General features: G+C 29.9%; 1 protein-coding gene across 1 annotated transcript; it reads right to left on the bottom strand.

Moving 5' to 3' along the window:
* Positions 1–21,006: 21,006 nt before the first annotated feature.
* Positions 21,007–24,034, bottom strand: LOC111316069 (sodium/calcium exchanger NCL-like). The gene is made up of 6 exons (XM_022918085.2): positions 23,485–24,034; positions 22,884–23,069; positions 22,583–22,764; positions 22,300–22,445; positions 21,821–22,082; positions 21,007–21,724 (listed from the first exon to the last, which is right to left on the bottom strand). The coding sequence occupies exons 1-6, from the start codon at positions 23,930–23,932 to the stop codon at positions 21,176–21,178; spliced, it is 1,773 nt and encodes a 590-aa protein (XP_022773820.2). The 5' UTR covers positions 23,933–24,034; the 3' UTR covers positions 21,007–21,175.
* Between the last annotated feature and the right edge of the window lie 36,914 nt (positions 24,035–60,948).

Genomic DNA, 60,948 nt, shown 5'->3' with positions numbered 1-60,948 from the left:
TCCAAGCTTCACCTAGGATTTCAAGTTTTGTTTTAGGGTTTTACTTTAGGGTTTCATTTTAAGGTTTCATTTCATAAATTTACCTACCTCTTTAAAAATCTCTAACATCTAGGCAAATTTTCGGAGCAAACTTATATTTCATAATTTTCCTAAGATTCAGATTTTTTATATTTTCACATATTTCTTTTTCTTTAAAATTATTATTATTATTTTTCTACCCTTATATATTTTCCTAAAAAAATGGATTTTTATATTTTATTTATTTTCTTTTCATTGAAATTTTATTATTATTATTATCTATTTATCTTAAACATAATCCAAGATAACATAAGCATGCCAATTAAAAAAAACTAATAGATAAATAATTTAATCAATCTAAATCAAACATAAACCAAAATATTCATATAATGGCAAGTTTAATAACAATAGTAATAAAAAAATGATAATAATGATGTAAAAATGCCATATAAACGCCTTAAGCTTTTTTACCTACTTTTTATTTTATTTTTCTTATTTATTTATTTATTTTATATTTTTTAATATTCTACAATTATGATTATCTTTTAAATTCAAATTTTAAAATCTAATTTTCCAACATCTAGACGAAATTAAACCTTGTAAAATTTGATTTTAAATTCCTCCAACATCTAGGCCCTTTTGATTTTTTTTTCTTTTTTTACCTAAAAAATTTAATTATTTTAAACATTATTTTTATTATACTATTATCTTATTATTATTGTTATTATTATTTTATCTTTAACTGAGCCCCAAACAATAGCTTTATACCAATAGAAGACTAACATCCATAAATATTCCCTATTCAATTTTGGGTTGGACAAAAGGGAGAAAGATTGCATGACGATGTAATGGACATCCTAAATTTACAAACATGGCGCCTAGGCTAAGGAATTTCTATCTTAACTTTCCATACCGAAGAGCTCATGCCTCTCACTAGACTTCTCTTTTCTTAAAATTGTTAAAGCATAAAGAACACACATTCTTAACCCTAGAACCAAAAGCATGAAGAATAACGGAGCAAAAGACAATGAACCAAAAAGGTTAGGCAAACCGAGAATTTAGACTTCCCTAAACACCTTGACCACATGCATGCAATTGAGGATACTTTATGTTCCAAGCAAGCAGTTCACGCGCAAGGAAAAGAGACCAAGAAAACTAAGCATGCAATAGTTGGGAGCTTTGGGCTTTATTTAACAAATTTTTACGTAAAAAGACAATGAGATTGAACTTGTTAAAAACCTTCACCTTAACAGATTAACCTAAGGCAGCCCGAACTTGATCTTTCATTTTCCAAGCCCACCAATTGATTGAATAGTCTTTGTAAAATCAGCAATAGCAGGTTCAAGCTCTCATTGACATGCATATGCAGTCCCTCCTCCTCACGTTTATGCTTTTTTGGTTTTTCACTAGCTTCTTTTTCCTATTTTCGTTTTCTGCTCCTTTCTTGCTTCTGCTCATGATCTTTTCTCCACCTACCTGCTACCTTTTTTTTTTTTTTTGGGTTGTAACTTTTCCTCTTATCCTCTCTGTTACTGCTCCTTCACGTTGCCTTTTTCTGCTTGTGTTTTTTCCTTTCCTTTCTGTCCTTTCCCCTAGCTGCTTGGTCACGTCCTTTGCTGCTTTTTTGGTCCCATTTCTCTTCCTTTTTTGTTTTTTGCTGGCTGCCTTCTTTTCCACTTCGTGTTTCTTCTCCTGACTTGTGCTTCCCATCCACTCACGTCCCACGTTTTGCTAGTTTTTATTTTTCTACTTCTCTCCTTTTTTTGCTACACGTTTTCTTTTTTCGCTCTGTGTGTTTTTTTCCACTTCTTCTTCACCTCTTTTTTTCTGTTTCTCTTCCCCTCTTTTCACGTCCGCTACCTTTCCCCTCTTTTCTTTGGTTCTCGTTCTTTTTTTTTCTGCCGCGTGCTTCCTCTTTTCCTTTGGTGCCCAAAAATTCTCCCTTTTTCCCTTTTTTTCTGGTCCACGCGTCCCACTTCTTTTTCTGGTTTTTCTCCTCTCTTCCTCTTCCCCACGTTGCCAGACCATGCCGTGCAGTTTTTCAGTTTTATTTGGCACTGGGTAGCAGCTTCTCCACGTCCTCCTTCAGTTTTTTCATTTTTTTTTTTGCCCATTCCACGTCCATGCTTCATGGCCATGCAGTTTTCTTATCTATTATCTGTGTGTGGGTGTATATATATATACATATATATATGTATATATATATCTGGCTGCCTCCCACGTTTCCAGCCATGTCTTCATGCAATTTTTAGCTTTCAATTTTTTTGGCTTTTACCGGTATGCATCCATGTAGTCCTCTTTTCACGTGACTTCTCAAGTTTGATTCTTAGGTTAGGGCCATGTTTTGTGTTCGTCTTGGACCTTTAATTAGGCCATACTTCATTGACTCTTATGATTTAATAGTGGGCAAAGCTCTTTTTGTTGTTTTAATTTTTAATTTTCTTATTATTAATTATTAATTTTAAATTTTAAATTTTAAATTTTTTAATTAATTTTTTTATGGCCAAAATAGATCATTAATGCGCTTCAAAAAAAAGAAACTTTTTATTGGGCCATTTATTAAGTTATTTTGGGCACCTATTTAGGTCAATACAATGGGCCTCATTACAAAGCCCACATTGAGCCTCATACGGAGCATTTAAAAGTTGGTCATTCATGGATCCAAAAATTGATGATCTAGACTCGATTACAGAAACAAACTCAAATTAAAAAGATAAATATTCAAGCTAAAATTAGGTGACTACAACTGCCCCTTTTTTGTATATTTTTTAGATTCAGGAATAATGCAAAAACATAAACAACAATTTTGCCTGAATGCTGCTTTCTAAAAAAAATTTGTTGTCTTTTTGTTTTTTTTCCTTTTTTCCATTTTTTCTCTTTTTTTCATTTTTTCACCTTTTTTCGCTTTGTTTTTTCTTTAAGACGATTAAGATTAAATCGTGAGTTGAAAGATAAGAATAACCAAGATTAAACTACAAGTTGAATAAAATGACGAACTAAACCGCAAGTCAAATGAGGTGATCAAAATTGAATCACAAATCGAGTGAGGTGATCGCTAAGCTGGGCATACATGCTAGCTAATCTAGGCTTTCATGCCAATAAACTAGGTTTAAGACTTCTCGATGCTAGCCAATACTGAGCTTAAAACCTATGTGATAGGTAAACTAGGCTTAAATTTTCATTCATGCCAGATAATCTAGCCTTAAATTTTTATTACGTGCCATCTAAATTGGGCTTAAATTTTCATTTAGTACTAGCTAAACTGGGTTTAAATTTTGGGTAGACTTAAATTTTTCTGGGGAACTGGCAATTCTTATTAGAAATGAAAGAAGCAAAAATTTTCTCTCTCAATGGATTGGATAATTTTGCACCTAGAGATTTTTGTTGACTCAAAAAGACTTCACTACTTAAAAGGGATAAAAGAGATGTATAATTTTTTAACTAATCTGGTTACATGCCAGCTATACTGGGCTTATGTGCCTACTAATCTAGGCTAATGGCTTCTTGATGCCAAATGATACTGGACTTAAAACCTAGGAGCTAGCTAAACTGGGCTTAAATTTTATTGATGCTAACTAAAGTATGCTTAAAACTTGGGTGCCAGCCAATCTGGACTTAAATTTCATTAATATTAGCTAAACTAGGCTTAAGAGTTTTCAATGACGCTAGATAGTCTTGGCTTAAATTTTTATTGATGCCAACTAAATGAGTTTAAAACTTGGGTGTCAGAAAATCTAGACTTAAATTTTCTCAAGAATTGGCTATCCCTATTAGAAATGAAAAAAGAGAAAAATTTTTTTTCAAATGGATTGAATGGTTCAGCACACTAAGATTTTTGTTAATTCAAAAGGGTTTCTCCACCTAATGAGATACTTTTCCATGTAAACTCACAAAAAAAACATAAATTCTTTTAAAAACATAAATCCCTTAAAAACAAAATATGTTAAACACTTTCTTTAGCCTTTAAATATGACATTTTGATATATGTTAAGGTTAGCTATAAGGGCTTGGGGTTTCTGAAATGTTATTTGGGAATGAAAAAAAGTTGAGATTTTCGAAATCAACCATTTTCCAATTTCAAGGACTTTGATATTTTAGATTTTTCAAAAGGTTTAGCTACCTTTGTTCAGCCTCTATCTTATTTAGCATCAAGAGTGACCTTCAAAGTTCGCTCTAAACTACTCTCATGTGGTTTTCACCCTAGATTCACATTCATTTTTTTCCCCCCTATTTTTTATTATCACACATGCACTTAAGCATTTAAACCTATTCAAATGGCCCAAATAGGAAATTAGGTAATAAAGAAGGACCAAAAGATTCATGGGTTTCATGGCCATTTTTTCAAGAAAAACTCTTCAATTTCAAGCCTCAATGCTTAATCTAATATGAACTTTTCATAAGACATAACATAGGCTAAGGTTTGAAGTTTTCAAAAAAAAAAGATAAACAAGCCCAAAATAAGTGTTTAAGGGTAATTAAAACTAAGGATCATTCTTTCATTTGAAAAATACACTCTAAGGTACATTTCTTTTCATTTTCTTGTACTTTCCACCCATTCATTTTATTCATTTCTTTTTTTTTTCCTTCTTTCTTTCACTTTTTCTTTTTTCTTTTTACTTTCTTTTCTTTTTTTCTTTTTTTTCTTTTAAAGTGGAATCCAAAACTTTTGAGAACTTTTATATTGGGCCTTTACCTTATTATATGGGATTATATTTGGACATCACTATTTTTAACCCCTAAATGCATCTTTTTTACCCTCCAATGTGAAGGTTGATCCTTAGTTAAGGTTTATTTTTAAATGAAAACTTATCAAACTCAAAGGAATAACAAGGGATAAATTTTTACATCTAAGAAAAAATAATGAAAAATGGGCCATTTGTCATTTCAAGCATAAACACTTAAATTGAAAAGTAGTTCCCTTTGAGAAAATGAGCTTAAATAAATAATTTTTCGTTCTAAAAAGTTTCCTTTTTTTTTTTTTTTTTTGGAATTTTGGCTCTCTTGACTTTTCTTTTGGTGTTTTCATTTTAGGCTTGGTTTTTTTTCCTTTATTTCTTTTCCAAAGCTTTTAGATTTATCAAGATTTTATTTGGATTTATTCAAATTTTTTAAATGCATGATGTCATAACCATTTTTTTTCTTTTTTCATTTTTTTCATTTTTCTTTCATTTTTTTTAAATATGCCCCTTCTAACTCATATCTTAATCCACTTTTTTAATGGTGCAATTTAGGGAAGATGTCTCATTTTAACAAATCACCCTTAAAGAAATTTATTGCAAGAAAAAAAAGTTATATGGAATGAATGAGAAAATGTTCATATAAAATGAACTCGTTTAAGGTATCAACTAGTCCATGTCACTTTACTAAAAAAAGAATGAATGGGTTAATCATAACTCAATTTGTCATAAGGGCAGTAAGGCTTTTTTTTTTTAATTTACGTGCCCCGAGACATATGGATCGGGCCAATATTAGGGTAAAAAGCTAAAAAATTGTAAGTTTTTTATCAACATGTCCCTGAAACACATGGACTAAACCAATTTTTAGTTAAAAAGTTGAAATGTTGATAAGTATGAGATCATTTTATAAAATTTAGGGTGGCTTTGATTTTGAAAACTTTTGAAGTTATGGTGTAGCATTGGCACATTGAATTACCACATCTAAATTCTTAAAACTTTTGTGCATACTTGATCTTCTAGGAATCTTAATTTTTCTTTTTCAATTAGCTATTTCATTGTTCATTGCCTTGGAAAAGAATATTACCCTTTAATATTATAACATTATCATGTGAAAGTAAGGTTCACAAATTCAAATTCAAAGTTCTTGAAGGGTGATGAATGAGATCAACTGAATGATTTAAGAAATAGGTTTAGGTATTTGAGAAATTCCTAATAATGATTGCCAACTCTTCCGAGACTCAAAACTTTCTTTTTTTTCTTTTTTTATCTTTTTTTATTTTTTTCACTTTTTTTTCTTTAAGGCATTTTTCTTTCTATAGCCTCGGTACTTAACTACATAGGGCTTTATTCAAATCTAACATTTTTCCTTGTTTACCATTTTCTTTCAAAGAAAACCTACAAGTCTAAAATTTAAAAGAAATTGGAAACATCAAATGACAATATAAATCCATAAAATACTTATGATGCATAAGATGTATTCATGTAATGCAAACATTTGAACCTGACCCAAAAATTCACATTCCTAATAATATTCTTGAGATGACACTCAAATTTAAAAAAATAAAAGTTCCTCATGTGATACTTCAGCTTTAGCATTATTGACCCTTAACTTTACCACTATCAATCATCAAAACCACTAACCTATTCTTTAAATTTTATGGGATCTGCATCAATCAAAACATAAATTGTATCCTTGAAAGCAATATAATCTTCTATGGAATACTTTTCGACCCTATCATAGAATTCACGCTTAGCATTGAGATCATACCATTTCGAGTAAAGAGGCTTTTTAGGTCTTGCAGGAATAATGAAATCATATGATTTTTGACTAGTAAGGTAAAGAGCTTAGCGTAAGATATTGGGAATGAATGATACATCTTGACTCTCTTTCTCTTATTGTTTTGTGAATGGCTTGGGTTGATCATTTATTTTGTGAATGTTTGTAGCAAAAAAATTAGAACACAAAGATGAAATGGTTAAAGAAAATTACTAACTTGAGGTATTGGCTGGGAACATTATGGTGGCCATTGGGAATAGTTTTTCACTAAATCTTCTTGTATGGTGGCCACAGTATGAATTTGGCTGCTCTCTAAACTATAATACCAATTGACTACTATCCTAGTCAAACTTTCTTGAAAGGCATTAATAAGTAGCTTTTCATCATCGACATACTGAATCATTTTGTGATAATATTGAGCCAAATATGTCTCAAGATATTCAGTTCCATTATACTTCTCAAATGTCAAAACTTTAAATTTAGGTGGAATAACCATGTCTAGAACTAGTTGAGATTCTTTTGCATCACAAGATTTATCCTTACCTTCAGTAGTTTGAATTCTTTATTCCAAGAGACTATACCTTCTCTATTCATGATCTAGATTCCATGATTCCTCCTTTAAGGGTCCTAAGCTAAGTTCTTCAAGTCAATCATTTACTTGAACAAAAAACCCTTGATAAACTCCTCCATCTATCCATCAAATCAATATTCTTTTGATACTTAGAAAAAATCACAGAGATTATTCTTAAAGAATTTTTTTCACTTTAGAGCACACATAAATTATATTTTATTGAATAGGTACATAAATAGATGAATGAATAAATGAATGAATGCACAAATGACCAAGCTCTTTAGTGAAAAGTGTGAAAATTGAAAAAAGGTTAAAAATTACAAACAAACCATAATTCACATATTCAAGCTAAAAAAGACAACATCATATTAACATAAAAACATTTTACAAATAGAAGAAATTCATAGAACATTTCATTTCCCAACAGCCTATCAATTGAATACCCTCTTTAAACAAAAATCCCATCCATGTTCATCATCATGTCATCCCCTTCTCAATTCTCCTAAATGTTTAACTTTCTATTGTCATTGGATCGAACCACTTCACATCTATGAATGATTGTACCTTGTGTTTGAAACCTCACAATTCTCAATGGAGTGCCCTACATTTCCACCATGGTATTCATATCTTGCATTTAGGTTAAAATATTTTGGGTAAGAAGGCTTTTAAGGCTCTAAAGATACTAAGACAACAAAGTGTCTCTCAAATAGATAGAGAAAGAGTTTTCCATAGGAAATGGGGATATGATCTAACTATTTTTTTTTAAGTAATTTTAAGGCAATAGGTTGGCTAGGAGTTCAATGATTTGGTAGTGGTATAAAGGTTTGTAAATGAGTAATTGGCTGAATAGGTGGTTAGGGAATGGTAGGCTGAAGATTTTGGTTTAGATGTGGACTTCTCAGAGTTTGTATAAATTTTAAAATGTGATCCTAGATACTTTGAAAGAAGGTTGAAAACAAACATGAAAAAGATTTGAATGGAGGTTTGGGTTTGAAATAATTGTTAAAGGTTGTATGGAACCTGGTGACTGCATTCTCGAAATCAAATTCTGGAGTTCAAACACTTGTATGGTCAGATAACTCATCTCTTTTATGATCTTATCCAGACCTTCATTATTGCTCAAACCACTAAATGCTTTCACATGCTCAAGAAATGTATTAAGCCTAACAAGAATTGGTTGATCATGACTTCATGAATTCATAGGACTTATTTAAGCTGAAACTGGTAAAGACCCTTGAGAAGGAACTAAAATATCATGACCAACTTAGCAAGCAATTTTATCATCTCTCAAATGTCATGACCAAACTCCTTTTGATTGTGTTTTAATGCATTAATTTGAGCCTTCAATTGATCTTTCATATTTTTAGCTTCTTATACCCCCTAAAACAAATGTTTTATTTCAAGGGTTTAACTAAAATTGCTTATGCTATTATCTTTGCTGACTAAATGACATAACTTCTAATTTGGATGCTACAAAAAAAATGTCTATAAATGCCTAAATATGATAATGATGCAAATATATGTACAAAAATGGAATAGCCCAAAAATATACAAATCACCTTAATAATGAATGTAGAATGAAATGATTAAATTCCAAAAAGATGACAAACTCCTATTCTAAATCTTTATTTTGTTTTTTTTATCTTTTTATTGGGACTCTTTTTTTTTCTAACTTTATTTACATTATTATCTTAAACACAAATTGCATCAAAATGTTCCATATATCTTACTTTCAAGTAAGTTTTATGAAAAAGATTGGCATGGCTTTTAACTTCTAAATAATTTCTACAAGAGGTAAACACAATTGATGGCTCCATGACAACTTTTTTTTTTTCATTTTTTGTCGATGGCTGATCTAAAACAAATACACCCTTCAAAACATAATGCTTATATAATGTATGCAATAAAATTAAAGGCTACACAAATAAAAATGAATCAATAATCCAAGACAAATAAATAATAGAAATAACAAAACAACCATATAATACAACAGAATAATATAATAGAATACATATAATGTCCTAACTTTTGGTGATTTTCTGAAAAAAGTGGTATGGCTCTAATTTAGGTAGGCTTCTTATAGCTCATTAATTAAACCTTACATTATTATCCATTGCAGACTAATAACATATACCCATCCTCACCCATTACAGGCTATAAATGAAAATGATTCAATATAAATGGAAATGTTTTGCTAGCAAATGTGGAGGTTATCACTTCACAATAGTGTAGCTACTTCATTTTCCCCTAATAAGGATAGAGCTCAAGTTTAAAGCTCAAGCATGTAGGTGAATATGTAAAAGTATGCAAATATGTGCAAAGCAGTATATCAATCAAGACGAAATAAATGAATTACAAATAACAAAATCAAAACAAGATGACAATTAACATGGAATTTATTTATATATCTTTTAAAAAATTAAAATAAAGGGAATTAAATTAAATATCAAATAAAACCAATTAAATCCCAAACATTCAATAGTGTATGGTTAAAATTTTTGGCCTGACTCTTAAAGATTTCTAGTGGAGTTGCCAAGCTGTTATAACGTATCAGTCCAAAAACTCAATCACTAGACACAATCGTTTAAAATCGTAAAAATATAAGGAGTCGTCACCAATATTTTTTAAGATGTGATTGGCCACCTAAAAATTTTATCTTTTTAATAAAACAATAAAATAGATTTAAAGTTTATTACAAAGATAATTTTGGTTTATAAAAGTAGGATTGGGTTTAAGAGTTGGTTACTCATGAAGAAGGATTTGCATCCCTACAACGTCTATAAAAATTGGATCAATTAATCATGTGTTATTTACTACTTTGGACAAAAATGGCTTTTATATTAAATTTAATTATAATTCCCTTCATTATTTAGAAAGAAAATCATTTAAAAATATGTATTTAGAAATACTGTGAAAATCTTTAAATTAAATAAATACCTTAAAATTCTTCGACACAAATGCATAATTCAAAGATAATCCTTTCTGTTTAAGATTTACCATAATATTTTTGTGAAAATAAAAACAAAATTCTTTAAAAATAATAATTATTGGTAACTCTACAACATCTAAGCAGAGTACAAAAAATTATATTCCCTAAAATACTATTTTAAATTTATTTATTTATTTATTTACTTTGAAATTAAAACTTTTTAAACAATAATTAACAAATTAAATAAATAACCATAAACATCAATAATTAAAATGAACATATACATGAGCAATAAATGCAAATATGGATGCAAATATGTATCTTAAATACAATGAGATGCAAATTTAAGATCGGGTTCCTAAATATAAAAGACCACCTAGACTCTCCAACCTTTAGGTAGAGTTTAGATGCAACTTTTTATATTTAAAATCCCATTTCTTTATCTTTTATTCTTTATTTAATTTTATTATTTTAAAATACAAAATTATATGAAAATTCCTTATATGGTGTTTGGTTTAGGGGAATCCATAAAATTTCCCTTAGAATCATAATAGTGGGTATTTGATTCTTACGTTTGGTTCAGGGTAATCTGATTACAGGAGAAAGTGACAAATTTTCGACAGTACCTAAAGTCTCGAAATTAGAAACCCACATTTTTCTGTGGTATTCTAAGATTCCAAGGGAGAAAGTTGTTTTATTTCCAAATTTGACTTGAATAAAAAATTATGAAATAGCCGTTACCCTTTTGAAAAATAAGTCAGGAAGTAACTGAAATGCCTTAAATAATTTTTTTTCTATTTTTATAAATGGATTATTTAAGGTATTTCTGTACAAAAAATGCCTTAAATAATCTTTTTATATTTTAAGGTTTAGGGTGTAAGGTTAATATTTTAATAGGCGTTTCTATACAAAAAATGTCTTAACTAATCCTTTTATATTTTTATAAATAAATTATTTAAAGCATTTTATATAGAAAATACCTTAAATAATCTTTTTATATTTTAGGGTTTAGGGTTAATATTTTTATAAAAAGATTATTTAAGGCATTTTTGTACAAAAAATGTTTTAAATAATCCTTTTATATTTTTACAAATAGTATGGTAATACCTTAAATAATCTTCTTATTTTTTAAAAGAGACTATTTAAGACGTTTCTAAACAAAAAATGCCTTAAATAATTTCCTTTATTTCTTTAAAGGAAATTATTTAATGTGTTTTTGGTTTAGAAGCATATTAAATAATGCCTTTTAACAAATATATCAACATTATTTAAAGCTTTTTTTGTCCAAAACTATATTAAATAATACCATAAATTTTTTAAATGCATTATTTAAGGTGTTTTTGGTTGAAAAATACCTTAAATAATTTCCTTTAAAATAATAAAAGAGATTATTTAAAGTGTTTTTGGATAAAAAAACGCCTTAAATATATGTCAAGAAGATTATGGTAATTATTTAAGAATTAATATACATGGATTCTCCTCAACCAAACGAGTGAATCTGAATATGGATACTTTGAAAATGGAAGAAAAGCTAGGATATCGCACTTTCTCAAGAATTACACTTTCTCTCGGAATCTATGATTTCGTGAACTAAACGCCCCTTTAATGAAAAAAAATTCTTAAATACTCCATCATCTAGGTGGCATTTGAGAACAAACTATTTCACAAAAGATTTTCACAAAAATTGTTAAATTTTGGGATGGTCTCAGGGTTTTGAGTGGATTATGGTTTAAGATTTCATTTTAGGATTTTAAGGTTTCACCTAGGATTTAAGGTTTCGACTAAAGTTTTATTTTAGGGTTTTATTTTAGGTTTCACATTAGAGTTTCGGGATTTCAATTAGTTTAGTGTCTTACCTAAGCTTTCGAATTTTGCTTATAGTTTAGGGTCTAACCTAGGGTTCCATGCTTTCACCTAGGATTTAAAGTTTTGTTTTAAGGTTTTACTTTAGGGTTTTATTTTAGAGTTTTGTTTCACAAATTTACGAATCTCTTTAAAAATCTTTAACATCTAAGTAAACTTTCAAAGCAAGTTCATATTTCGTAATTTTCTAAAACTCAAATTTTTTATATTTTCATATATTTCGTTTTCTTTAAAATTATTATTATTATTTTTCTACCCTTATATATTTTCCTAAAAAATGGATTTTTATATTTCATTTATTTTTTTCATTAAAATTTTATTATTATTATCTATTTATCTTAAACATGATTAAAGATAACATAAGTATGCGAATTTTAAAAAAAACTAATACATAAATAATTTAATCAATCTAAATCAAATATAAACCAAAATATTTATATAATGGCAAGTTTAATAACATAGTAATAATAAAAATAATGATGATGATGATGATGATGATTTAAAAATGCCATATAAACATTCACGAGCCTTAAGCTTTTTTCCTTATTTTTTATTTTATTATTCTTATTTATTTATTTTTATATTTCTTAATATTCTATAATTATAATTTTCTTTTAAATTCAATTTTTAAAATTTATTTTCCCAACATCTAGGCTAAATTAAACCTTGTAAAATTTGATTTGAATCCCTCCAATATCTAAGTAGGGCTTTTGATTTTTTTTCTTTGTTTTTTTACCTAAAATATTTAATTATTTTAAACATTATTTTTATTATACTACTATATTATTATTATTATTATTATTATTATTATTATTATTATTATTATTATTATTATATCTTTAACTGAAGCCCAAACAATAACGTATAGATCCATAGACCTATCGCTAAACATGAATTAGATGAGTCGCCATCAATCTTTTTTGTCTAGGTGTGATTGATCACCTGATTGAATTTGATATGCAAAACTAGATTTTAAGTTCGAGATTACGATAATGCATAAGAAAGATTATAATATCCTCACAGCGCCCATCACAATGATAGTACCAGTTTGATTCCAAATTATCCAAGCCTTTAAAAATGTTTATGCTTTTATCAAAATATTAAATATTAAATATTAAAAATTAAAAATTAGTCTTAAAATTGTCCAAATAGTTTGGTAGTAGTTTTAAGATATTTCTGTCACCCTATGAGTATTCATGGAGATTAGAGTCCCACTCTGAAGAAGCTCTGTCGTTGGATTTATTAATATATTTTATTCAAAAAAATTCAATAAGTTTCCCAATAGTTTGGTGAGGTCTTATTGTAAAGATGTTTATAACAATTTTGAGAATTTCATTAAGTTTCTCAATAATTTGGTAAGACTTAATTTAAAGCAATACTCCAATAATTTAGAGGATAGCAAAAATTTTCTTTGTTTGTTTGTTTTTTTATTTATTTTTTTCAAACTTGTTTGAAAAGATTTTTTTTATTTTTTATTTTTTGAGAAGATTTTCTTATTTTTTGCTTTTTCTGTTTTTCAAAAAAGATTTTGTTCCTTTTTTTTTAAATCCAATGAAGTTAAAAAAATGAACATAAAATAAAAACTTAAGAAAATCAAAAAATCAAAAAATAAAATGAAAATGGAAAAAAGAAACCTGCGATCAGGTCTGGTCAGCACCAAGGTCAACGCGCGGATCTTTGTTGGGTCACCCATGTAACTAGGTTCTCCAAAATAGTGTCATTTTGACACCCTATAAATATTACCTTTTGCGTTTTGGCCTTATAATTCCTCTACATTTTTTCTTTCTAAGTCGAAAACTCTCTCCCTTCTCTTTATAATTTTTCTAGAAATCCATTGAAAACTTCAATCGAAAACTGAAAATTCTATCAATTTCTGGAAAAGTCACCAAAAAATTCAATCAAAAACTAGAAAACCCATCGGTTTCTGGAAAAGTTGTCGGAATCCCACCAGAAAATTCAATCGAAAAATTCATATTCTTTCCAAAAACCTGGATTTCCCAGAAAAACCCAAAAATTTCCCAAAATTTTCCAAATCTCTTCAAAAATCTCCTAGAAACCTAAACCTAATCCCATAAGCCTAAATCTAAACATGTAAACTTCACATCAAACTTCAATAATCAAAATCTAGAATTCTAGAACCTAAAAATCCTAGTAACCGGAACCTACCTCTAGAATTTTTCTAAGCTTTCCTTCCCCTCTAGTGACCGTGTCTTGTATTCTTTAAAAGCTGTTTAATTTATAACCACCTTTAGGACAAATTTTAGGAAACGAACAGAATCAATCTAGGCTTGAATCCTGAAATTTGATTATGCCCAAGCCTTAGTTTAGGATTCTGATTTGGTTCCAATTGAATTTGGTCAGTTATTCAGGCTTGATTCATCATTAAAAACATTTGACGATGAGATTCTGATTTGGCTGATTCAATTTCCATTTCCACAATTCTCATCAAAAATCAAAAAAAGGAAGGAAGAAATAAAAATAATAAAAATAGAAAAAAATAATAGTAGTAGTAGTTGTTGTTGTAGTTGTATAAAATACATCCATGAATATTCCCTGGGTTAGACAAAAGGGAGAAAGATTGCATGACGATGTAATGGACACCCTAATTTTACAAACATGGCGCCTAGGCTAAGGAATTTCTTTAATAACTTCCCATAACTGAGAGCTCATGCCTCGCACTAGACTTCTCTTTTCCTAAAACTGTTAAGAACACACATTCTTAACCGTAGAACCAAAAGCATGAAGAATACGGCAGCAAAAGACAATGAACCAAAAAGGTTAGGCAAACCGAGAATTTAGACTTCCCTAAACACCTTGACCACATGCATGCAATTGAGGATACTTTATGTTCCATGCAAGCAGTTCACGAGCAAGGAAAAGAGACCAAGAAAACTAAGCATGCAATAGTTGGGAGCTTTGGGGTTTATTTAACAAATTTTTACGTAAAAAGACAATGAGAATGAACTTGTTAAAGACCTTCACCTCAATAGATTCGCCTAAGGCAGCCCGAACTTGATCTCTCCTTTTTCAAGCCCATCAGTTGATTGAATAGCCTTTATGAAATCAGCAATAACAGGTTCAAGCTCTCATTGAAATGCATATGCAATCCCTCTTCCTCACGTTTATGCCTTTTCGGTATTTCACGAGCTTCCTTTTCCTATTTTCGTTTTCTGCTCCTTTCTTGCTACTGCTCACGAGCTTTTCTCCACCCACCTGCTGCCTTTTCCATTTTGGTTGTATCTTTTCGTTCTATCCCCTTTGTTACTGCTGCTTCACGTTGCCTTTTTCTGCTTTTGTTTTTTCCTTTCGTTTCTGTCCTTTCCCTTGGTTGCTTGGTCACGTCCTTTGCTGCTTTTCTGGTCCCGTTTCTCTTCCTTTTTTGTTTTTTGCTGGCTGCTTTCTCTTCCACTTCATGTTTCTTCTCCTAACTTGTGCTTCCCGTCCGCTCACGCCGCACGTGCTACTGCAGTCTTTATTTTTCTGCTTCTCTCTTTTTTCTGTTACCCGTTTCTCTTTTTCGCTCTTTTCTGCTTCCCTTTTTCTCCTGCATTTCCTTTCCAGTTTTCCTTTTTCTTCAAGTGCTACTTGTTTTTTTTGCTACTGCCTAGTTCTTTTTTTTTTTTTTGCTACCGCTTCTCTATATTTTTGTTGCCTTTCTTTCTTCTGCCGCACTTTCTTCACGCTTTTTCCTCTTGCTTTTTACTTGCAGTTTTTTCGCTTCTTCTAGTCTTTTTCACGTCTGGCCTCTATGTGTTTTTTCCACTTCTTCTTCGCCTCTCTTTTTTTTCTGCTTCTCTTCCCCTCCTTTCACGTTCGCTACCTTTCCCCTTTTCCTTGGTTCTCATTCTTTTTTTTATCTACCGCGTGCTGCCTCTTTCCCTTTGGTGCCCGAAAATTCTGCCTTTTTTTTTTTGGTCCACGCCTCCCTCTCCTTTTTTAGGTTTTTCTCCTCTCTTCCTCTTCCCCACGTTGCCAGACCATGCCGAACAATTTTTCAGTTTTACTTGGTCCTCGTTAGTAGCTTCTCCACGTCCTCCTTCAGTTTTTTCAATTTTTTTATGCCCATTCCACGTCCATGCTTCATAGCCATGCAGTTTTCTTATTTATTATATATATATATATATATATATATATATATATATACAGACATTTTTTTTTTTTGGCTGCCTCCCACGTTTCCAGCCATGTCTTCATGCAATTTTCAGCTTTCAATTTCTTTAGCTTTTCTCGTTATGCATCCATTTAGTCTTCTTTTCATGTGACTTCTCAAGTTTGATTCGTGGGTTGGGGTCATGTTTTGTGTCCATCTTCGACTTTTAATTGGGCCATATTTCATTGACTCTTATGATTTAATAGTGGCCCAAGCTCTTTTTGTTGTTTCGATTTTTATTATTAATTATATTATTAATTTTAATTTTAAATTTTTTAATTCTAAATTTTTTATTTTTTAAAAAATTTAAAATTTTTAATTAATTTTTTATGGCCAACAATTAACCATTAATGTGTTTTTTTTTAAAAAAAACTTGTTATCAAGCCTTTTATTGAGCTATTTTGAACACTAATTTAGGCCAATGTGACAAGCCTTGTTACGAAGCCCACATTGAACCTCCTATGGAGTATTTAAAAGTGGACTGTTAATGAATTCGAAAAATTAATGATTGAGATTTGATTATGAAACAAATCTTAATTAAAAAAAATAAAATATCTTAAATAAAATTAAGTGTTTATACTAAATAGCTGCTTATTGCCTTCTCTTTGAATCTAAGGATTGGTGTCAATGACACATGATCATCAACAATGCATCTAACGTTTTTGGTTGATCCTTGCTCCCATTTTAGGTGCCAATTGTAACAAACATTCTTCTTCAAATTCCAGCCAAATAAAAGCCATTTAGTTGCCAATATGATCATGCAAAATTCTGTAAATTTCTAGCTCCAAATGTAGCTTTAAAACCTCACCAATGCAAAAGACATACACCTATTTAGCTCATGCATCTCTACTACAAAAGTGATAAACACTTAATGCGCTAAAAAGAATATTTAAACAAGGAAAATATGAAGATTAAAGCTTGAATTAAAGTTCAATTAAGCTCAAATAAGTAAAGGAAGCCATGAAAGAAAAGGTAAGAAAATCTCTTAAGCATGGCTTTGAAGTAAGTTCACATTAGTTTCGATAATTTATAGCTTTTTGCACCAAAATGCATCCAAAATTAGTTCAAAAGCTTTATTTTTCTTCTTTTCTCATATTTTTATTTTTACATTTAATATTTAAACAATTAGAAATATTTTTGTCAAATTTCTCAAGAAACAAGCAAATATTTACTATAAAATGATCTAAAAAATTATGATAAATCACTAAAATTTTAGTATAATCAATCTATAAATTATCATTTTATTAATTGCGGGTCCATGTCTACTAAGAGAGTTATTAACTTGCAAATGTGGTTAATAATTTTCGAATAGCATCAAGATAAGTAATAACAGTTAATTGATTCCTCTTGAAAAATTGTTTAGATGATATTTGTTAAATGGCCAATCAATGGTAAACCTAGTGTTAAAATCAGATACGAGATTCATCTTATATCAAGGTTTTGTCAACCATATTATACAACTCAAAAATTTTTTTTTTTTTTTACTGCCTGCTTTCTAGTTAAATTTATAGTCAAAGCATGTTCTGCAGCTGTTGTCGTGGTGGATTGAACCCTAAGTCCCTGTTGCTGATAATTGAAAGTCACTTGGTAAACCAGTAGTTTCTTTTCCATCATTGAAATCGTACTAATATATTGAAAACTACAATGATTCTGACAGCTGAGTATGATATCTCTATTTATCCTTTGGTTTACGTTCCATTTATCAATTATGTTTCTTCCTTTGCATTTTAGTAAAACTAAAATGACTAACCATGTCAAGTGAGATCTAGTAAATTAACTACCTTTTCCTATTTCCTTAACGCAGATAACTTCCAACCATTGGCACCTGGAAAACTCATCTTTGGTCTTGAACTGATAGGCATCTTCCTAAAGTTCCTAAAGGCTTTTAAGTTTAGATATTTTTGAAACAATATCTTTGTTGGAATGCTATTTTGGAGTTGAGTGGACCATCATGCATTTTGGATGACCTATGAATGGCACTTGTAGATAGGTTTCCTTTGGTATCAATTGTTTGGAATGAAGAGAAGAAATTCTAAACTATATTTTTTTTCCTACCTTAAATAGAACTACTACTATAGCTCTTAAAATAAGAAGTGTGGGGTTAAACATCTGGAATACTGTTGTAGAAAATCAACCATTTTTCTCAATTATACTACTTCTAGTTAATTTTTACTTCCTTTTCTTTTATTTATCTTTTCTATTATTTATATTTTAGGTGTAATTGAAGTTCTGGTGAATAATGGAAGGCAGATTGATGCAGTTAACCTGGCTTTTGCATTTGAGCTTACAGAGCAGTTCTTACGTGTACCTTTACTGAAATCCTACTTGAAGGAGGCATGGAAAGCTTCTTCACTTGTCAAGCCTGGAAATGCCTTTCCCTCTGCTCAGGCGTGTTCTTTACTCCACTATTTCAAAGTGGTTGGTTTGCATGGTATAGGTTGATTATATTTAGGTTGACCATACTTAACTGTATGTTTCAGGGACAAGAACTTACTTTTGGTTTTGCCCACAAAGCCTTGTCTCAAGCAGATTGGACTAGCTTTCTGGCTAGTTAGCCATTCTAACATGCTTGGTTCTTGGCTGATCATTTAGGTTGATATGGCTAGTTAGTTCCTACTTCAATAGATTTCAGCAGCCTGACACTATTTTGATAGTAAAATTGCTTAACATCTATTTGCAAGTGGGCCGGAAGGAAGATTTGTTCTTGCAACTTGAATGCATGAGAATATTTCGCCAATTTTCATGTTAGTGAGCCTTTTCCTTAGACTTACAGTTCAGGTTGCAAGGTCAGACCCTAAAGCTATTGTTTTGTTGTAAGGAACGGTAAGTTTTGTTGTTCTGTCACTTGAAATGCTTGAAATGGGATGATCCGTTTTGGAAGTAAGAAATCTAGTTTGTGGTTGATCATGTTGTGTATGGGATTTGTTTTAGTGTTATTGTGTATAGAAGCAGGAAATCCAATTTGTGGTTGATCAGGTTGGTCAGCTTACAAGTAGTCATTTATGCATTGTTCCAAAACAGTTGGTTCCTAGAAATTTTGGTTTTGATTCTGTCGCACAATTAAAGTGATGCAAACCCACACTTAGATAGTTGTCACTGGAAATTGTCTAGACATAATATAGTGCCTTTTATTTTCAAATTATCTAATATAATTGATAAGTATTTAAAAGTTTTAAGAATTTGAATGTAACCAGATTTCAAATATTTGGGAACTAATGTTATTCTTTAGATTCTATTTGTTAAACAAATATCACAAGTAAATTACCAATTTAGCATGTGTAAGATAGATGCAAATACATTTTTTTACAGATCATTCATTTTACTAATATAATTTGGAATATGTTCTTAAGGTTTTGATTTCGATATGAAAATGAGCTAAACAGAGCCAATTAGTTGTAGACTTTTGCTTTCAGCTTACTTTCTGCTGGAGTTAAAGTTGAGTTGGTCCAGTATAAACTTAAAAAGAATGTAATAGCCACATCTAACGTGGAAGTTGATAATTGTTTGCTTGAAGTTATTAGGTGTAACCTTGTCTTAATTTGCTTTTGATTTCTGGAATGTTCTTTTGAGATGTTAACTATATCTACAAACAACTTCTTTTTGCTCAATTTCTTATATGCCAAGTAGGGCTACAATTATAGGCTTTTAAATCGTTGAAATTCATATTTTTTATCCTTTATTTTGATATTTCTTCTTCTATATCCTAATCTTCCAAGGTGCATGGGTAATATTTAACATCTTATAAATTAGATGTCTTCTAGCGTCTCAATTTTGCTAATGCACTTCGGAATGTACTTATCCTGGAATTGTTGCAGGAATCTAATTATGAAGCATTTACAAAGGAAACAACCTCTAGCAATGAAATCCAGTTGATGAAGCAAACAACATTGAGGTTGCAAAAACTCTCCACCCAGATATTAAAGATACTAATCTTTTCCTTGGGATTGTTAAAATCGAACCAAAAAGATAAAACTGCTTATGGGATAATTAAGTGCCTGTTTGACTGGAGTCTAGGTGCAATTTGGATATGGGGCTATCTATGTTAGTATTGAATATGTACTCATAAGACGCTTTTTTGTCTTTGTCTGTGGTTGGTCAAATCATGGAAGATGTAAAGAGTGTATGCATCATTGTACTAATATTGAATAGCTAGAAATTTACATTTACATTTACATTTTATATTTATATTTATATCTATGCAAAAATTCAAGAAATATATTATATTTAGTATTTATTATATTTTTGTGCAAAATATCCATCCTCTCTTAATGAAGGAAATAATTTATGTGAAAATTATTTTTAGTGGTGGAATTTTATAAATTATCGATAAAAATTTTCAATGTTAAAAGTATTTTTTACATAAATTATTTTTGTCGAAAATGATTTTAGCAATAAAAAATTCTGTTATTAAAAGTTATCCGATTATCAGCGAACGAAATGCCTTTAGCTACAAATTTTTTGGTCCAAAATTTTCATCAAAATTACCATCGATAATGCGATTTATTGACAAATTAAATTTTTAACCAAAAAATTTTCATGGTTAAAGGTTTAATTTCTTTTATTGAAAAGGATGTGACAAAATGATGTGATAACAATGATGTGATGATGTATCATAGAAAGATTATGTGATATGGTAACGTGGCAAGGTGATGGAGGTGATGTGACCTCGATTGATAAACATTGTTTATCTATATATTAGTAAATTTTAATATATGGATATGGTGGAAATACAAAGTTAAAAAAAAAAAAAAAACGAAATAGCTAAGAGGCTCATCAATTGATAAATACTGATTATTCATACATTAGTAAATTTTAATGTATGGAAATGTTTGAAATGTAAATGTACTTAGCACATGGGTTAGGTATGGGTATAAGGAGTGGAAAAAGCACTGTATAGAATTTCCCCTGAGAGATGTTTGGAGATATATATATATATATATATATTTTCATAGCAGATGGCGTGGTGGTTGGAACGGAGGAGAGAAAGAATAAGAAAGAAAAAAGGAAAAGGAAAGAAAGAAAGAAAAGTCAAAATATAATACTTTTTATTTAGAAAATAAGAAATAGCCAAACGCAAAGGTCAACACTTTTATTACAGCCTCCAAAGAGGTCGGGCATAACTGAAGTAAGCCCGCAGGCAGCCTCCATTATTGAACTTCTTGTTAGCATGCAAAAGATGAGTTTTAATTAGTTAAGACCATCCAAAAACATAGTCGAGAATGTAGACCAGTAAGAGTGAGAATGGATAGAGTGCGTAGGCCACTAAAGACATCCAAAGAGGGAAGGCGGTGCGAAAACTGGCAATTGCTCCCATAACAATGCACACAATCAGAATAACCAACACTTCAGCAGCAAAGTCCCAGGTCAGGTCACGAAAGTAAACCAGGCCTAAGAATACAGAGAGGGAAAGGATGTTACTCATGGTCACAGACCCATAAATCTGAGAATACGTCAAAGATGCTGTTTTTAACTTCTTCCGTCCGGCAAAATTCAGTGCAGAAACGGCCTCGCTGGTGCATGCAATGGGCAAAATGACAAAGGAAACAAAGAAAGAAGGAATGCTTGAGGCAGTGGAGAAGCTGTCAACAGCATCCACCAGAGGATCTGCAAATACAGCCGCTACAATCGTTCCAAGAAGCAACATCATCCCCGCTTTGAAGGTATTCCACACTGGATTTTTCACGGTCTCCCCGTAATGACCACCATGATCCCCCAACAGATGGTGTTCTTTCTTGGTTTGCTGCGTATGTTTTGAAAGAGGTCATCCCACGGAAAAAAAAAATGCCAATAATGGAGGGATAATTTTATAATTAGAAGCAGTTAAAAACACTCATACCTCGTGAAAATGATGTAAATGTATTAATTTTCCCTGCTTCACAGCAGATCGCTTAGCCTCAATTAGCCATTTTGAGATTCCTCTCACAAACTCATCTAGGTCAATGAATGAGTCACAAGATGTATCAAACTCTTTCATCACCTTTTCAACAGCATCTTCTATATCCATATCTATCTCTTCAAATCGGATTCCAAGTACCAGAGCTCTTAACTCCGCCGGTGATAGGCGTCCGTCACCATTCTCGTCAATCATCATGAATAGCCTGTCGTTACATTACATCAATGAACAGGCCAGATTGCAGTAATTATCGATGTTGATTTAAAAGACTAGGCAGGGTTTGACTGAGTTCATTCAGTACTTGAATTTTGTAATCTATTGCAAATCAATTAATCAAGAGTCCAAATTTTGATAAAGCTTTATTCTGGATGTTAAACATTTTAAACGAAAAACTGTGACTCGCATTTGTGCTTATGGCTAACCTTTCTATAACAGTTGTATTAGGTTCGCCATCATCTGTAAGAAGTCTTCCAAGTGCACGAACGCTTAAGTGTTTCAAAAGTCCTGCTATTACATGCTTATGCTTTGCAAAGTCGATTCTTCTCTTCTGAATCCATGGCTGAAATACCTGCATCAACAGTACAAACAAAGATTGCAAACAGGGTAACCATCGAAAAAGCTGTATGCCTGGTCATGGTTACAGTTACAGAAGAAAGCCGGTAAACAAAATATTTGAGGATCAATAACGAATCCAGGTTTACGTACCTGATAAAGACTGTAAGAAAGCAATAAAGAAATGGAGACAATGAGTGCAATCAGAATTGCAATTCTACTTTGAGAAGTTGAGTGTAAAACATCTGGTAATTGCACAATTATGAATGGGATAACAGATATGGCCATTATCCTTGCAGCATAGCTTGTCCAGATATCAGTGCTCACACCAGATCCTGCAAGCATCTCCAGTCGTCATCAAAGACAATGCTGTACAGAAATTAATTGGACACGCACCAGCAAACCAGAGCATATTCACAGAAGAAAGTCTTGGTTAGTGAATCATAATGTATACCAGTTAAGCTAAATCCTTTTGTGTCTTTTGGATCTGTGGACAGAGAACTCTCAAGATCACACTTGCCAAGTATAAGACAGGAGCCCCACAGCACTGTAAGAAGCATGACGGTTGAACCTGCTAGCAAGCCTATGCCAACAGAGACCTGACTTTGAGCAGTTTCTCGGCTCCCAGAAAGTCCAGACGCTACAGATTGAAACATCATAAATTACTATATATATTAGCCGCTCAAAGTACATCTTTACGGATAATCAATTGAGTCTAACATGATTGTAGTTGCTGGATGGAGCATACTCCTCCATAAATCTGTAGTTAGCCTATGATTGTTCAAAACAAGGGGTAAAAATTATAAATGACATTAACCAATTGACTAGGGCTGTTTGAGGCTTCAAAGGATGTAAAAAATTATGTCTACTTGACCCCAAAGGCGCAAGCTTTTTCTTGGCGCTGCAGTTGGAAAAAACCCAGCAAATTTAATAAGATTTTGTGAATTATTACCCTAATGCTGGAACTTAATACACAGTTTTGCTGGTACATGAACAACGAACACGAAAAAACTTTGGGGGGAGAAAAAAGTGAAAAAGTAAATTTTGTTTTTTACCAAGTATGATAATAGCATCAGGAAGAGAGCTGAGCACAGGCAAGAAGAGACCACCAATGATACCAGGACCAAGAATTTCCAGCAATATTTCACAACCATCACACAACAACTTGGCTGCCCGGAACATCAGGTAACCATAAACAAGGATGAGGAAAACATTTCCAAGGACTGTGGTGGTGCATGGCAAAAATCCATAGGTCTGTTCACATGAATCCAACAATATTAAGCTTTTGAGTTGGATGTATGTTGGCTGCCAAACATTTTGGGCTCCATCAGAGACCATGGAAAGGGTCGTGTTTCTTGTAATAGGTCGACCCTGGCCAGGGCTCCCCATTAACAGAAGCAATATAGCTAAAAGAAAGAAGGTAAATTTCTCTGCCATTTTTTTTTGCATAGCCAAGGCTATGTTGCAAAGTTCTAACTGCTTTATATATCTATATATTGGCATTTTATAAATCTGCCCATGGAAGAAGATAAAATTTTTGTTGGCCAATCGCCAATGGAAGACTCAAAAGATATACAAGTCAACTTGAAAGAAATTATTATGGTCAAATAAGACTTCGGAAGATAAATGCATTTATTAATACAATGTTGAATTAAGGATGTCCACACTTTTCATCTTCTGAATGTTGATGGGCATTTTAAACTCGTAGCATGGTGCAAAGTTGAAAATTACATCAACCTTTTTCTCTGTTAACCTTCTTTTGCTACTTACTTTTTAAGTAGTGTCCAAGGCAAGAGAAAAGTTGTATTTCATTAAAAAAAAAGTGATAAACTACGTACAAGAAATCTATACGAAGAGCGTGCAGCAACGTCCAATGATATAAGAAAAAACAAAACCGAAATTTCATTAAACACATACTGGAGAGAGAATCATAGAGATGAGAAGTGAATGCTCATAATTTACAGAGTCCCCACCAGCAGATTTCTGACGTGGACAGCCAATTCCTGTATCCCCACACGTTAACAAAATGACACATTGGTTTTTATATATCTGTATAACTAGTGGAGGCTATTATTTCTTTTCTTTTATACCTTTTTTTTTAGAGGGACGACTTCAACGGCGACGTATGCGTATGGGAGCTTGTGCGCGGGTCGTGACTTATGTCGTTTTCCTGTCATTTGAACAGCATCTCCACTACCAATTACATTATGGCCGTACATGAGTAATATTTGGAAAAAGTTAATCATTATTGATTTATATATGATAATTATGTTATTATATTTGATAAGTGTTGATAATTTTATATGATAGTGATTTTAGATTACTACAAGTAATTAGATTAATATTTGAGAGAATGATTTAATTTTTGTATAAAATGATAGAAAATTTTTATTAATGAAGTGAAGTGATATATAAAATTAATAATAATTAATTTTATTTATTTAATATATAAATTAAAAATTTATCGTATCTTAAAATTGTAATTATTTTATATTATAATTTTTTATATTTTTAAACTAATATTTATTATAACAAATTTAAGATAATTTGCATATTTTTTTCTTTTTAAATATTTTATATAGAATATAAATTTTTTTATTTTTCTATTATTATGAATTTGATAAATTGGTTTTATTTTCTAATTCCAATATTTTTTTACATAATTTATATTATAAAAATAAATTTACTTATTAATAAATATATTTATTAATTTAATAATTTAATTATATTTTATTATAAAATAAATAAATATTACTAATATTTTACTAATTATTATCTGTAAAGAACCTTAAAATTATTAATTTTTATAATTATTACAATATGCATAATTATTTTTGTACTTTTACACAAAAAAAATATTTGGCTTTTAGTAATATCAAATGCAATGATTTTTAATTCTTAAAAATTAATTATTATTAATCAAATATAGTAATTTCAAATCACGAGTAGTAAGATAATTTTAATAATAAGATCACCCTACTAATTACCTTACCATAGTGATCTTACAAAAAATATTAAATGCTACCTAAAAGTGAGAAAAAAATAAGAAGGAAAATCCTAAATAGATTTTAAATTGTAATTTTTGATTTGATTTGAATAAGTTATTTTGTTCGAATTAGTTTAAGTTAAAATATTAAATATTTTATATCAAATTTTGGATCATGAAATGAGAAAATTGAAAATATCTAAATTGAATCCAAATATATATTTTTATTAATTTATATAATTTTTAAATATTTTATAAAAAAATAACTATTTTATATTTAAATCTATTTAAAGATATTAAAATAATATAAAAAATAATAAATTTAAATTTAAAAATCGATGAACCAAATCAAACTGAATTGATAAATTTTAAAAATCTATATAATACTATATATTATTTAAAAAACTTAATCAAATTTAATCCGATCTGATCCTAATAATTTTCATACCTACATTCAATTTAGCCATCAAGCTTCTATTTGTCTTGCGTCCTGAAATTTTATTTTGGGAATCAAGCTTCTATTCATTTTTCTTGAAAATTTCTTTAAAAAAAAAATCTTAGACTCCATATTTTTAAAATTTATAACAAGCATTCTATTAAAAATTAATTGCTAACTGATGTACATACTCTATTTTGTTTAGGATAATTATAAACTATTTTCAATTACTAGTTTAATTTTTAAGCCTTTTTATTTAATATGAGTTAGCTTTAATTTGGACTACAACTAAATTGGCACTCTAGTTTAACGTTAAATTTTATTTTGAGTTTGTATTTGATACACTATTAGTATAATTTTTTAAATTCACAAGTGGTGTTAAAATATTATCACATGTATCATTTCTATTTTTAATTTTTTTTAATATATCCTTAGCAGTACGTATCATTCTCTTAATGCTACTTGTTACATATAAAAACTTCACTATCATTGTATTTAATATTTTTTTTTATTTTTCTAAGTTTAGAGTTTAATTTTCAATTTGATAACTTAGTCACTAATTATGTCTTTGAAGCTTAAATTGGGCCAACATGTATAAAACAAAATTATTTTTATTATTTATTTTAAATAATATCCAATAACATAAAAAATGAAAATAAAAAAAATTTATTAAATAAAATTTTGAAAAATCTTTACAAAGAAAAAAAATCTGACATTTGCCATAAATGCAAAAAGTAAAAAATCCAAGGAAATATTAGAGGCAAAATTTTAAACAAATTCAAAATATAAGGCATATTAAAATTTCACCAATTTTTGGAACCCTAATTTTATTTAATAAGATTTACATTATAAAAGAAAAATTCAGCAACACAAAAGAATAGACAATTTTGAGACACAAAAACAAAAGGTAAAAAAATAATAATAATAAAATAAAATAAGGCATACTGGAAAGGAGAGTGGTCTTGGCTACGGGGGAATTTTGGTTAGAAAGAGTTTTAGTGGAATAATTGATGACAATGATTCATGAATGTATAAGCGGTTCAAGTAATATAGTAGGTAAGTTTGAGTATCATCTTTATAGAGATTGGATTTGGGATTAACCTAAGATTAAGTATCAAAATTGAACACATGAGCTATATCAGGTTATGAAGAAAAGGAATTTTATTTTAAAACTAAAATTTACTAAAACATCTCTAAAATTAATTAAGTGATTAAAATTAACCTAATTACTAACGAATTATGAAATTTAAACAACTAATGACTTACCATTTTAAAAAGGTAAGACATACCTAAGGCAATGCTCTAAATTAACATCTAACCTACCGACATGAAATTAAAATAAAACAAATTAAATGCATGATATGAACAATTAATTAAACAAGAAATTTCAAAATGGCATGAAAACCTAAATAATATAGAATAGAAATGCATTGACATAAGCAACGTAAATGATGTGTTAAACTAACCTAAAAAGAAACTAGATGCTCTTGACCTATACTACTTTATACTACTAAATTGCATGACAATCTAAACTACTAGAATGAAATGCGTTACCTAAATGAAAATGACTAAAAAACAGTGAGTAATTGGATGCATATATGTGTCATAACATATAGATCCATGGACCTACCGTTAGACATGGATTAGAGGGAGTTGCTACCAATCTTTTTTGTTTAGGTGTGATTAGCCACCTGCTTAAATCTATCCTATTTAAAGAAAAGTCTCAAGATTGACTTAATTATCTTTAAATAGTAGATTTTGATATACAAAACTAGATTTTAGGTTCAGAAGTACGGTTATGTGTGAAAGGTTATAACGCCATCATAACACCTATCAAAAGATGGTAGCAGTTTGGTTTCAAATTATCTGAGCTTTAAACATGTTTGCGATTTACCAAAATATTTAATATTGAAAATTAATCTTAAAATTACCCCAATAGTTTGGTAGCAATTTAAGATAATTCTCTTACCTCATGAGTATTCATAGAGACTAGTGTCCCACCTTGAAGAGGTTCTGTCATCAAATTTATTATAGTATTTTATTTAAGAAAATTAGTAAAGTCTTCAAATATAGTTTGGTAGGACTTATTTTAAGGTAGATCTCTCAATTGTTTGATGAGATTTTATTGTAAAAGTGTTTATAAAATTTTATTTTATTTTTTTTAGAAAAAATTTATTAAATCTTTCAATAGTTTAGTAAGACTTAATTTAAGAAACAATCATTCAATAGTTTGGTAGGATAAAAATATTTCTTTTTGGAAACTGATTTATGAAATTTTTCAATAGTTTGGTGGATTCCATAAAATTTAAATCCATGAAAATTCTCCATTAGTTTTATAGAATTCATGAATTTATTAGAAAAGATTTTTTTATATTTATTTTGTTTCTTTATTTTTTGTTTTCTTTTATTTGTGTCCTTTTTTAATAAAAATAGAATTTTATAAAATATTTTACTAATAATAAATTGCTCAGTAAAAATAAAAAGTCGATAAAATAAATAATAAAAAATTGAAAATAAAATTAAAAAAATTCAAAATATAAAATAAATAAAAAAATAAAAAAACATGGAAAAAAGAAAACCTACGATCGGGTGGGTCGGGTTGGACCACAGGTGGAGCACAGATCCTAGTCGGGTTATGCATAAATCTAGGTTCTCCAAAAATGTGTCGTTTTGGAACCCTATAAAAGCCAATTTTCAGCAGTTTTTCTTATACGCCAATTGTTCTCTCTCTACCTTTGAAATGCTCTGACTTTTCCTTAGAAAAGTCAAGAGCTTCAATCGAAAATTGAAAAAACCCATAAATTTCTAAAAAAGTAGCTAGAATCTAGTCGAAAAACCCAAACTTCGTTGAAAAATTTAACCAAAAAATCCAAATATTTATCCAAAAATCCAATTTTTTCTAGAAAAATCCCAAAAACCTAAAAAATTTTCCAAATCTTTGTAGAAACCCTCAAGAACCTTAATCATAACCCCAAGAACCCGAATCTAAACCCAGAATCTCCAAAATCCTCGAAACCTAACTAAAATCCTAGCAACCTAAAATTTTAAAAACTGGGTTTTTTTCCCACCAAATCCACCGTGTCTGTTTCTTTGTTCATTGTTCAATTTATAGCCAGTGTTCGGTATCACTTTTAGGAATCGGATAGATCTAGGTTTGAATCTTGGGATTGGGTTCTATCCGAGCATGATTCCAGGCTAGGTTTTTACTGATTTGTTTGGACGAATTAAAAGCCTTTAATTTAGGTGATGAATTAAAATCCTTTGACTGTGCAAATTCAGATTTTCGTTTCCTTATTCAAACAACAGTTAGGAAGAAAGAAAATAATAATAATAATAATAATAATAATAATAATAATAATAATAATAATATACAATATACTATACTATAAACTATACTATAATAATACTAATACTAATATTATACTATCAAAATAATTATAGTAATAATACAAAGAAAATTGACTTTGATCAGCCTCGGACATAAATGGGTGCCTACAACTACCCTTTTTTTCATATTCCTATTAGACAATGATGATGCAAAGACTTAAATATCCACTCTGTTCCAAGAGTTAAGCCCATAAGCAAAACTAACCTAGACCGAGCTGCAAGTTAGGAAATTAATCTGAACTGAGTCGAGATCAAATAGGTGATAAATAAAATGATCTAGATTGAGCAAAGATTGATTGACTGAGACAAAATCACAAGTCTGGAAAATGATCTAGATTGAGCCAAGATCGAATGACTGAGATGAAACCATAAGTTTGGAAAATGATCGAGACTGAGCTAAGATCGAATGACTGGAACGAAACCACAAATCTAAAAATGATCTGGACTGAGCTAAGATTGGATGATTGAGACAGATGAAACCATAAGTTTGGAAAATGATTTGGACTGAGCTAAGATCAGATGATCAAGACAAAACCACAAGTTTGAAAAATGATCTAGATTAAGCCAAGTTCAGATGACCAAGATGAAACCACAAGTCGAAAAAAATAAAATTCAAAATTTTAGCTTGAAATCCAAAGATTCACAATTTAAAAATTTTGAGATTTGTAAGGTTACATAATAGTAGTTGAAAAATCATAAAGATTCAAGATTCGTAAAGGTTTTCAAATTAGCAAAAATAGAAGATTCATAAGATTCAACTTTTGCGAAGGTCTTAGATTTGCAAAGGTTTTAAGAAGCTTCACAAGATTCCAAGTTTCCTAAAGATTACAAAGGTTTCAAAAAGATTCACAAGATTTCAAGTTTTGCAAAGATTCTAAATTCATAAAGGTTTTAGGAAGATTAGCAAGAATGAAGAATTCACAAGATTTCAAGTTTCATAGAGGTCTTAGATTCACAAAGGTCTTCATAATAAATTTGAAAGAGTTAAAAAGATAGTGACCAAGATCGAGTCGAGGTCAAAGATGAATGACCAAGATTAAACTATTGGTCAAAAAGATGATCTGGACCAAGTCGAGATAAAAAATGAGTGATAAGTGATAATGCAATGATGTAGATGTATGTCCTATCTAGGATGCAAATGAAATTATCAAGGATTTAAACACAATGTATGTAATGTAAACATTACTAAATCAATGCCAAGCAATTTTAATTATAGTAATAAAGTTCTCAAGGTTCCATCATTCTTTCTTAGCTTTTCAGTATTAACAATTTTAGAACTCGTTTTGTCAACTAATCTATGTTATTCTCCCCATCTGGTCATAACTCATAAGTCATGTCAACCTATCTATCACTGAATTCATTACTGGGTCACCTAGTTTACCCTTTTTTAAATCATTTTCTCAGGCTTCTTTCACTCTTTTCATCTTGTATTTCTTTCAAAAGAATGAAAAAATCTTTTACAAATAGTGTCATTCATTTATTTACCATTATTCAAATAAGTGACACATAATACATTTTTCTAATTCATTCAAGTGATGTACACTTGGTGAAGGATAAAAGAAATGGGTCTTTATGAAAAGAAATATGGTTTGTAACAAATCAAAGGCAAAATATTTGGACTGTTTAGATGGGATATCAACAATTCAAAATAATGATTGTTCAAACAATTTTGAACTCCAACTTAGAATTCTCTTTCAAAACCATATTTCATCAATATCTTCAGTCTTTAAACCAATCATCATCCTCATTCCTAAGACCCTCACATGATGTTGTTTCTTCAAGTTTTCATCTTTACTTAAACTGCCTTTTTAGGTTTTTAGTTTAAGCCTTTTTTTTCCTTTTTCCTTTTTCTTTCTTGCTTTTTTTTCTTTTATTTTTTTTTTTGCACATCTCTTTCTCATCTTTTCTTTTCATTTCTTTTGCTTTTGATCCATTACCGACATTTTGATCAAAGTTTTAAATAATTTAATAGCAAATCTACCTTACTTTAATTCATGATTCTCTAAATCGGGTATTCATATTTGATCAAAATGGACTTTAAAATATGTAATGTAAGCTAGGTGAGGGGTTATGAAAAAAATGGATAAAATAAGTCCAAATTGTATTTGAAGGGTTATCAAACCAATGACCATTTCTTCATGTAGAGCATTTTGATATTTTTCCTCATCTAATTCTTTTTCATTTTTTTTTTTCATTTTGCAAGAAAATTTTGAGCAAAAAAGAGCTTTACCCCTAAAATCACTAAGGATAACCTTCTCAAACTTTGCCCCTTAGTGTGGGGTGATACTTGGTTAAGGTTCCTTGAAAAAATTTTCAACAGGCTTAAATGGGATAGCAAAAAAAAATTTTACTCTTTTTTTTAAAGAATAAAAAGAAGATGGCCATTTTTCATTTCAAACATAAATGCTCTCAATGGAGAACATTTATTGACCAAGAGCAAATTTGTGAATGAACAATTACAAAAATCATATGGTACATCCCTTTTGAGATTCTTCACCAGATTTTTCTTTTTTTTTTATTTGACAGTCCCAATAAATCAATAATCTCCATCTACCAATCCAATAATCATGAATGATGTTTTCAAAATCAAATCCTGAATTATTGTCATGACTGTCTGAATATTCAATATTAGGAATCAAAGAATGGATATTGGCAAAGGGTATAAAAAAGTAAAAGTAAATAATGGTGATTCACACATAAGACAAATGTCATGAAAATGCATCAAATCTGTCATTTTATTAAAATGATAAAAATAAAATGAAATCCAAGTACATAAAAGAAATCCATGTTCTTAAGAAATCTTAAGATGATAATTAATTTCAATTAGCCTCTCTCAAAATCATGCCCTTGGATGATTAGGCAATGGGTTACCACTGACATTAGGTGTTGTGTTTTTATTGGTGTTGAAATTTATTAGCCCTTCTTTGATTGGACTTTTCACCCTATATTTCAAAAGGATACAATTTTTAGTGGAATGGCCATCGTCCCATAATGATAGTTGTAATAAGCAATGAAATCATATTATTTGGGATAGGGAGGTTCAAGTTGTTTTGTAAAAACGAGAGTAATCAAATAATTTTTATAAGGCTTTTGGTAGAGTTTTATGTAGCTTATGGGAATAAGATTAAATGTAAGCTTTTCTCGATTTTTGGATTCTCGTACACCACTTGTTGTAGTAGTCAAATGAACATAGGGCTTAGTTGTAGATGAATAAAAAGGTCATGTAGTAGAAGCATGACTTATAGTGGGATGATATGTGGGATAGATCGGCTGAAGGTAGTTTTTGAATCGCTACTTATCAAAAATCACAGCTTGAGTCTCACTTTTCTTTTTCTTAGGCATCATTTTAGCAGCAAAAGATTATCTCCCTTCTAGTTTATCAGTTTTTTATTGCATTTTCAATGATTTCTCCTAAAATCACCATGTCAATAAAATTTTTCGTTGTATTCCCTATCATTTTTTCATAGTATGGTAACTTTAAAGTGCTTACAAATAGTACCATTATTTCTTTGTCTATCAGTAGTGGCTGTATTTGAGCAGCGATATCCCATAATCTTTAGGCATACTTTTTGAAAGATTCAGATACTTTCTTTTTCATACCTTATAACAAAAAGTGATCAGAAGCCATATCTATGATGTGGTGGTACTGATTGATGAAGGATTGAGTCAAATCCATCCATGATTTTATGCAAGTCTTGTCCAACTGAACATACTAACTAGTAGCAGACCCAGTTAAGTTGTCTTAGAACATATGCATGAGTAGCTTCTCATTGCTAGCATGTGCTACCATCTGACGATAATACATTGTGATGTGTGTAAGGGGACACTTAGTACCATTGTACTTCTCAAATTCTAGCACTTTGAATTTTTGAGGAATTACAACATTTGGGACCATGCAAAGGTTGACAGCATCTATAGAGCCAAAAAAATCAATACCTCCATAACCCATTGTCTTTTCTTAATCATGCTCATGGCTTGATCATTCTTAGAGTCTTCTGAAGGTACAATCATTTGCAACTTCACCTTTTTTTTTATCTTATCTAGTTTGGGAATTTGATTGGGCTCAACTACTTTTTCAGTGAAGACAAGGTTAATATAACTCTAAACATTCCCTTAACTGTAGTTTAGGAACATGGTCTGTTGTGGCTAAAAATTTAGAGTGGTCTGGGTCTGATGCAAATCGAAACCTAGAGGATACAATGACTCAGTATCTTTATGTGAGGTATTTTCTTCTACTACTTTCTTTTATTTATCTTTTCGAGAGCTTCAAGGATCTTACTTAGTTTCCCCTCAATTACTTTTTGAACCTTTTCTAACATCTCAAAATGGTTCACATCATCTTGTTCCATCTTTCTGGCTCTAGCCTGAGTGTAATATTGGTGTTGAGCTATCCTCGAACCTTGATTTTCATAATGTGCAAATTTAAAATGATACTTATGGAACCCTTAAATTATGCATGAGAACGAATGCAAAAACAAAATGCATGAATGCAATAAGGAGAATTTACCACATAACAATTGTTATCAAAGAAAATCTTTATTGAATTAAAAGTCACTTTTAACCAAATCCAACATTACATCCATAAAAAGTCTAAAACTAATGGAAAAAGAAATCCATAGCTCATTGATACTGGCTTTACACTTCATTGAGGAGATCTATCAATTTTTGACCATGTGTTCCCACTGGTGGCACCCTTGCTTTTCATTTTTTGATCATTTCTATCATGTCCTTGGCTTTGTAAACAACCACAATGATTTTGTTAAGTAAAGACTTCAACTGGTTATGCTTCTTCATATATGCTTCTTTTATTTGCTCATATTACTCAATCATGGCCCTCATTTGTGCTTTAATTTCCACCATTACTCCATTTAGTATCTAGATGTGCTTTTGAGCTTCAAAGAGCATTGCATCCCTTTCTTGTAGTTTTGCTTGTAATTGTTTATTTTCTTGTAAAAGTTAGGCCAATTTTTTATTAGTGGATGACTTTGTTGTATTAAGATCAATGCATAAACTCCTCTATCCATCTTTTTCTTGTTTCAGTGTTTGGACTTCTCTTTTTAGCTTTCTGTTTGCAAGCTTCAACTTTTCAATCTCCTTTTTTAGGCTAGTAGAGGACTATACAAGGCTTTCCATGGATATAATTGAGGTTTTCTTTGTTAAAAATTATTTCATGGAAAATATTCCTTATGATAGATGTGAATGCATGATAAAGGTTAGTAAAAAAATAATAAACAAAGACCGACATACAAGGTTAGTATACAAATATATACAAAAAAGACAACACATAATCTTACAAGTAAAACAAACATCCAACCATGTATATTATTTAGTATTTTCTAACATAGGGGAAGGCATGGCTTTACCTAGGTTCGAACTCTTAGGGTTAACTGTATATGGCTTGGATTATTTCTAGAAGGTTCCCAAATTGTTCCTTTCATCATTGTCCATCACAAACTAGTAAGACACTCCAATCCTCACCCATCATAGGCTACAAGCGAAAAGGGTTCAATTTGAGTGGGAGTGTTTCATAGGCCCATGTGGAGACATAAAATCTCATGAGGGCATAGGTATTTCAGTCCCTCCTAAGGGTAGGGTTCGAATGGAGAGCTTTATGTTATGCACATACAAATGAATGACAGATATATACAATAGATAAATGAATAACTAAGCAAATATAACAATGAAAAAAATAAATAAAAAAAATAATCTCAAATTTTTTAAGTAAGGCTTGGATAATAAGAAATCATTTACTGACTTGACTCTCGATTTGTCCCTAGTAGAATCACCAAACTATCATAACGTATAGATCTATGGACTTACGCTAGAAATGGAATAGAGGGAGTCGCCACCAATCTTTTTTGTTTATGTGTAATTAGTCATCTTATTAAATCTGTCCTATTTAAAAATGAGTCCTAAGATTGATTTAGGTATCTTTAAATAGTATTCTGATACACAAAACCAGATTTTAAGTTCGAAAGTGTAGTTATATATGAGGAAGGTTATAACACCCCACAGCACCCATCAAAATATGGTAGTAGTTTGATTTCAAATTATCTAAGCCTTAAATATGTTTGCGATTTACCAAAATATTTAATATTAAAAATTAATCTTAAAATTACCCCAATAGTTTGGTAGCAATTTAAGATAATTCTCTCACCTCATGAGTATTCATAGAAATTAATATCTCACCCAGAAGAGGCTCCGTCATCAGATTTATTATAGTATTTTATTCAAAAAAATTAGCAAAGTCTCCTAATAGTTTGGTAGGACTTACTTTAAGGTAGATCACTTAATATTTTGGTAAGATTTTATTATAAAAGTGTTTATGAAATTTTATTTTATTTTTTTTAGAAAAAATTTATTAAATCTCCTAATAGTTTGGTAAGATTTAATTTAAAAAATAATCCTCCAATAGTTTGATAGGATAAAAATATTTCTTTTTAAAAACTAATTTATGAAATTTTTCGATAGTTTGGTAGATTTCATATAATTTAAATTCACGAAAATTCTTCAATAGTTTAGTAGAATTCATGAATTTATTAGAAAAGATTTTTTTATATTTATTTTGTTTTTATATTTTTTGTTTTCTTTTGTTTTTGTCCCTTTTTTAATAAAAATAGAATTTTATAAAATATTTAACAAATAATAAATTGCTCAATAAAAATAAAAGTTAGTAAAATAAATAATAAAAAATTAAAATTAAAATTAAAAAAATTTAAAATATAAAATAAATAAAAATAAAATAAAAATCTACGATTAGGTCGAGTTAGATCACGGGTGGCGTGCGGATCTAGTCAGGTTAGCATGGATCTAGGTTCTCTAAAATGGTGTCATTTTGGAATCCTATAAAAGCTAAGTTTCAGCCTTTTTTCTCAGACGCCCACTACTCTCTCTCTCTCTACCCTTGAAACGCTTTGACCTCTTTCTAGAAAAGTTAAGAGCTTCAATTGAAAACTGAAAAAACCCATTGAGTTTTGGTATAGTGGCCGAAATCTAGTTGAAAAACTCAACTTCGTCAAAAAATTTGATCGAAAAATTTAAATATTCATAAAAAAATCTAGTTTTTTCCATAAAAATCCCACAAACCTCAAAATTTTACCAAATCCTTTTAGAAACCCTCAATAACCTTAATTCTAACCCCATGAACCCAAATCTAATCCCAGAATCCTAGAATCCCCAAAACCTAACTCAAAATTGAAAAAACTATGTTTTTTCCACCAATTCCACCATGTTTGTTTCTTTAATTCATTTTTCAATTTATAACCAGTGTCCAATATCAATTTTAGGAATCGGACAGAACCAATCCAGGCTTGAATCCTAAGATTGGATTCTGCCTAAGCATAATTCTAGGCTAGGTTTTTCCTCATTTGTCTAGATGAATTAAAAGCCTTTGATTTGGGTGATGAATTAAAACCCTTTGATTGGGCAGATTCAGATTTTTGTTCCCTTATTCAAACAGTAGTTAGGAAAAAAGGAAACAATAATAATAATAAGAAATAATAATATAATAATACTAATGATAATATACAATATACTATGCTATAAGAATACTAATAATAATACTATACTATAAAAATAATAATAGTAATAATAACAAAGAAAATTGATCTCGATCGGTCCCGGACATAGATGGGTGTTTACAATATGACATAAAAATGCTACAGAATGAAGGGAACATGAAATGAAATAGGTACTTAAATGCAATGGAACTACATGAGCAAAATTTGACATAAGCCAAATGCATAAATGCAATTAACAAATAAAATTTGAAATGACATAAACATGATTAGCTAGAACTTCAAAATGCTTAACTTTAACTTGCAAGGAAATTAAGTAACAACAAGAAAATGAAGATTATAAAGCTGAAAATAAAAAATAATCGAACAAGAAAAGTATAAATAGAAAATTGTTGCTAGTAAGATTAAAAAGACTTAAGTAACAAGAACTTTAAATGAAAGAAACTTAAAATTAAAATGGAAACTTAAAATATTACTAGAAAATAGAGTGCAAAATATGTACATGAAATGAAATTTTAAGGCATTATAAAGTAAAAAGGTAGTAACGAAAATAAAAAAAAAACAAAAAATTCAAATCAGCAACTCAACAAGCTCATTAACATGAAATATAAAGCATGATAAATAGGAAAATTAAAAGGACTTTAACGGAACACTAAACATAGAAACATGGCAATAAAGTAAAGTAATTAGCAAGTTAACAAACTAAACAAATTAAGCTCAATAAAGTAAACTAAAAATCTAAAATAGAAACGAAAACAACATTAATGTAACATAAACTTAAAAAGAAATAAAAATAGGAAAGTGTAGATTCAAGTTGTTTGAAGCCCCTTTGTTGTTTACTCAACCTAATTAATAGCATTTAAGAACCATCATCATATAGCCCCAAACAACCTTGCATCATGAAAAAAAAGGATGAAAAACTAAAATCGGGTAGTACCATGAAAACTCACAGCCAACATAGCTCAAAGTTCATCAAATTTTCCTAACAATGGTGATTTTTGCTTTCAAATTGAAAAGAAAGTGAATTTAACAACTCTATAAACATAAAAGGAAAAAATCATAAAAAGTTGAAGAGAAAACCAACATGAAAATTCAATAAAATAGTGTTTAAACAAACTTGCATTCTATGAAAACCAACTTACAAGAACTTAAGTTTAAATTTTAAATACAAGGATTTCCTTAAAGGAAATTTTAACTAAGCTAAATAACTACTAAAAACAAGTAAAGAAAAGCTTAAATGAAATTTTAAAACAAGTATATACAAAGGAAAATAGATTGAATAGCCAAGGACCAGGCAGCTAGAGAGCTACCAACCTTTAGGTGGGAAAATGGAAGCTAAAAGCCTAAAGAAAAAAGGGCAGCTAGGAGGCTTCTTAGCTACAACCTTTAAGGTCCTATTTATAAAAGCTTGCTAGGTATTTTTGCAACCAATCAAAGTGTATCATAAAGCTAACTCAACCCTTCAAATGCAATTAAAAATTGGAGAAGTTTGGTGTTGAAAAATCATCATTGCCTAGGCTGATTTGTCCATGTAATTTACCTCATGTAAGTGTACCTGGTGATTTGTGTAATGTAAAATATTGAAATTTGTGTATTCATACCATGTTTTACATGAAAATTGTGTGTTAACAATTTGTGCCAACATAAAATCATGAAATACATTTTTTTGGTTTTGTTCAATCATATATAGTTACTATTAAAATTTTAAGTCATTTCACCTTCATGTCTTATTTTCATATCGTGTTTGTATTGTGACACCGTATCGTGTTTTAGATTACTAAGTCTACATGTAAGCTTATACAATTGGAATAAAGGAAGTATGTTAGACAACTATGTAGTGGTCATGTAAATAGGCACCCAGGCTCCTTAAGTGAGAGGAATTGATAGCTAAGTTCCTCCAAAATCATGGTTGGCAATATAGGCAGTGTTGAGGTTGATGTAGAGAGTATGGAATGCATACACCTTATTTATGCATTGTGCTTCATCTTAGATGAACTAATTCCTATCAAGCTTTATGCAATTCAATGCACATAATAGCTTTTGAATTTACAACCAACATTTTCTTCAAAACCATAATTCACAGTAGCATGAAGTGGAGTAGTAGTTGTCAGTTTCCCCTGTGGTCTAACTTTATCCTTTAGTGAAATTGGTTCATTTTCCTTTTGTATTCTTCTTCCCTTTGCATGCACACTTAAATGTGGCTTTATGCTAACTTTGTCAACTTTTTTATGTTTATTTTCAGCTTAAAGATTTAGCTTGAAATCTCATCTAATTCAGCTTATACACATATGAAAAATGGAAGCACTAATGGACCAAGGATGTAGTCGTAACTAGATACTTTATTTGCATGCTTTACATTGGCTGTTTGGTAGCTCATCAACCTCTTTCTTTGTTTAATTAAGGCATGGAATTCTGCTCTTAATTAGCTTTTAGAAGTTGTAATAGCTCATGTAAGGAAGAATGGCTCACATATGCATTATTGGCTAGGATTTCAAAAGATGTCTTGTGAGCTTTGGCAATCATTTTCATGGCTTTCTTTTACTCAATGAATTCAACTCAAGTTCTTCATACAATTCCTTGCATCATACATTGCATTCATGTTGCTTGCATAGGCTTTTTTGTCCTTTAATTTTTAAATTTAGCCACAAAAAAGACAATATAAAAGAATTTAGGGGAATTAGAACTTTATCATTAGGAATTAAGCACAAATCAAGTGAAATAATATTTAAGTTAATCAAATTAGTACTATGATGATTTTATAAAAATAGAATTATCAACAATCTTTTTTATTTAGGAGAGAAAGAAAAAAAAATAGAGCCAAAAGAGGCGTTAGTAATGGTAGCTCACAATGGTGTGGTGAGAGTTAGGGCAAATCAAACTTTATGAAGGAATAAGCTCAGGAGAAGATGAGGAAAACAATGTTTCTTGGGGAAGAGTAGCAATGACTCTTTAATTTTCAAGTTTAAATCACTTGGAAAGGATTTTAAAAAAACCTAAACTCACTAAAAGATAAAAAAATTTGATCATCAAAATAAAACATCTAATAGCAAAGCTTGTGAGATTGGCTTGAAAAACATTGATGTTGGTATTTGCCCTTCAAGCCAAATCATATTTTGGCTAAGATATTTTCATATATGTAGTACTTTGATATTTGATATCTTAAAAATGTCTTATTTCTAAATCATTAATGCTTATATGATAAAGTCTCAAAATATAAATAAAGCTTTACAAGGGAATTATAATAAGATTGTAATTACGAGATCATTTTTGCATTAAAGCTATATGTTCCAAAATTGTTCCTAGTTGATACTTTATCAATAAGAGAACATTGACAAATGTTGTTGAGACTAAGACATGATTTTACTTTTGCTTATGAAACAAGCTACCAATCTTATAGGTTAAATTTTGGATAAACTTGAGCTAACATGAGTGTGTTTGTTATAAGAATAAGTTCACTGAACATAACCCAATATGAGAATGCTATATGGTAGTTCACATAGTGTCTATAGCTACATTCTCATATGATGATTGTATAATGATCCTTTGACTTGAGAGTACTTATGATCTTATATGATAAATGTTATACTTTGACTTTACTTATGGTTATAGCCAAGAATGCTCTAGTTGAGTATTGTTGGGTATAACATGAGACATATGAAGATCCATGAAGTAATCAAGACTGGAGTCATCACCTTATGTGATTAAAAGAGTATCTCAATTAGTTTTGATGAAATTATCTTGAAAAATCGTTGGTCAAAGTGAAATAAGAGTTTAGAATTATTCTAAAACTTATTTGTAAGTTAATGTCAAGGAGAAGACTAAACATGGTTGAACAAGATTAAGTAGACACTACACCATACTCAATGTTTAAACCAAGATACCATATGATGAAATGATATTAATTATACACGAAGACCATTCATAGATAGGTTTCAAGCCATATTGACTTTTCTTTAGCAATTGTGGGTCATGGCAATAAATCTAGATTTGATCATAATCTATAAACATAAGATCGGTTAATTGGAGAATGGGTGATGAAGACAAAAAGTTTATTTCATCCATAGCCGAATTCTAAGGCTTACAATACTTATGTTTATTGTCAACATGCTAAAAAACCTAATGGGTGACACACAATAGGATAATTGTGAGAGATTAAAATTGCGATAAATTAAGTTTGACTTAATTTTATTTTGGTATGGCCAAAAAATAAAGGAAATAAAAACAAGAGAAAAAGTTTTCCTTGTTTGGTACATTCAGCTAGTATAGTGTTAATTATGAAAATTTGCATTCCAAGCATTAAACCTAATGTGGCTGAATACTTCCCCTATAAAATGAACATCAAGCCGTCCCCTCTTGTAACAAAGGAAGTATCTAGAGAAGATACAAGAAAAACTAAGATAAAAAAGTTTCACTCAAGAAAATACAAAAGGTCTTGCAAACACTTACTAGCTTGAGTGTAGCTTTGAGTTTTACCAAACCTTAGAGAAGGTTTTTTTACAAGAGTTTGTTTGGATCACCATTAGTGGTTGAACATTTGGGATGCTTCTTGTCTTAGAATCTATTTGGAAGATAACCCAAATTGAACCAAGGGATTTTTGGCATTCAAGCTAACACCCTTAGCCAAAACTATGCATGGTTGTATATATATATTTTTTGTCTAATCTTATTGATTGATTGATCTTTAGGGAATCAAAATTTTTAAAATTTCTGCTGCTTTAACTCTGATAATGATACTTAATTCTCTTCAAGTGGTATCTGAGCATTGTCAATAATGATAATACAAATTAGAAATTTGTTTGGTTGTTCATGATATCAAAACTGTTTTGATTGCAATCTATTATTGTGATGTAGAGGCTAGAGAATTAATTTTTTGATGTATTTTTTTATTTTATTCTTTTATAATATCAAAGCATGATGTCTTAGGATGATTTGGATTAAATTTTATGATTTATGGATATAGTTTGTAGGCTCAAAGAAATTTTTGTTTGCAATCTGTCCATATTAGAAAAATTCTATTGTAGTGATATTATGAAAATTGTTTCTTACCCTAGGAATATTATTTGGCTACAAAATTTTAACACATAAAAAGAGACATATTGAGGATCATTGTGTAAAACTTTCAGAATTTTTGGAGTTGATTTGGTCATTCAAAAGTTGATGACGATTTTGGCCTAGAAATCTGCTAGTGGTGGCTGGGCATGTAAAATATGCATATGAGGCATGGTTGCCCTAATATGATAATGATAATTGGTTTTCTTAATGCAGCTGGTATTCTTAGAAGTTAATAGACTTTAAAAACTTAATCACTAAGATTTTAATGAAAATCTACTTGGTAATCAATATTGAGAATCTTAGGAAACTTGTTTACCAAGATTTCAAGATTTGCTTTATTGATCACCAAGTTTAGTGGACTAGTTTTATAAATGTCAAAGTAATTATTACTTGTAATTCAAGAATCATGACCAAAGGCATAAGAAAGCATGGGAAAGAGTTTATAATTCTTGTATGTTGGCTAGTAGGGGCGGCATAGCAAAAGATAGCCTAAACTACTTAGTTTCCATAAAAACTATCTTAGCCTCAACTTGCTTTCCTTCTTGGATGGGTTTTCGGCCAAGCCTTAGAATGGTGCTATTTCTTGTTGAATTTGGATTCCTAAATAGTTTAGGATTGAGAAATAATATTTCATATAAAATCCAAATTGAATTGGATTTTCTAAATTATTTAGAACTTCTAATTAACAAGAAACTATTTCAGTACAACACCTAGTTAGACTAGGAAAATACTAATGCATGTAATTTGACTTGATTTTAATTGATTGGCATTCCTAAATGGTTTAGAGTGATGTTAACCATGTTACATTAAAATTCAAGTAAAATTATAGTTCCTTAATTGTTTAGGAAATTATGATTGCAAATTACACATTCCTAAGATAATCGTTAGACATATTCGGTCATGCTAGCTAAACATGTCTATGCCTTGCATCACATTAAGTTGGATCGATTATTGATATATGACATTGATGACATTGATATTGATTCAAAGAATAGATATGCAAGATCATGAGTTTGAACCAAACATGATGATTGTTGTAATATGCATTGTTAGTTATGAGATAAATACCATTTATGCCATATTGATTTATTGTTATACATGCTAGAATTTATATGTGATAAATGCCATGTATAATTGTGAGATGCATGATAAGATTATTTGTATTGGAAATATGATGAATTCTTATACATGCTTGATGAGACCTATGATGAATAAAAAATCCCTCATAAAAAATATTAAGTCTTTACGCCTTCCATTAACATAAACAATTGATCTTTCTAATAGTAGGGCTTGTTGAGATAAAACTCAAAGCACTCATTATTCGAAATAAGATTGTGTTATGGTTAATGGTTCTTCCTTAACTATCATTGTATTGTTTGGATGCAAAAAACTTGATTATATAATGATAGAGGAAATTATTTGGTGAATCACATAAGATGTGATTAGATAAGAAGTTGTCACCCAATTGAGCTAGGAGTTACATGGAGATGTGATTGATAAGCAAATTATCTACCTAATTTACTTATCATGGCTTATTGAGACAAACCTCAAAGTTATGGTAAAACTAAATGTAATCCTAGCCCACTAAAAAATATGATTTTTTCAAATTGATAGTGAGGGTTATTAAATTGATTATATATTGGGAGCAATAAATATATAAATTTGGACCTTATCTATATTGGTATTAATAATATAACTAATACTTGTTCAATTTTATAGGTTACAAAAATGAGTATTAACGTGTTGCTTTATATCATACTTGATGCTAACAAGCTCACAAGGCCAAACTTCAATGATTGGTACCACAGTTTGAAGGTTGTCCTAAGGCAAGAGAAAATACTTTATGTTCTTGATGAATTGTTTCCATCGGAACAAGATGCTAGTGCTATTGATGCAGTGTGGCAAGTTTATAAAACCCATAAAGATCATGCTAATCAAGTCACATGTATCATGATGGCTAGCGTGACCCTTGAGTTGCAAAGGCAATATAAGAATACGGATGCTCTGACAATCATTCTGCACCTAAAGAGTTGTTTAACAAACAAAAGTGGACTAAGAGATTCAAGACCTTTAAGGAATTGTTATGAACAATGATGTTTGAGAGCATTTTGGTCAAAGTGCATTGTCTCAAGATGATCAATGCAATTGAGAAACTTAGACAATTGGAATTTGAGATGGATCAAGAGTTAAGTGTTGACTTGATCTTGTCATTGATTGCATTAAAATTTTTAGCTTTTTAGTGCTTAATTTTAGTGTAATTTGCCTATTATTTTAGCTTGTTATTTAGCATTTCTTAGCAAAAATACTCCTAAAATCACAATTGTCTTATGTGTAGGTAAAAATGGATAAAATAAATAATTTTGGTCAATTTAGATTCATTATGGAGGATTTTTTGTGCAAATTGTGAAAATGGCCTAAAACTAGTGTCTTTAAGTTAGATTGCTTTTAAGAGAGTTTTCTTGAACCTTTTTTCCATGAATTTTTTTAGAATTATTTCCATCATTTTTCTAGTGATTTTATTGTTAAATTTTCTCATGGAATACTTAAATTTTTTGTAGTAAAAAATGAAAATATACATGCACTTAATAAGAAAAAGACGGTGCACTAGTGGCCTGGAATGCAACCTTTATTTTCATGAGAATTGGGTATCACATTTTAGCATTCAAAGGAAGACTTCAAGAGTTGAGGACATGGCATATTAGAGACCTTTCATTGGTCATAATGTGGACTATTTGGAAGTGGAAAAACACATGAGAAATGCTGGTAATTGTTGAAGAAAAAGGCCAAACAGCCATGCATTAAGTGAAAAGCAAAGAGGAAAGAAGTTTCTAGAAGCTGACTTCAATGTAGATATTTTGGAGAGATTTTTTGGGGTTTCATTCATCATTCAGCTGCCTATAAATAAGAGTGGACCAGCAATTTTAGGGAGCCTTTATTTTAGGATTTTATTTTTCTTGTTCCTTAATTTTTGTACTTTCCTTTATTGCAATTTATTTTTTTAGTAACCAAACAACCATTGATCTTTATGTTTTTTTCTATTGATTTTGATTGCCCTTGAACATTTTCTCAAGTATTTTTTAGTGTTATTTATGATTTTGCCAATGAAACTTGCAAATTTTATTAATTTCTAGCTCAAATCTACTGATTTTTGTTGATACTCAAATCTGTTTTTAACCTGCCAGTTTTGACCTACCTATGATTTTTTTATGATATCTCATTCAAATCTTATATGTTTTTACTTAATTTTATTTTTATGGTTTCGTAATCCAATTAGCTACAACATAGTAAAGATTTAGCCTCGAACTAGCACCATAGCATTCTAGATCAAGCTTGGAAGACTCATCTAGATGTAGGTAATAGGTGCATATTAGATGTGATCAATGAAGTTTGGTGTGGAACTACGCTTTCCTTGGTGAGTTGTTTGCCTTTTTTTTCACTCTATCGAAAAGAAAAAGAACAAAAAAATCTATAAAATTTAAAAATTAACAAATACAATTAAAATATAGTAATAAAATAATGTTAAAAATGATAAATAATAAAAAAGAAATAAAAATTGAAAATAAAAGTATAAATGGGCTTGGCCCAAAATTAAACTACAACCGTAAATGGCACAGGTCTACCCACACAAATTTTTTTAAAGCCCAAATTATGGGTTAATATATATATATATATATATTGCAAAAAGCTCACTGAACATACACATGAAAGGAGGAAAGCCATGAAGCTTCACGTGATAAAGCATGGGTTGGAACATGGAAAGAGAATGAACGGGAATAAAAAAAATGGAAAGGAAAACGGTAAAGGAAGTGGCCATCATGGCTGCGGGAAAGACGTAAAAATGGAGCAAAAAAAAAAAAAAAACCGGAATGAGAACGTGGAAAGAAAACAACTGCAAGGAGGAGTTCGAGGCGTGAGGGGAATGCAGTGGAAAAGAGAAGAATAGGGCAGTAAGGAAAAGGGGGAAAGCAAAAAAACAAAGAGCACGTGAAGAAGAGGCAACGAAAAGGAAGCAAGGGAAAGGAACAGAAAAGGGAGGCAGCACAAAAAAAAAAAGAAAAACCCAGTCAGTAGTTGGAAGAAGGGACGGTTACGGGAGGAAGAAGGAAGCAAAGAATGAGACTGAAGAAGGCTGCAGCGAAAAAAGAACCAGAAGGAGAAAAGGAAGACAACCAAAAAAAAAAAAAAAAAAAAAAGAGAACCAAAAGGAAAAAGGAGGAAGAGGATGGGGACGTGAAGAGAAGTGGCATGGGTTAGGAAGAAATGGCAGCACTGGAAACAGAAAATAAAAAAGAAACAGAAAAGTGAGCAAAAGAAGAGAGAAAGCAATAGAAGAAGGAAACACCGGGGAACAACCTGTGAGGATAAACGAGGAAGTAACCAAAAAAAAAAAAAAAAAGAAAGAGCAGAAAAGCACCTAGCAGCGTGGAAGTGAAAGACAGAACAAGAAGGTGAAGCCAAAAAAAAAAAAAGGAGAGAGGAAAAGGCGCGAAGAGAAGAAAGGAAAGCTACAAACAGAAACGGAAAAGGTGGTTCCCGTAGCTGTTTTCTTTTTCATGAACCTTGGAGCTCGTTTCTTTTCTTTTCTTCATTTTTTTTTTCAATGTTGGGCATGTTGTGGTCATGGGCAATAATAATAATGCTTGCGGCACATATGATATGCTGTTTGGTTTGTAAGAAGCTTTAGGCTTCTTCCTTTCAATGTCTTCTGGGATACGTTCACTGCATGCAAAATTGATGCCATGGTAGGATTTCCTCTTTGATGCGTGTGGGTTGTTAATAGGGAAAAAGGGACTTAATGTTTTGCCTTTCATTGTGTTTACTAACTGGCTAATTACGTATTTTCTTATTGTATTGTCTTGCCTTTCATGTTTTCACCTAAATGAATAAGAAAGTCATCACAATGAGAAAGAATCAGTGCTTTGCTAAAAGTGGGGTAGAGATGATGGTTGTCTCACTTAAAATACTTTAGAATTGTCTTTCTTTTTTTTTGGACTTGTAGTATGAGCTTGATTAAGGACTGTGAAGATAACAAATTTAATAATAATAAATACAAACAAATAGATAAGCAAGGAAAGTAATAATAATAAATAATAATATAAAAAATCCAAATAATACAAATAATAGTAAAAACTTAGATCATATGAATAAATAGCTTTTTATATTATTATTGTTATTTTATTTATTAGTATTGTTGTTACCAATATATGATTATTTTAATATATGTTTGATCTTGGTTGTTCAATTAATGGTTGTAGACATATATTATGTAATTAATTGATATGTTTATATTGCCTTTGATTATATTTATTTATTTTCATTATTATTTATATTTAAAGATTTCTTAAGTAAATAACAATGACAATAAAAATAAGAAACTTTTAAAATTTTTTGTTTAGATGTTTGAGGGAATAAAAGACTATGTTTTAAAAAAATAATAGGTGATTCTGCATAGATGTAGGGGAATTATTAATAAAAATAAAGTAATAAAAGATAAATAAATAATAAATATTTTTTAAATGAAAAAGAAATATTAAATATATGTATAAATAAAAAAATTCATTTTTTTAGAAAAATCATAAAAAGTGAATTTGCTCCAAAAGTTTGTCTAGATGTTAGAGATTTTTAGAGAGGCTGGAGAATTTACAAATTGAAACCTTGAAATTGAAGCCCTAAACTAAAAGCCTAAATCAAAACCTTAAAATTAAACCTTAAAATGTAAACTTTAAAACAAAGCCCTATGTGAGACCTAAACCCTAAAACCCTTAGGTAAACCTTAAAACCCTATGTGTAAAACTCTAAGCCATAGGTAAAACCCTAAACCCTAAGTGAAACCCTAAAACCATAGTTCAAACCTTCAATGTAAACCTAAGCCCTAAACCATTATTAAATTTTAAGGATTCATATGAAAACCTTTTTATAGAATAATTTATTCTCGAATACTACTTAGATGGTGGGGTATTTAAAAAAAATTATTTTATTAAGGATTTTCATATATTTTCATAACTTAAAATATAAATTTTAATAAAGAATAAAAAATATAAAAAATGAGATTTTATATATAAAAGGTCGCATCCAAACTATACCTTGAAGTTAGAGAGTCCAAGTGGTGCTCTTATATTTAAGGACTCGTTTTTAAATTTCCATTTCCTAGTCATTCAAGACATATTTGCATATATTATTTTCTTGCACACTTTATGCATATACATGCATCCCAATTATTGTTGTTTATAGTTTATTATCGCTTTTTCCATTTTTAGTACATAAAAAGTTTCATTTGAAAATTTGATTTTAAAAAAATAAAAAAATAAATTTAAAATAATATTCCATGAAATATAATTGTTGTTATTCTATTTAGATGTTGGAGAGTCATCAATGACTATCATTTACAAAGGAATATTATTTTATTATTTTTAAAGGAATGTTATGGTAAATCTTAGATGAAAAGACTATCTTTAAATTTTGCCTCTATGTTAGAGAATTTGAAGATATTTCTTTAATTTGAAGGATTTTGTAATATTACTCAATAAAGATTTTTTTTAATTGATTTTATTTTTGAAAGATGAAGGAAATTATAATGAAATTTCATATAAAAATCATTTTTATCCAAATTACAAATAGTGCCTAATTAATTTATACCAATTTTGTGGGCATTGTGGGAGTGCTAATTTTTCCCCACACATAATCGACTCTCAAACCCAATCTTGTTTTCGTAGACCAAAACCATCTTTTGAATAAAGTTTTGAACATGTTTTATTAAAAAGATAAATTTTTGGATGGCCAATCACACCCTAAAAAAGATTGGTGATGACTCCCCATGTTTTTCACAATTTTTAAAACTTTTACATTTAACGATCGAGCCTCTAAACTGATACATTATGATAACTTGACGACTCCACTAGAGACATTTTGAGAGTCAGGCCAAAAATGTTAGTGATGCCCTATTAAAAATTTTTGGATTTAATTGGTTTTTGATATTTAATTCCCTTTATTTTAATTTCTAAAAAAAAATAAGTTAATAAATAAAATAAATTGGATGTTAGTTATTATTTTGTTTTGATTTTATGTTTATGATTTATTATTGTTATTTTGATTAATATGTCATTCTGCACATTTTTACATATGCACTTACATAAATGAACTCTAGACTCAAGCTTTGTCCTTATTAGGAGAAAGTGAAGAAGCTATGCTCTCATGATGTGATAACCTCTACATTCACTAGTGAAACATTTTCACTCAGATCAATTTTTGTTTGTAGCCTGTAATGGATGAGAATTGGTGTGCCTTATTTATTTGTAATGAGGGATGATGTAAGGTTTGATTTGGGAACCTTTAGATAAATAAGTCCCAACCCGGCATATTGAGAGACATAGGATAGAGCCATGCCATTTCTTAAGAAAAGTTAGGACACTATATATATTCTATTTTTTTGTATTTTATGGTTGCTATATTGTTTCTATTACTTTCTTGTTTTGAATTATTGATTCATTTTATTTTTTATATTATTTGATTTTGTTGCATACATTATATAGGCATTATATTTTAAGTGGGGGTATTTGTTTTAGATCAATCATCGACAAAAAAAAAAAAAAGAAAAAAAGAGTTCTCTTGGAGCCATTAATGGTGTTTACCTCTTGTAAAAATTATTTAGAAGTTCAAATATATGCCATTTTATTTTATAAAAATTACCCAAATTAGGATATGTGGGGCACTTTAATACAGTTTATGTTTAAAGGTAATAATAGTGCAAATAAAGCTAAGATAAAAAAAATCAAAAAATAAAAGGAAAAAGACAAAAAGAGCATAAAAAGATTTAGGATAGGTAAGAAGTTTGTTTTCTTTTTGCAATTTAATCATTTCATTCTACATTCATCATTAAGTTGATTTGTATATTTTGGGTTTTTCCATTTTTATATATATTTTTGCATCGTTATCATATTCAAGCATTCATAAACATATTTTATATAGCATGCAAATTAAGGATTGTTTTGTTTCATTTGTCCATCAAGAATGATAGCGTAAGTATTTTGGTTTAAACCTTTAAAATAAAACATTTGTTTTAATGGGTATAAAAAGCTAAAAATATGGAGGATCAATTGGAGGCTTGGATTAGTGTGCTAGAATGTGATCAAGAGGAGTTTGGTCATGACATTTGGATGATGACAAAATAGCTCGCTGAGTTGATAAAGATAGTTGAAGAGTTTAAAGAATTTACTTTGGTATCTTTTAAAGGGTCTTTACCAATTTCAGCTTAAGTCCTATGAACTCAAGGAGTAACGGTCAATTGATTCCTGTTGGGCCCAATATATTTCCTGAGCATGCTAAAGCATTCAATGATTTGACTAATAATGAAAGTTTGGGCAAAATCATGAATGGGATGACTTTTGACCATTCAAGTTTCAAAGCTCTATAAGTGGATTTCTAAGATGGAGTCACCAGGTTCCATGCAACCTTCACTAATTGTTTCAAACTCAAACTTGTATTCAAATCCTTCTTATGATTGTTTTTGGCCTCTTTTCCAAACATGTACTATCAGGCCCTAAAACTTCATACCATATCTGAAAAGACCATATTTGAACCAAAATCCTTAGCATTCTATTCCTTAACTGTCTATTTAGCCAATTGTTCAATTTTGAACCTTTGCACGACCATCAAATCATCAGACTCCTAGTCAACCTGTTGCCAAAACATTACCTTAAAAAAAGAAACAATTTGATCCTTTCCCCATTTCATATGAAAAATTATTTTCTTATTTGTTTATGAGACACCTTGTTGTCCCTATGCCTTTAGAGCCTTTAAAGCTTCCTTACCTAAAATATTTTGACTCAAATACAAGATACAAATACCATAGTGGGAATATGGGACATTCTATTGAGAATTATAAGAGTTTCAAATACAAGGTACAATCATTCATAGATACGAAATGGTTCGAACCAACTACAATAAAGGATTAATGTTTTAGGAATAATGAAAAGGGGATGGCAAGATAATGAACATAGATAAGACTTTTGTTTAAAGAGGGTCTTCAAGTGATAGGTTGTTTAGAAAATAAAATGCTTTATAAATTTTTTCTGTTTGAATTTTGTTTTATGTTGATATTACGTTGTCTTTTAAACTTAGATATGTGAATTATGGTTTGCCTTTCATTCTTGCCCCTTTACCAATTTTCATAATTTTCACTAAGGAGTTTTGTCATTTGTGCATTCATTCGTTCATTCATTCATTCATCCATTTATCTATTTATTCAATATAATGTAATTTATGTGTGCTTTATAAGAAGAAATTTCTTCGAGAATAATCCATGTAGTTTCTTCTAAGAATTAAGATAATATTTGATTTGATAGGAGAGATAGAGGAGATTATTAAGGGACTTTTTGTTCAAAGAAATGACTAACCCGAAGGACTTAGCTTAGGACCTCTTAAGGGAAAAGTCATAGAGTCTAAATGAATGAAGGATGTATAATCTCTTAGAAGAAAAGATTCAAGCTATTGAAGGTAAAGATAAATCTTGTGATGCAAAAAATCCTAGCTAGTTCTAGATATAGGTATTTCGCCTAAGTTCAATGTTTCGACATTTGAAAAGCATAATAAAATTGGATGTCCTGAGACACATTTGGCTCAATATTGTCATAAAATGGTTGGGTATGTCGATGATGAAAAGTTACTATTTATTTTTTTCAAAAAAGTTTGGCTAGGGCAGCAACCAATTTGTATTATAGTTTGAAAAACAACCAAATTCATATTTGAAAGGATTTATCTCAGGTATTCTTGAAGTAATACTAGCACATGTTGGAGATACTTTTAGACCGATTAATCTTATAAAACATGAGAAAAATCCCCAACGAGAATTACCAAGAATATATTGCTAGGTGGAAAGAGGTTGCATCATAAGTTTGATCACCTTTAACTAATAGGGAGCTGAGTTCCCTATTTTTAGATACATTTCTTTCTCCTTATTATGATAAGTTGATTGGTAATACGTCTTCAGAATTTGCTAATTTATTGTTTGCTATAGGTAGAATCGAAGATGGGATAAAAAATAGAAGAATTATGGATGCTAATGTGAAAATTCCTAATGAAAGACAAAAGGAATATTTTCGACGGATATGCCTAAGAGATAATTGCTAAAGAGCAAAATGAGAAACACTTTACCATGATACAATAAGGTTTAGGGAATGACTATTCTTAATGGTCATTGTATTATTTCTAATTGACATTTCAGGCCTATAATTTTTCTCAACCACCTCATTTGTGTGCTCTAGTTCTTTCACCGTAAACATTTATAGAAAAAAAGATCAAGTCTAAGCCCTTCACAATGCCGTAAGAGAAAGAGAGTCAAGATGTATCATTCATTCCTAATGTTTTACACTAAGCTTTTCACCTTACTTATCAAGAATCATATGATTTCTATTGTCCCTATAAGATCCAAAAAGCTAACTTACTTGAAGTGGTATAATCCTAATGTTAAGTGTGAATTCAATAATGGGGTTAAGAGGCATTCCATAAAAGATTGTACTGCTTTCAAGGATACAGTTAAGGCTTTGATTGATATAAATCCCACGAAGTTTAAAGAATTGGTTATGGTTTTAATGATTGATAGTAATGGAATCGAGGGTCAACGATGCTAAGGTTGAACTACCAGATGAGGAACTTTTGTTTCTATAAGTTTGAATGTCATCCAAAAAGCACTTTTGGAAATGTGAATTGTTGGGTCAAGTTTGAGTGTTTGCATTACATGAATAGATCTTGTGCGTTATAATATTTCATGGATTTATATTGTCATTTGATATTTTCAATTTCTTTTAAATTTTAGACTTATAGAATTTCTTTGAAAAAAATGGTAAAAGGGGGGGAGGGAATGTTAGATTTGAATAAAGTCCCACATAGTTAGGTTTTAAGGTTGTAAAAAAAAATACCCTAAAAAATGAAAAAAAGAGAGAAAAAAAGAAAAATTTTGAATCTTAGAAGAGTTAATAATCAATATTAGAAATTTCTTAAATACCAAAACCTATTTGTTAAATCATTCGGTTGATTCCATCTATCAACCATGACCTTTTAATAGCCTTGAATTTGAATTTATGAACCTTGTTTTCACCTGATAATGTTACAAAATCGAAGTGTGATATTTTTTTCCAATGTAATGAACAGTGAACATCTAATTAAAAAAGAAATAAATAAATTTAGATTTTTAGAAAATTAAGCATATGTGACATTTAAAAAAACAAAAAAAGAATTAAGATGTGATAATTTGATGTGTCAATGTTATGTTGTAGCTCTAAAAAACTTTTAACATCAAATCCAACCTAAGTTTGATAAAATGACCTTAAACATAATAACTTTTCAATTCTTTATCGTAAAATTAGCCTGGTTTAGTGTCTTGCAAGCACACAAATTAGAAAAGAAAGACCTCATTGTCTTTAAAACAACTTAAGTTACGATCTACCCATTTGTTTTATTTTTTTTATGGAGTGACATGAACCATTTGATACCTTGAACGAGTTTATTCCACTTGACCTTTTTCTTGTTCATTTCACATGACCATTTTCTTGTAATAACTTTTATTAAGGGTGATTTGTTAAAAGAGGGCATCTTCCATAAAATGCATTATTGGCAAAGTGAATTTAGGTATGAGTTATGGAGAATATGTCAAAAAGAAACAAAAAAGAATAAAAAAAAAGAGAAAAGAACAAAAAAAAAAAGAAAAGCAAAGGAAAAATGATTATAATACTATGCACTTAATAAATTTGAATAAATCCAAATACAGTCTTGACCAATCCATAATTTTGGAAAAGAAAACACAAAAGTCCAAAATGAAAAAGCTAAAAGAAAAGTCAAGAGAACCAAAAAGAAAAAAAAAAAAACTTTTAGAGTGAAAACTTTTCTTCAAGTTCATTTTTCTAAGGGGAATTACTTTTCAATTTAAGTGATCAATGCTTGAAATGACAAATTACCATCTTTCATAATCCCTTTACAAATGCAAAAAAAATTTCCTTTGTTACCCTTTTAAGCATAATAAATTCTTTCAAAATAAACCTTAAATAAGGATCACCATCTACACTAGGAGACAAAAAAGATAATTTACGGGTTTAAAAATGATGATGTCCAAATATAATCCCATATGTTGAGGCAAATGCCCAACATAAAAATTTTCGAAAGTTTTGAATCCACTCAAAGAAAAAAAAGTGAAAGAATGTAAAAGAAACAGGTGAGGAAAAAAAATGAAAGAATGAAAAAGAATAAAGAAAAAGGAAAAAGAAAAAAAGAGAGAAATGAATAGGTGGAAAGTATAAGAAAATGAAAAAGAATATACCCCAAAGTGAATCCTTCAAATGAAAGAATGATCTTTGGTTTGAATTACCTTTAAACACTTATTTAGGCCTATCTATCCCTTTCTTTGGCAACCCTGAACCTTAGCCTATGTTGCATCCCAAGAAAAGTTCATATTAGATCAAGCATGGATACTGAAAAGTTGAAGAGTTTCTTTTGAAAAAATGACCTATAAACCCATGAACCTTTTTAGACCCTTTTTATTACTTACTTTTCTATTTGGACCATTAACCCATTTTGAAGTAGGTTTGAATTTTTAAATGCATGGTGTGATAATTAGTATAAAAAAAAAGAAAAAATAAAAAAAATGAATATGGCTATAGGGTGAAAATCCTAAAAAAAGTAGTTTAGAGTAAATCTTGAAGGCCACTTCTAATGCTAAATGTGGTAAATGTTGAACAAAGATAAGCCAAGCCTTTTTAAAAGATCTAAAATATCAAGGTCCTAAAAGTTTAAGAAGGGTTGATTTCAAAAATCTTAGCTTTTTCTATTCCTAAATAACCTTTCAAAATCTCAAACCCTTATAGCTAACCTTGACATATATCAAATGTCACATTTGAAGGCTAAAGAAAATGATTGAATATGTTTAGATTTTAAGTGATTCACGTTTTTGGAAAAGCTTATGTTTCATCTGTGATCCTGTATGGAGAAGGTGTATGCTTTTTTTACCCACTTTAGGTGGAGATACCCTTTTGAATGAATAAAAACCTCTGTATACTAAATTATTCAATCTATTTGGAAAAAAAATTTTCACCTCTTTCATTTTTGGTAAGGATTGCCAATTCTCAAGAGCTTAAGTCCAGTTTATTTGATACTTAGGAAAATTTCAGCCCAATCTAGTTGGCACCATTAAAGTTTTAAGCCTAGTTTAGTTGGCACTCATAAAAAAAAAATTTAAGCCCAGTTTAGCCAGCATTCATGAAAAGATTTAAGCCCAGTTTAACTAGCATTAATGAAAGATTTAAACTCAGATTAGTTGGCACCCAAGTTTTAAGTCTCTTTTGCTAGCACCAATGAAAATTAAACCAATTTTGCCTAGCCCTCATAAAAAAAGCTCAATTTAACTAGCATCAATGAAAGATTTAATCATAGTTTGACTGGCATTAATAAAAGATTTAAGCCTAGTTTAGTTGGCACCCAGGTTTTGCACCAATAAAAATTTAAGCTTAGTTTAACTAGCACTTATGAAAAAGATTTAAGCCCAGTTTAGTTGGTACATCATGAAAAGATATAAGCTCAGCTGGCAACTTTAAATTTTTAAGCCCAGTTTGATTGGCATTAATAAAAGATTTAAGTCCAGTTTAGCTGGCACATCATGAAAAGATTTAAGTCCAGTTTAATTGACACCTAGTTTTAAGCCCAGTATTAACTAGCACCAATGGAAATTTAAGCCTAGTTTAGCTAACACTCATGAAAAAGATTTAAGCCCAATTTAGCTTACATCCATGTTTTAAACCCAGTATTAACTAGCACTAATGAGAATTTAAGCCAAATTTGACTAGTATCAATGAAAATTTAAACCAATTTAGCCGACATTCATGAAAAGATGCAAGTCCTGTTTAGTTGGCACTCCATGAAAGAATTTAAGCCTAATTTTGCTGGCATATCATAAAAGATTTAAGCTTAGTTTAGCTGGCACTTAGGTTTTAAGCTCAGTTTAACTAACATCAATGAAAGATTTAAGCCCATTTGACTGGAATCAATGAAACATTTAAGCCAAGTTTAGCTAGCATATCATAAAAAGATTTAAGCCCAGTTTAGTTGGCACCCAGGTTTTAAGCCCAGTTTAACTGGTATTAATGAAAATTTAAGCTCAGTTTAGCTTGCATCTAATAAAAGATTTAAGCTCAATTTAGCTGGCACTCAATGAGAATTTAAGCCTAGATTACTTGACTCTAATGAAAATTTAAGCCAAGTTTAGTTGGCATTCAATGAAGAATTTAAGCTCGATTAGCTGGCAACCAGGAAAATTTAAGAAGGAAAATTTAAGCCCAATCTAAGTAACACCAATGAAAAATTTCTCTCAGTCATTTCTTATTTTTGACCTACGGTGTTGTTCCAGTCATTCGTTATCTTTTGACTTGTAATGTTATCCCGATCATTTTTTATCTTCTAACTTATAGTGTTATCTCAGTCATTCTTTATATTTTGATTAATGATGTTGTCCTGATCGTCCTTTATTTCTAACTTGCAGTGTTATCCAGGTCATCTTTTATTTCTGATGGTGTTATCAAGGTCGTCCTTTATTTCTAATTTATGATGTTGTCTTGATCGTCTTTTATTTTTTACTTGCAATGTTATCTCTATTATTTTTATTTTAACTTGTAGTGTTGTCCAAATCGTTCATTATTTCTGACTTGTGGTATTGTTTCAGTCATTCTTTATTTTTGACTTACGGTCCAATCCTGGTCGCTCTTTATTTTTTATTTACGGTGTTGTCCTAGTCGTCCTTTAACCAAAAAAAATGAGAAAACAAAAGCAAAAAACAAAAAAAAGGACAAAAAACAAAAAAGGGGATATTAAAAGGCAATATCTAGACAAAATTATTGTCTATATCTTTACACTATACTTAATTCTCAGAAATATATAAAGAGGGATAGTTGCTGACATCTAAATTTGTTCGGGTATTTTATTACTTTAACTCAGGCTCGATTTTGAAATTAGGTTTCAATTATTAATTTTTTGGGTTTGTTAACGGTCCAATTTTTTATATACTCGAGAATGAGGTCCAATGTGAGCTCATGGTGAGGTCGTTGTATTGGTTCGAATGAATGCCAAGATGGCTTAATAAAAAACTCAATAAAAGAGTCATCCATCAATGGCCCATGGATGACCATTAAATATAAAAAAGACAAAGAACAAAAAAATCTATAAAAATTAAAAAATACAATTAAAATATAGTAATAAAATAATGTTAAAAATAATAAATAATACAGAAGAAATAAAAATTGAAAATAAAAGTAGAAATGGGCTTGGCCCAAAATTAAACTACAGCCTCAAATGGCACAAGTCTACCCAAACAAATTTTTTTTAAAGCCCGAAAGTCTTGTTATAAAGCCCAAATTATGGCTTAAAATATACTATATATATATATATATATATATATATATAAAGCTCACTGAACATACACGTGAAAGGAGGAAAGCCAGGAAGCCTCACGTGATAAAGCATGGGTTGGAACATGGAAAGAGAATGAACGGGAATAAAAAAAAAAGGAAAGGAAAACGGTAAAGGAAGTGGCCATCATGGGTGCAGGAAAGATGTAAAAATGGAGCAGAAAAAAAAAAAAAAACCAGAAAGAGAACGTGGAAACAAAACAACTGCAAGGAGGGGTTCAAGGCGTGAGGGGAATGCAGTGAAAAAGAGGAGAATAGGGCAGTAAGGAAAAGGGAGAAAGCAAAAAAACGAAGAGCACGTGAAGAAGAGGCAACGAAAAGGAAGCAAGGGAAAGGAACAGAAAAGGGAGGCAGCAAAAAAAACCCCAGTCAGTGGTAGGAAGAAGGGACGGTTACGGGAGGAAGAAGGAAGCAAAGAAAGAGCTGCTACCAGCAGAGGAAAACTGAAGAAGGCTGCAGCGAAAAAAGAACCAGAAGGAGGAAATGAAGACAACCAAAAAAAAAAAAAAAAGATAACCAAAAGGAAAAAGGAGGAAGAGGATGGGGACGTGAAGATAAGTGGTAAAGCCAAACTACTGCACGGGTTAGGAAGAAATGGCAGCACTGGAAACAGAAAATAAAAAAGAAACAGAAAAGTGAGCAAAAGAAGAGAGAAAGCAGAAGAAGAAGAAGGAAGCACCAGGGAACAACCAGTGAGCATAAAAGAGGCAGTAACCAAAAACAAAAAAAAGAAAAAGAAAGAAAGAAAGAGAGAAAAGCACGTGGCAGCGTGGAAGTGAAAGACAGAAACAGAACAAGAAGGTGAAGCAAAAAAAAAAGAGAGAGGAAAAGGCTGGAAAGAATTTTTATCCAAACATTAATGGGTCGTGTATTAGCAGACGATATATATATGGGTCCGCGGTGCATTGCCATTCGAAATCAAGATATTGGGCTTGAAGAGAAGAAAGGAAAGCCACAAACAGAAACGGAAAAGGTAGTTCCCGTAACTGTTTTCTTTTTCATGAACCTTGCAGCTCGTTTCTTTTCTTTTCTTCATTTTTTTTTTTCAGTATTGGGTATGTTGTGGCCATGGGTAATAATGCTTGCGGCACATATGATATGCTGTTTAGTTTGAAAGAAACTTTAGGCTTCTTCCTTTTAATGTCTTCTGGGATGCGTTCACTGCATGCAAAATTGATGCTATTGTAGGATTTCCTCTTTGATGAGTGTTGGTTGTTAATGGGGAGAAAGGGACTTAAAGTTTTGCCTTTTCATTGTGTTTACTAATTGGCTGGCTAATTAAGTATTTTCTTATTGTATTGTCTTGCCTTTCATTTTTTTCACCTAAATGAATAAGAGAAAGTTATCACATTGAGAAAGAATCAGTGCTTTGCTAAAAGTGGGGTAGAGATGGTGGTTGTTTCACTTAAAATACTTTAGAATTGTCTTTGTTTTTTTTGGACTTGGACTTGTAGTATGAGCTTGATTAAGGACTGTGAAGATAATAAATTTAATAATAATAAATTCAAACAAATAGATAAGCAAGGAAAATAACAATAATAAATAATAATCTAAAAATAATTCAAATAATACAAATAATAGTAAAAACTTAGATCATATGAATAAATAGTTTTTTATATTATTATTGTTATTTTTATTTATTAGTATTGTTGTTGCCAATATATGATTATTTTAATTTATGTTTGATCTTGGTTGTTCAATGGTTGCAGACATATAATATGTTATTAATTGATATGTTTATGTCGTGTTTGATTATATTTATTTATTTTCATTGTTATTTATATTTAAAGATCTCTCATGTAAATAATAATAATAATAACAATAATAAACTTTTTAAATTTCCTGCTTAAATATTAGAGGGAATAAAAAAATCATATTTTTAAAAAATAATAGGTTATTCCACCTAGATATAAGGGAATTATTAATAAAAATAAAGTAATAAAAGATAAATAAATAATAAATATTTTTTTAAACGAAAAAGAATATTTAAATATATGTATAAATAGAAAGTTTTATTTTTTTAGAAAAATCATAAAAAGTGAGCTTGTTTCGAAAGTCTACTTAGATGTTGAAGATTTTTTGATAGGCTAGTGAATTTATTAATTGAAACCCTGAAATTGAAACCCTAAACTAAAACTTTAAATTAAAACCTTAAAATTAAACCCTAAAATGTAAACCTTAAAACAAAGCCCTATGTGAGAACCTAAACCTTAAAACCCTTAGGTAAACCCTAAAACCCTATATCTAAAACCCTAAACCCTAGGTAAAACTCTAAATGAAAACCTAGGCCTTAAAGTTTCGAACCCCTAAACTATCATTAAATTTTAAGGATTCATATGAAAACCTTTTTATGAAATAATCTATTTGCGAATACTACCAAAATGATGGGGTATTTAGAAAATTTTATTTGATTAAGGATTTTCATATATTTTCATAACTTAAAATAAAAATTTTAATAAAGAATAAAAAAATAAAAAACAAGATTTTAATTATAAAAGGTTGCACTCAAATTTTACCTAGAAGTTGGAGAGTCCAGGTGGTGCCCTTATATTTGAAGACTTGCTTTTAAATTTGCATTTCCTAGTCATTCAAGGCACATTTGCATATATTTATTTTCTTGCACACGTTATGCATATACACACGTCCCAATTATTGCTGTTTATGGTTTATTATAGCCTTTTTCATTTTTATTACATAAAGAGTTTCCTTTGAAAAATTGATTTAAAAAAAATTAAAATAATATTCTGTGAAATATAATTGTTGATGTTTTGCCTTTGGAAAGTCATCAATGATTATCATTTATAAAGAATATTATTTTATTATTTTTAAAGAAATGTTACGATAAGTCTTAGATGAAAAGACTATCTTTAAATTTTGCCTTTATGTCAGAGAATTTGAAAGTGTTTCTTTAATTTGAAGATTTTTGTAATATTTATAAATAAAGATTTTTTAATTGATTTTATATCTGAAAGATGAAGGGAATTATAATCAAATTTTGTATAAAAACCATATTTATCCAAATTACAAATAGTGCATAATTAATTGATACCAATTTTGTGGGCATTATGGAGGTGCTTATCCTTTTTTACATGTAATGACTCCCGAACCCAATCTTATTTTTGTAGACTAAAATCATCATTTCAATAAAGCTTTGAACTTGTTTTATTAAAAAGATAAATTTTTGGATGGTCAATCACACTTTAAAAAGATTGGTGGTGACTCCCTATGTTTTTCATGATTTTAAAATTTTTACGTTTAGCGATCGAGTCTTCAGACTGATACGTTATGACAATAGGTACTTAGCCTAGGAATGTCTTTAACTAATCCTCATAGGATCGACTTTTAGGCTTTTTAGCCTCTATTATTACTTGAACAACCTGTGCACTTGCAAAGTTTCCCTAATTAAGTTTTTGGCGCCATTGCCAGAGATTGGGAGTAAAGAGTCCTAGGTTAATATTGTGCTTCATTATGCTTTTTTATAGATTGGTTCACCTCTTTAGTTTACATAGCTTAGGATAGTTGCTTAGTTTACATAGCCTTAGTGTAGATAGTTTAGACTTAGGTTTTATATTTGTGTTTAGAATTTATTTTCCTTTTCATGTAGGAGTCTAATACTATTGAGGTAGCCAAGCATCACGTGGACCATAGTAGACCTTATTATTTCAATGAGTACCTAGGACCATAGCCTAGTGAAGAAGACA

Source organism: Durio zibethinus, chromosome 24 (genome assembly GCF_047325235.1).
Source record: "Durio zibethinus cultivar Kanyao isolate XHJ-2024 chromosome 24, ASM4732523v1, whole genome shotgun sequence".
NCBI classification, from domain to species: Eukaryota; Viridiplantae; Streptophyta; class Magnoliopsida; order Malvales; family Malvaceae; genus Durio; species Durio zibethinus.
This window is presented reverse-complemented; position numbering and strand designations above follow the sequence as displayed.

Excerpts from the sequence above, each read along its gene's own strand:
- LOC111316069 (XM_022918085.2), bottom strand. The coding sequence starts at position 23,932 with ATGCCAATATATAGATATATAAAGCAGTTAGAACTTTGCAACATAGCC. Across the intron at positions 23,070-23,484 it reads TGATGCTATTATCATACTTG|CGTCTGGACTTTCTGGGAGC; the intron begins GTAAAAAACAAA and ends TTCAATCTGTAG. Across the intron at positions 22,765-22,883 it reads AAAAGGATTTAGCTTAACTG|GATCTGGTGTGAGCACTGAT; the intron begins GTATACATTATG and ends AGATGCTTGCAG.